This window comes from Phalacrocorax carbo, chromosome Z (genome assembly GCF_963921805.1).
Source record: "Phalacrocorax carbo chromosome Z, bPhaCar2.1, whole genome shotgun sequence".
Lineage (NCBI taxonomy): Eukaryota > Metazoa > Chordata > Aves > Suliformes > Phalacrocoracidae > Phalacrocorax > Phalacrocorax carbo.
The window spans coordinates 80,390,417-80,462,505 of record NC_087548.1 but is presented as its reverse complement, the minus strand read 5'-3'; the positions used below and the strand labels follow the sequence as shown (position 1 = coordinate 80,462,505).

The 72,089-nt window shown below is 39.2% G+C and overlaps 1 protein-coding gene and 2 non-coding genes across 3 annotated transcripts; all 3 read right to left on the bottom strand.

Annotated features, from left to right (window-relative positions):
- Window positions 1-37,738: 37,738 nt before the first annotated feature.
- LOC104043567 (cytochrome c oxidase subunit 7C, mitochondrial) lies at window positions 37,739-39,662 on the bottom strand. Its single transcript, XM_009503218.2, has 3 exons — window positions 39,497-39,662; window positions 38,626-38,771; window positions 37,739-37,833 (listed from the first exon to the last, which is right to left on the bottom strand). Exons 1-2 carry the CDS (start codon window positions 39,569-39,571, stop codon window positions 38,655-38,657), a joined length of 192 nt encoding a protein of 63 aa, XP_009501513.1. The 5' UTR covers window positions 39,572-39,662; the 3' UTR covers window positions 37,739-37,833; window positions 38,626-38,654.
- On the bottom strand, window positions 38,193-38,254 carry LOC135310699 (small nucleolar RNA Z39). The gene has a single exon (XR_010370788.1). It is a non-coding gene; the product is annotated as a small nucleolar RNA Z39 (small nucleolar RNA).
- Window positions 39,192-39,254, bottom strand: LOC135310700 (small nucleolar RNA Z39). Its single transcript, XR_010370789.1, has one exon. It is a non-coding gene; the product is annotated as a small nucleolar RNA Z39 (small nucleolar RNA).
- Window positions 39,663-72,089: the final 32,427 nt, after the last annotated feature.

Below are 72,089 nucleotides of genomic sequence, written 5' to 3'. Positions count from 1 at the left end.
AGATGTATTAACTCAACCACTGGTGGCTGTGTGAACATGGAGAGAAGCAGTTGAAGAGCTAGCCCACAAATATGATTTCTTTCATGTATATGTTCCTAGATGACATTTGCTCATCATTTGAGACACAATCAACAATGACATAATTATTTTGAAAATAATATAATAAATGTTTAGGAAATACAATGCATACTGTATCTTAATATGACTACACGGTTTAGTTAAACATAAACAAATATTGTTGAAGTGTTCAGGTAGGAGCTTGTGAATCTTACTTTTGGAGCCTTTTGAATAGAGAGATTTAGAGATTCTTACCCAGTCTAATAATCTGACTGATTAGTGCTAATCCTATAATTTGAAGATGCTTCAGTTAGTTTAAAAGCTAACGTATGGTGAAATTCATTTTGATATCATCTGATTTCTCCCTTCAGTTTTACAAGAAGTGGAAGTTCTGTGTTTCTTGGTGATTTTCTATTTTCTGGTTCTTCTGAAGACTCCAGATTTTAAACAGAGGCACACAAAAAGTAAAACACATTTCCTACATGTGCATCTCCTGAACATGGTTTCAAAAAAATGTGCACATCATTTTGGAAATTACTGCAAATTTCATATGAACGCAGATTATATAATTTGAACAGTGTGAAGAGATTTTTCAGTCTCCAGCAACAATTTTTTGGTACCTAGTTAAACAAAATGATGGTATGTTAAGGTAAGCGTAAGCAGCAATAAAGGCACATAGCTAAAAATACTCATTCCTGAAGTATCTCCTAGCTATTTTTGAAGACTCCAATTGCTGTATTGTGTGTACTGTTTAATGCATAGTGCTACAAAGAAAAAAGTCTAATTTAGACCTAGCTGTGAAGTGCCTGAACATTTTTTTTCCTTGCATTGTCTGTGCTAATATTCTTGCAGTGCTCATCTTAACTGGCCTCTAACTGGTTTCTGTAAACTCTGAGTTCTTGTTGGAATAAAGCAGCAGTCTGCCTATTAACCTCTTCTCCTTTTGGCTATGCTTTCAACATATCTTATCCTTGGGATTTTGACATTGTTCTGTGCCTGTCCAGATCAACCAGCTCTCTGATGTGTAATGTGTCCATTTCTTAGCAACTATCTAAACACACTCTTAATTGTATTAGCATCATTGTAAAGGGCTCCAGACATTCCCAGACATGGAACTTTTATGGTCTAATTTTGAAACACTCTGTATCAGTGAGTTGGATTTTCCTATTGCAAGTGACAAGAGAAGCAGCAAAATTGCGGGCACCAGTTTAAGGTCCTGCAACTAAAATAAATATCTTCTCACTGAGACATATTTAAGTCTTAGGGGTAAATTTTTATTCCCCCAGAAGAATTCAGACAGACAGTAGTAGTGAAGAAAAGTACAAACCTGCTACTAATAATGTTCTAGACATTCTACTGCTTTTGTGAGTGAAACTATTAGTGGAAATCTGACAAATTTTAAAATGTCATTTTGGTAGCTAGTGTGGTGCAATGCAATAGCAGAAGTTCATTAGAATTGAATACATTGGTCATGAAAGTCTCATTTTTTTCCTGAAAAGAACAAAGTCATGATCAAGAAGCAATTTTAAAGTTTCATTTTGAAGTATTAAAGACTATTCAGGTACGACACACACACCCCCATCCCCATCCCCCATCCCCCATCCCCCAGTACTAACATCCTCATTTGTTTTAATGCTATATCTTTATCTTTAGCAAATGAGCTGCTGCCTTCCAGGAAAGGGCAGGCTGTGGCTTTACTTGCAGAAGTAGGGAGGATGAGAGAAGAAATAAAATGAAGTCATAGATTTTTATGTGCTTTATCTTAATGAATGACTAAACAGTGATTTGATGGTTTTTGTGAACAAAAATCCAAAGCCTATTTTTCAAAATTTTGGAGGAGTTTAAGTGCATTGAAAATCAGACAACTTTATTTAGGGGCTTAAATAAAGATGCACTGCCTTTGGCAATTCAACACAAAGGTGCTGATAGTGGGTCAGAATACCAAGCCAGCTGTAAACACTTTCTTATCCTCACCTTGCTTATGATGTGTGACAGTGTCCAATGATTGTAATGACTGCTACAAACCCTTCCTTTCTGAAAATCGATTGCTGAATATGAAAGCAATTACCAGAAATAGATGTTGTCAATTAGCACAAAAGGACCGAGGTGTTTGGACTAGAAGCTGCTAGATGATGCAATTCTATGACACTTGCTGTTCCTCACTCTGCACCAGCAAATATCCCCTAGCCATATAATAAAGACGTATGTGATATGGGAGCTGTTGTTATCTCAAACAGGATGATGAAAAAGGGGTCCCTACCCTGACGTTAGTATCCACTGCTCCTCTTATTGTTGCGTTAAAAGGTACCATATGTTCCATTGTCATTATTTCAAATGTGCTTACAATTGAACAGAGCACATAAGGACATGCTTATAATGTGTTTCAACAGAAATTGTTATTAGAGCAGGCTCAAGAACCTGTAGCATAACCCAAACCCTTAATATCAAATTAAACAGCACACCTCGCGCAGATGTGCTAACATATATTGTAACGTACTATATGATTTCATCAGAAATATGAGTAATCTTAAGTGTGAGGAAACGGTTGTTTATTACTAGGTCCCGCAGAATTGTGTCTTTACTCTTGCCATAAGCATCCCATGGTTTCCAAGTACAACTGGTCTGTGAGTGATTACTCAACAAAGCATTAAAGAAATTAGAGGGAGGCCATTAGTGTATGTTTAAAAGCACAATCTAGAGTGAAATCTACTGCAATTTAATTGTCTTACTGTTCTTATGTCTAATTTGCTGCCTAGTGGTACAATCTGTTTCTTGAACTAATGACTTTTAACGTAAAATGTAGGTTAATCCTGAGAGGTAAGTAGCACTCATTTGTTAGGCAAATGCAGTTCACAGTCTAAGCAGATATTTGGGATGGAGTTGTGCTGTTGTGCAGCACTTTCTTTAAACACAGAATGCTAATTTCTTTTGTTTGCTTTTTCTGAGTTAAATATTTTGACTTCATTAATTTTATCCTTGATGGCCAGTAGTTTCCAGCAAGAACTGTACTGATACTGTGATAAATATCACTGTGACACTGCAGCATGTGTATCACAGTTTCATTTCAGGAAAATTGCTGCCTTTCCACCAACTATTCAAACAGGAGATACCTTATTGTGATAACTTTTCCATCAAACTCCAGTTGGGAACTACAAACATGGTAAAATGGTCTGCACTCTGGTGTTGCTCTACCACGGTTTAAACCTACACCTCTATAGAGCTCTCCAGAAAAAAAGAACTATTGTATTAGGTTTATAAAGGACAGGGAAGTATGGCTGATACTGTCTAATTAGCAAGCCAAATGTTGAAGTTGGAGTTAATGATAAATTTATATATATTTTTTTTAATATATATTTATCCCCTTTTATATATATAAGGATACATATATTTATGTTTTTATACATATATTTATGTTACCTTAACAACCACTGGAGTTGAGTTGGATGATTTGAAACTTCTGAAAGGGATGAACTCTTCAACAAAATTTACCCAAACCTGAACTCTCCCTGCAGCTACAATTTCATAGTTCCTGATTTTTTAATGAGATTTTGGTAATCTGAAAAATTATTTTTGGTAGGCAGATCTCAATTTCTGCTGTGTTGCAGTTCACAATTGACATAAGAAATCCAACTGTTCAAGAACATGAGTAACAAAATTTCTTCAGATACGTCAAAGTACCAAAAAGCTTTACAACAGGGTTGGGTTTTTGTGTGTTTGGTGTTGGTGGTTGGTTTTTTTTTTGTTTTTGTTTTGTTTGGGTTTTTTTAAGAGCGTTGTTAACATGAACACTGTACTCTGTTCACTTTCTGATCTGCTTTAGCTGCAGTTTCAGACTGAGGTATGGTGGAAACAGTTGGATGTGACTCCACTGAAATGAATACTACCCAAATTAAACTCATCAGTCCAGCACCTCAGAGGTATTTTTCGCAGACTGCCAGCCCACTGGAAGAAGGTTACATTGCTGAAAAGGTAGCCTTCACCTCTCCCTGTGTCAATGCTTTGCTTATTTTAAACACTCCTGGAGTAGTCTTAGAAACACTTGTAGACAACACAAAAACATTCCTGAAAGTGTTTAAACAGCTGTGGATTGAGTTTTATGCACAAGACTTTTTCAGACAGCTGTGCCAGCTAAATGTCTGGTGGACGCATCACTTGCAAGATGCTGGATCCACTTGTTTCTCAATGCAGTATTGCATCAACATTTTAACCATCAGCTCCAACATCTTAGCACATAAGCTGAGTTCACCTGATTTCTGCATATCAGGCCAAGAGCTGCACTGGTTCACAGGGATTAATAAAGGGATTAGAAATCTGCCTCACCCTCTGGGGACAGGACATATGCCTGGCTGCTGCTCCTCTAGATCCCAGGAGTCCAAGTGATGTGTATTGTATTTTGATGTATTGACTGAAGGGAAAGGAAGCTGTGCCAAAATGTACTAATGACATTAACCGTGGTGACACCTAAACAGACAGTCTGAAGTATTGTAAAGATTTCTTTTATATTTTCAGCTGTCTCTGTGGGAATATATCTCCATTTTGTTCATCCTCCAGTTACTAGACAGTCTGCTGGTAGACTCTTAAAAAATTAGGTAAGTAATGAGGAGGCAGACATAATATCCTTGAAAATGTATTTTTCAATATATGAGTGCTACAAGGAGTTGCCCTTTGCTACCTTCTTAATATCTAAAACTTTCTTCCCTATTCTGCATTATTTTTTTGTATGTTCAAGAGAAAGAGAGCTGAATTTAGCTTTGGTAAATTCAGTTCGTGATTTGTGGACCCTAATTTGAGAAAAATCTTGTAAGTAAATTTAGCTTTCTAAATAAACATGTGTATTTACCAAAACCAACTAACCAACCAAACCTCCAAAACCTTAAAAATGGCCATTATTAAATGACAGTGTATCTGCTCTTGTTTCTTCCTAGGAAAAGTTTTAATTTTTTATTTCTTTATTATCTACCTAAGAACTAGAGCTTCTGTCTAGCTTAGCCAACTTAAATGGCAACTGCTGAAGGAGTAAATTGATGTCTTTCAGGAATTGAAGACAAAATCTTGTCTGTAACCACAGAAAAACAATAGGAAGAAAGTAGTACATTAATATGGAAACTTCTAGGCGTAGTTGGGATACTCTGCCATTGTGTGATAAAAAGCCACTTCTCCAGTTAGAACTGGAGCAGAGGCAGAGATACTGTTTCCCTCTGAAATCTGTAACTTGGCAGCAGAAGCTGCTGCTCAGCCACCAAAACAATATAGGGTTTAAAAAAGTGAAAGTTTTTCCAGCAAGCGTCCTCTCGCTGGTTATAGTTGGGTCCATACCTTCATAGCTTGGGAGGACTAAGTGGACCTCTTCCCATACCCATTTTACTCTAAGGAGAAAGTAAGGAGTCAGGTGCCACTGGAAGAGTAGCACGGGGGTCCAGCCTGCAGCATACGTGCCAGGAAGACCTGTAGACCTACGTGTTGTCACTGACACTGCAAGGTCTTTTGTCTTAAACACTTTCTGTGTGGAGGCCATGATACCCCAAGGCAAACTAAAGGGAATGCTGTGTTTGTTCCTAGGGAGACACCTGAACGTAGAGAGAACCTGCACCTTCTCCTTCTCTTATTTTTCCTCTCTGGATCACCTGGAAGTCTTATCGCTGGTCTGCATGAGTCAAGGGGAAAGGAGGAAACACACATTGGAGCAGACTGGAGGACTGCAGTCCCTACAGTTCACCTGCTTCCTGAGTCCCAAAAGAAAAATATCTCATTCATAGGCAGACATGAAGCTCTCAGGATGGATGGCAAATGCCTGGGCTTTTGTTGAGGTGCTGGTTTTATGTTAGATAGCTTTTCTCTGCAATAAGTCAGTGTGACAGACTATGCCATGTAGGACCAGGACAACTGCTAGATAAGGCTACTCAATTAGTTTTGACTGAAGTCTAATAAATAACTTGATTGAAAACAGCATCCTGTATGTATGCTGCCTTTATGTGGATGGAGGCAGGACACTATTTTCAGAGAAACTTGATTTCACCCTCCTCCAGCCTTATTCCACCCTCATGCCTCAGACATGTTGATGTGACCACAGGAAAAAGTACTTCTAGTCTACACCTATGCTAAAGCTGCTCAAGTGACAGAGTCCCTCTTAACTCTTGGTAAAAATTTCATTATTTCCATCACATCTCTTTTTTTCTGACACCCCTGCATATTTTTTTTCTGGTTACTGAATAAGTTCAGTATCTAAGTCAGCTTTAAAATTAAGAGGAAAGGAAAAAAACAAAAAGGGTTTTGGTATAAAGCTTAGTAGAGCTTACAACACCTGCCTGTTGCCAGAACTATCACTGGTGTTGTAGACATATCTACAGGACCCTGCAAAAGACATAGAGCTATTCACACTCACTCATTATTGTTCTCATGATGCTTTAAAAATAAAAAAATATCTCTCAATCTCTTCATCAGGACTCCAAAGTTTTTAATGCAGGTTGTTGGAAGACTGGATTGATTTGAAGCTGTAAGTTCTGTGAACCTTAATTTTTGAGTGTACTCCATGCAGAACACCTGAAATTAAATTTTAAGTAGTATTTACGAAGAGGGAGTAAATTCAAGTCTCAGCACTGACATAATTAAAGCAGATGAATAGGGGTTTTTTATAGGTCCATTTGAAATCTGTAAATGAACTTGTCCGCTCTTAGAGTCTTGCCTTGGTTAAATATATGGCTCTTATTAAAGACAAATTCTAATACATATACTTTTATTACCCATATGTCCACAGGAAAAGATTGATAGATGAAACCATATACTATCTCCATAAAATCCTGCCTGAATAAGGAAGAACCATTAAATGGATCATTTTTACTAAATCTTCAAATATGAAGCATTTGTGAAGATCATCTAAGTAAGAACTTATTAAAGGTATTAATATAACTGTTATATTATTACAATAAACTGAAAGAACTCCAGAATTTATGCAGTTTGTCTGTATCCAGCCAAATGGGCAAAGTTGCTAACAAAAGAGTTGTGGTGGGAGAAAGGTTTGTCATCAAATGATGCCACTGAAACACATTTTTAGTCGATAGAAGGCATGTGACACAAATTTTTGCATTTTAGCTTTCTTTTTATCCTCCTCTGATCAATGCTGTAATACTCAGATCATGTCCTGCACAACAAGAGTTTTGTGTTCTGCTCTGTTTCATTCTTACCCTTGATTCACTCACAGCTCAAAGTGCAATGTGGTATGAAATACAGTTACTTGTCCACCACCACTTAGTGGTGACATGTTCTTTTTTCAGAAGAGATGCAGAAATAGGGTGACGCAGATGCAGGAGATAACGGATTGTCAGTTCTGTGGATGACTTTCCACCTAGGAAGCTCTGTTCTTCCATCACTGTCTCCATGCATCTCCTGCTATGCTAGGCAGGTTTGGAGATAGAGGTGTCCCCTCCAGCTGGGAACTCGAGCTTGGACCTTCCTACTGAGACCAAAGTTCTCTGTGCCCACTGTCCCTCCTATGATGAAGACAAACTCAGTGCTGTTCCAGTGAAGTAAACTTTCCAGTAACATTTGTACACCCCTAACTCTTCCCAACAAACTGGACCCAGTACTATATGATTTTTTATTAAATCCTCTTCAATAGATCTAAGCAAGACTGAACAGGCATAGAAGCAACATACTTGTCTTTGAGGTCTTGGTCTCTTTGCCGTAAAAGGCCACATGCTCCAGCTGAGCATTCCTGGGCTACAGCAGGATAACACCATTCCTCTAAAGGTCAGAAGTCTTAAAGGGTTCCTTGGGCTAATTGGGAAAAATATGTATGAAATCCATCAGCTTTCTCAGTTTACTTTCTGTTAGCTGTCATTAATTACAGGCAGCAAGGAACTCATCTGGGAGTGATGGTAATTCAGGCTCGCAAGGTATTTCCAGCAATTAGATTTGTATGAACTGAGAGGGTTCAGTGGATCTACTACTTCTCAGGCATTAACTGCACAAAATATATTTATCCCTCAGGAAAAAAAAAAAGGCCTGATGTCAAACATGCTACAAGCTTAACATTTCTTTTGTTATTTTTTCCTTCTTGTTCCTTTTCTTGAGGACATTTTAGATTGATTAAAACTAAAGGTTAAGAGCAAATTTTCTCCTATGTCTCTAAAAATATCAAAAGCAAATATCACAGATAAATTAGATTTCTGGTAACTTTGCATCCTGCAAGTTCTCAGCTTTTGGCTAACTTCATATACCTGGTCCAAAAAAACTTTAAAATTGTGGTCCCCTATTACTGGAGGCTTGCCAATGTGATGCCCATCTACAAGAAGGGCTGGAAGGAGGCTCTGGGGAACTACAGGCAGGTAGAGCCTGATCTCGGTACTGCAGAACGTTATGGAGCAGCTCATCTTGAGTGAGCTCACCAGGCATGTGCAGGACAACCAGGGGATCAGGCCCAGCCAGCATGGCTTCATGAAAGGCAGGTCCTGCCTGACCAACCTGGTCTCCTTCTATGACCAGGGACCCGCCTGGTGGGTGAGGGAAAGGCTGTGGGTGTGTCTGCCTGGACTTTGGCAAAGCCTCTGATACTGTCTCCCACAGCATCCTCCTAGAGAAGCTGGTGGCTCATGGCTTGGATGGGTGTACTCTTTGCTGGGTAAAAAACTGGCTGGATGGCCGAGCCCAGAGAGTTGTGGTGAGCGGAGCTAAATCCAGTTGGCGGCTGGTCACGAGCAGGGTTCCCCAGGGATCAGTGTTAGGGTTAGCCTTGTTTAATATCTTTATCCATGATCTGGATGAGGGCATCGAGTGCACCCTCAGTAAGTTTGCAGATGACACCAAATTGGGTGGGAGTGTTGATGTGCTTGAGGGTAGGAAGGTTCTGCAGGGGGACCTGGACAGGCTGGATCGATGAGTTGTATGAGGTTTAACGTGTTGTGGTTTAGCCTCAGCTGGCAACTAAACACCACACAGTGGCTCACTCACTCCCCCACTGGCAGGATGGGGGAGAGAATCAAAAAGGTAAAAGTGAGAAAGCTTGTGCGTTGAGATAAGAACAGTTTAATAATTAAAATAAAACAATAACAACGATAATAATGTAATGAAAAGGAAAATAACGAGAGAGAGAGAGAGAGGAAACCTGGGACGGGGGGAAAAGGGGAATCAACAACCAAAAAAAACAACATGTGATGCAACCGCACACCACCCACCGACCCAATGCCGCTAGTCCCTGAGCCACAACTGCTCTGCCCCACGCCACCTCCTCCTGTTAACATAATGGTCATGACGTCATATGATATGGAATATCCCATTAGCTAACTTGGGTCAGCTGTCTTGGCTGTGGCACCTCCCCTCCCAGCTTCTTGCCCATTTGGCAGAGCATGGGAAGCTGGAAAGGTCCCTGACTACTACAGGCACTACTTAGTGACACTGAGCCACTATTTATCAACAACTAAAGCATCAAGGTGCCAGCCATAGTGAAGAAACATAACTCTATCCCAGCCAAAACCAGCACACAAGGCCAAGGGCCGGGTCCTGCCCTTGGGTCACACCAACCCCAGGCAACGCCCCAGGCCTGGGGCAGAGGGGCTGGGAAGTGCCCGGCGGAGAAGGCCCTGGGGGTGCTGGCTGACAGCCGGCTGGGCATGAGCCAGCAGTGCCAGGGTGGCCAAGGAGGCCACCAGCCCCCGGGCTTGTGTCAGCACTGGTGTGGCCAGCAGGAGCCGGGCAGGGATGGGGCCCCTGTGCTCGGCCCTGGGGAGGCCCCACCTCGAATGCTGGGCTCAGGTTTGGGCCCCTCGGGACAAGAAGGACCTTGAGGGGCTGGAGCGTGTCCAGAGAAGGGCAGCGGGGCTGGGGCAGGGTCTGGAGCACAAGTGTGCTGGGGGGCGGCTGGGGGGGCTGGGGGGGTTTAGCCTGGAGAAGAGGAGGCTGAGGGGAGCCCTTCTCGCTCTCTGCAGCTACCTGAGAGGGGCTGGAGTGAGGGGGGGGCTGGTCTCTTCTCCCAGGTAACAAGCAATAGGACAAAAGGAAGTGGCCTTAAGCTGCATCAGGGGAGGTTTAGATTGGATATTAGGAAAATTTTCTTTATTGAAAGAGTGGTGAGGCACTGGAACAGGCTGCCCAGAGAAGTGGTGGAGTCACCATCCCCGGGGGTGTTCAAAAAATGTGTAGATGTGACACTTCAGGGCATGGTTTAGAAGGCATGGTGGTGTTGGGTTGACGGTTGTACCTGATGGTCTTTTCCAACCATAATGATTCTATGATTCTATGAAAAGAGACTTGTATAAATAATGGAGCTCCCAGCAGCCCATCTCCAGCACCTTTGGCATAGCAGTACTATGGAGAGTCCCTGAACTTCAAAGCACTGCTGTTGTGCTTGCCCTCCCTGCAGCATGCTTGGCCTGCTTTTGCTGTCCTGACCACCACAAGCTTATGTGTAAGTCTTGCTGGTACCATCTTCCTCCTGGAGCACTTGTTAATCTCAGGCAGAATCCTTTATGCCCAGAGAGAGAAACTGCAGCTTTGCGTTGGTACTGTAGAATGTAAATAAGAGGGATGGAGAAAGCTTTCTTCTTAATGAGTTGCATGTCCTGATTAGTGCTGGTTGTGGAATGAGAAATTAAAGATCTTTTTCTCCTCTCTAGCTGTTAGAACTTTCTTCTCTTTCCCTCCATTCTATCTCCCCACTACACCTTTCCCCTACTCCCATAGCCCAGTGCCCATTGTTTTCTAGCCCACGGGTTTGTGGCACTTGCACTGATTTCAGTCTCAGTGGCTGTTTTGCCCTTGCTAGATAGTTTGGCCTCTGTTGACTGATTTTCATTTCGTCTTTCTTCTTTGATCGGCTTGACTGGGTGTGGACTTGCAACGGTGATGTCTTACAACCAGAATCTTATGTTCCACGTAAGAGTGTGCTGCTGTTGAAATCCACATTTTTTAGGCTACAGACCAGCTGCGATGCTGTATGACAGCTTCACTTATATGTCTTTATCTCTTCCCAGCTGGCCTCTATGCTGTCTTCCTTGGAGGAAGCCAGGCCAAGGCTTCTCCTGCAAATATGGGTTATGGTGAACAGATGGGAACTGTATTGCACTTGTTCGCCAACCAATATGTCAACAGAAGGTGGTTTCCTCTATGAACCCACCTTTGACAAAACAAACACACAGTGAGTTATATAGTTTAGGCCTGAATGCATCACATCTTGTTGGGGGTGACTATTATTGTATGTCTTTTACATGCAGTAAAAACATGCATTTCTACATCCACTAAAAACATACAGTTTTTTATTTTTCGTTGCCTTGCTTAATACACCAAATATATTCGGACTGAATTGGGAGGGTAAGAATGCAAAAGTGAATGTGGTAGCACGGTTGTGTTGGGAAAATACAACTCAGTTACCTCAACTGATAGAGACATACCTAAAAAATCTCAGATAAAATGAATGCAATTTATCCATAAAAAATTCTTAAAAAGACAGTATTTTTGAAATATGTACATAATATGAAAAAGTATTTTTCCAGTTCCATTATGATTCTTTTATCTACTTGTAGGCACCAGCGTAATCTGAGAAAGGAAGGATAAAGAAGGAACAATCTGAATAGCAATGATTCATTCAGCACTCATCTTGTCGCTCTTCCTCATGCCCTTTACCTGGCATTACATGCTACAGCATAGATACTGCAACACCTATGCTAATTCAATTTTCAGGACATTATGGAGAAAGTGGCATTTTTTCTCCACAAATGTATATTCATGGTTGATAATTCAAGGTGAAAATGTCTTGTCTTGAATTACAGAACTCAACACCCTGAAATGTCAATGACTTTGGAATATTTTACTACAGCAACTCTTCCCCAGTGTCGATTGCTGATAGACACTTCTGGTCATCTAGAGGTGGGTGAGTAACTCACAGCCATTTCGTCACATTACAATTTTTGTCTCTCACTTTGTGAACTGTTTGCAAGTGAATGAATTATCAAACCAAACAGAAAAAATTTCATCCAATCCTGCCAGTTAAAGTAATTGCAGCTTTGCTGGACAGGAGGGGAAAAGGAGGGACTTTTGTAGCTACAGCAATTTATAGTGACTTGGACTGCTAATATTCAGAGAGAGAGTCAGGGAAAAGACTCTATCTCCAATTCCTTGAGACTGAATACTGAACTAGTACATTATATATGGTATATTAATATATCAGGCCAGAGCTGTGAGGGAGGTCAGACTTACATTTCTGTTACTGCCCATTATTTTAGCAATTACCTACCTCCAGTGAGATCAGACCCTTCCATAATAGTAAAACAGTATCTGCAGTCATGTCTTGCAAGGATATGAACAAGATTACATTGCTCTAAAACATGATAATACCTTCTTATGCTGCAGTGAGAAGAAATGCTAGTAGCTGAGTTGTGGTTGCAAAAGATACAGTAATATTGCTTGTCAGTCTTTTAGAGATGTTAAACTTCATCCCTATTAGAAGTCCCATAGCTTCATAGTAGTTCTGGGTGGTAATATGCCAAATCTCCAGGAGCACCTACCAAGGAACCATGCATGTTTTATTTTACTGGTTCTGACAGAAAAGTAAAAAGTTACTAACATTTGTGGTCTGTAGCTGCATTTCAAGGTGACACACTGCTGTTCCTGATGGGGCCACAGGAGCCATAACAGGACCAGCACAGCGACTTAAAACAAAAAGGGTACCCAATGGCCAGTTGAGGCAACCAGGGCTTTCCTGATACTCTCAGTCTGGTGCATACCTGGAAGAAGAGCTCCGTTTTCCACATTGCTATTGCCACCCATGTCAAGTTTTGACAGGCAGTTGGTAACTCCCTTCCCCCATGTTGCCCCTCAGTCCTTATCAATTCCACTTTGTGGAAGAAGAAAATTGTCCTCTTAAAGGATGAGTAATTCTCTGGATCTTATGTGTGTTCAAAGCACATTCACCCTATCTCTGCCTGTTCTTCTTTGAGCTCCCCTCTTGTAAAGGACCCTAAAAAGACCCTGGTATATCCAGCACTACAAGCACACCACAGATGTGGCGTGTCACTGAAACGCTTGCAGGCACATCTGAAAATATTTTTCCTGACTCATTTCAGGTACTAGTGTTATATCTGCAGCATATTCTGTGCAAAGCTGCCGTAAGTCTCCTACAAAGCCCTGGACCAACAATTCCTTTGTTTCTGAGCTCAGTGCTTTGTCCGTAATGATGTTCTGTGTTGGTTTTGGGTTGCAGGGCTCAGCCACTCTCTTCTCTTCTTCTCAAATTTTGCACACACTGCGATGTAGATGAACTCACTGTGCTGAGCACGACTGGCCTCAGCTTATCCTCCTTGTCAGCAGGTTATCTCCTGCCTCTGCTCTCAGTGCAGCCTGCAGCTTGCCCAGATCTGCCCTCCAGCTCCAGCTTTGGGCTATGCTACTGCAGACAGCCGGCACAGAGGACCTTTCCTTGGTCTGATGCATGCTGTGTTCCCTGCCTCTGCTGAGTCAGAAAAGTCTTGTTTGCTTTTCTGCTTTGGAGGGCTATGTCCAGGTGGGGATTCCTTCCACAGCAGATCCATCACCACTCCTTGTCTACATTCTTGTAGAAAGGTCACAGACTTAACAGAATTCTTATCTGTGCATGAAACTGCTCTGGGTGTGCCTGCTCAAGCAGGGGGGTTGGGCAAGATAATTTCCAGAGGTCCCTTCCAATCCCCACCAATCTGTGAAAAACTCTTGTGAAATTCTGTGAAACAAACACAGAAATACCAAAGTGCTGTGATGCGTCTGAAGCTGGGAGTTGGATGAAATGTCCCCAAGATGCAAGAAGAGGTTAAATGCTTAGCTCCTCCTCCTCTGACATATACAGAAGGAATCTGGGAAAGATGACCTCCAGGCACTTCCAAACTTACTGTTGTAGCAGGATACCTGCAGTTGAAAGTCAACCTGTAGACATAATGTCTTAACTACAGGTGGTTCTTAAATTTATAGATGTCCCAGCCAGATTTTAACCAGGTATTGGAAGCAGTCAAGCTATTGCAGCGTGCAGTTCAATGTCATCTGATTTATTTTTCTTTTGAGATGAAGTCCATATCCTAGGTCTGTGCAGCAATCCACTTGCAATCTCTTTTCACATATGTATAAAGGCAGCTCTTCAGTACGGACACTTGTGTTGATCTTTGCTGTAGCAGAATGACACAATAGAAAAGAAAAGAGGTCTTATCAAGGAAAGTTTTTAATGGAATAATAAAAAATGGGACTGGAAACAAAGATGACCTCACAAGGTCACCTAGTCAATGTTCTGGCCCCAATTTTAGCTAAACCGTTCCTGACAGATGTTTGTCTGGCTCTTATTTTTCTCATCACAGCATGTCTTTATTGTCTGGCTGAACTTATTCTATTATGAATCAGGCACTATCAAGTCTCCATAAAAGATTAAAAATTCTCTTCGAATAAGAGACTGTACATTGTAAGACAAATTATGTACAGCAGACAAGGGAGAATTTCAGTAGAGAAAATATCTGACCTAGAAACTGCTGTCATGACTAAAAGGTGTTCTTTAAAATGGATTTAGGATTTAACAGATAAAATAAAAATTACAGCATACACTGAGATTTTAAAAAATCCTTATTAAAAAAAATGAAAAGTAAAAAATAATCAATTATACCCTAAATGGTGTTAATAATGTGTTAAATCATGTGCTATACAAATCTCACAGGAATAAATAGTTGATACTTATTAAATTAAATCCTTGGTTGAAAGACACCATCCCAATGTGTGTTATTACTACTAGAAAGAATCATATAAAGCACTTTTCCAAATTATATTGTTATAACTGCTTTAATGAGCAGATTTTTTTCTTTCCATGTGTCTAGCTTTTGCCTTCCTTACAGATGCTGTCTCTCCCACAAGTCCAGAAATCCTTTCCTTGGTGCTGACTGCAGCCTGGGAAACGTTTAGACCTCCAGCATACACTGCAAAGCAACACGAGAGCTACGCAGGTTTGCTGGAATGATGTATTTTTGGCACAATGTCCCTCGCCTGTGATGCATTAAGGGTCAGTCAATGAGTGCATTGTACTTAGAACCTTGCAGAAATTGAAGGCATGCTGCAGAGGGCACTATTTACTAAGAAAATTTAAATAAGCACATGATTGGTTTAGGGAGTGAACAATGCTTACAAAAACACATAGCGTGCTTTGATCAATCTATTTTCTTACTCATTTAAATCAGGTATGAAGTATGGATTCAATTCAACTGTTTTTCCCCCAAGTTCATAGATCTAGGAATGTCTGCACTCTGAGTTTTCTCAGGATAAAGTATACGCCATTATTACTTTTTCAGGAAAAAACAATATTTACTAAGATGATATTATCTGACACAATGTTATATCTGAGACAGGCAGTTTTTATACTTTGAATTTATTCTGTTCTGCAATAAATTGCTGGAAAATGAAGGAAATGCAAGATATAATCTCACAGAGACTAACATTATACTGTAGTTTTCCACAAAAAAACCTCAACACTAATAAAATGACTGCATAAGATAAGATGGTCAAGTTCACAGTTTTAATGTTCTCAGAGAAGAGGAGCATATCACTCTTTGTCTGTACACAAGGTATTTTGTATGTTAATTTAAACGCAGCCATCCTGCTGGTAATAATCTACATATTGTAAACTCCCTGATAGATGTTACACAATAAAGAAATTCAAAATTTTCATGGGAATTAGAAGGGAGGTGGGAAGATATCAGGTGAGAGAATGAAAATTTGTTGTAAGATGCTGAACTCTCAATATCAGTATATCACAGTATTCTAGTCAGAGCCTGGCTGCATATTTTATCACAGTAGGTAGCTTTAAAAATTATTTATGAGACTTGCAGAACACTTAGTGTACCAAAGAAAGGACAAATCACTGCTGCTCAGTATATACTTATGCTAAATTCTCACCGGTCTGTAGCGAGTTTAAGATAAAGCTTCTCCTCTTTTCTTTCTGAGGAAAGCAATACAAATGTGATAGCAACAAGTGTGAGACGTTTAGTAGTTCAGCACCCATGCACTTGCACAGGGCTGGGAAATAGCTTTCTCTTCCAGCTATGCAGCTATGCAACGGCAATGCATTTTGTCAGCAGCAGCTGCTTCCAGCAGCCTTTTGGTGGGCTATTACTTGACTGAATTAAAAACAGGGAAACATCCAATCAGTCCATTTTATGAGTGTTAGTTTGAAAGGAACTTTTATCTCAAAATCAAGTTACATCAGTCAGATCTTTAGCTGTTGCTAATAAACTCTGAGACTTAGATCTTAGCCTGGAGACTGAAGCAGACTCTCTGTCTTGGGATGTTTCCAGTATATTAATCAGGAAAGTCTGCATGTTGATCGAGTCACAAGACATAACCTCCTCCGATTTCCATGTTTGCTGCAAGTCCTCTAAAGCAACCAAAACCAAACATGGAGTAGGATATCCCAGCCTCACAGGAGCCTGTGTCAGTTGCTTCAGTCACTAGCAGTGTGATCGGATCAGCCACCCACATCTGGCGGGTCCTCTGCTTGGGCTGGAGATGGAGGACTCATTTCCTCAAGCAATGCAGTGAGAAGTGCCAGCTATGTAACTCATACAATTTGTTGCATTGTGTTAACAGGAGTAATTCAGCAGCCGAGGGAAATAAGCCAGCACAAAATCATATCAATATGTTATGGGAGCACAATGTAAGTTCCCCGTGCCTCACAAAAATTTACTACTTCTTGTTCATCCCTACTCCATCAGACATAGGGATCTACTACACACATTCACTGATTTCTTCTTTGCTTTGTGTTATATGAAGATAATAAAGTGTAACATACTTCTCTTCACATGAAGATTTCTGGTGATTTTAGTGGCATTAAAAAAAGAGGTCAAACTGGCTCGTTATTGTAAGGAAAATAAGGTGATTTACCTCTGATGAGCAAAGGGTTCACTTTTTGAATGTTGCAGAAAGCAACAAAAACTTTTGATGTGCTGACTTGTTAGAGTCAAACATGTCTACATTTAAGAGCGTTTTCAGCAGATGCTTATAGGATCATTTTGACACTAACAATGGTATAAATATGGAGATGTTACAACAGTAAGCTAGCTGATTTTAAGCAGTGGAATAAAAGACCCTAAATATGTCTGTGCATATGAAAAATAATTTTTCCATAGATACTTTTGAGGAATGGCTGCTTTGCAAATTCCTCCAGGATTAAAACTCTCATGTAGTTTATTTGTCTTGTTCTGCCAGAATGAAGGACATTGTGAGAAACGACAGACAGAAAAATGCTTGCAAGATTTCCCTTTGTAACAATGCAACTCTAGTTTTAGTAAGAAAGTGCTAATGCCTCCTTTTTATTTCTGCTTTAAACGCTGACTTTTTGTAACAATAGACTGACTTTCTGAGCACAATATCTACAGTACCTTTTTGCATCCCCCTCCTGTGCTATATGCAGCTGAAATAATTTGGTCAGGGATTTAGAACTGAAATTGTGAATATATTATTTCTTCATGAGGAACTGAACCCATATTTAAACTGTAGAACTAAACCATTGTCACAGTATAGGTAAAGAATTTGAAAGAGGCCTTCAGAAGTCATCTAGCCATTGCTGCTAAAGCAGGATCTAAGAATTTGGTCCACAGCCGTTAACAATGAAGACAGCAGGTCTGCCAGTTCCTGACCAGTGGCCAATAAATGTCAGCCGCATTCAGCCTCACATTAGGTTAGCTGGGGAAATCTTTGCAGAGACTGATGGTTTTATTTTTTGAATGTGAGTTTGCTTTTAATCACTTCTGTTTTATTTTTGCAATCTTTGTAAATAAGGGGTTATGATGACTCTAATTTTTATAAACTTCCATTGAAGCAGCAAGATCAGTGGTATATTCGGAGTCAGTGATAACATCATATTTCCTTTCCTTTTACTAAAGGGAGAGAAGAATAGACTTGCACAGCTCTAGCTTAGCAGCAAAAACCCCAGAGGTCCCTGGCTTTGTAAAGGCAGATATCCAGGCCATTTTACTGTCTCATTCCACAAGGGTGGTTGGACAAGCTCCCAGCATTTAGTGCAGGCTACTAATTGCCTGGAGGAGAAAATCTGTGGATAAATTCTATATACAATGGCAATAGATCAAGTCTGACAGTGATATCTTTGACACATTCTGACATCTAAATTACATACTTCATGCTCAGTCTTCTACCAGCACTTCTCCCTTCACGTTTAAAAAGCGCATTTGCTAATAGCTGTCCTAGTACTGACACACTCCAGTAGCCGCTGTGGTTCGTGAGACAGATCTCCTTGTTCTCTAATCTAACATTATGATGAAAAACAGTGAACGCTCATGGGTACTGCAAAGCATGTTGTTCTCATTGTGTTGTGTGCTTTCCATGCAATGTGTGCTGCTACAAGCTTTAAGCAGGGTCCTTGCTAAGAACAGGCCATTTCTTTATGTAAGATGGGAACCCAAGACTGATGAAATTTATGTAATCCAAGAAAAGACAAAGAGCAAAACTCAGTGGTTCAGTGAACTGCACATGGCATGGCAGTGTCTTTAAAAAGGTGCAGAAGGAAATGTTATCACTTAATACAGCTCTGCAGGGAGCCCAGGATAAGATTAGATTCTCCAAAGTACAATACAAGCCTTTAAACCAGATACTAAGATTGTTTCCTATTATTTTATTACAGTAAACCTAACTATGGTTGCAGGCTCAAGAGAAATGAGACAAAATCTAGCCATAAATAATTTCTTATAACCATTTGTCTTAGCTCCCTTAGGTCTTCTACTGCAGTCAGGTTTGCTATAGCAAAATAGCAAAACATAATCTTTTGTTGCCTATGTAAGAGCAGCATCAGCACATTCACTGGTTCCTGATTTGATTTCTCTCCTGGAGTTAAGACAATTCATTTTGCTAATTTTGGTGAGTAATGAAGCATGATCTTACAGAGGAATCAGTGTGATTTTTGGTGAATTCTAATGAGAGGTATTTCTACCAAACATTTTTTAGCATCTTGAATCCATAAATAGATTTTCTTTACGGAATCTCTCAAGTTGTACATGCACCTTCAGCATATCTGCTTCTGCACTGTAAGAAAACATTCTAGAAAACTTATTTTATTTTAGCTTTGTCTTATCCACACTGCTCTTTGAGCAGTGAACTATGCTGCTTTATCTGTTCAGCATGGGAAATTTGGTCAGACTGGCAAACCCAGCTCTTGGCACACTGCGGTGGTTCCTTCCTACCCAAGTCTGGACCAGATATATGCAGGCTGCAGTTTGCAAAATAGAGTTGCAACCTGTAGGAACTTTGAAGTGATTCCAATTATTCCATTTCCAGTCTTGCCTCGGATTGCTCCCAACCTTATATCCCTGTTCCTCAGCATATTTTAATGGCACTTAAGGCTAAAAATAAGACAGGGAATGATGTCATATAACACTAATGTTTTTTCTAAATAATCAGTGATAATGTGATAAGAGGTTATGAAAGAGAAATGTTTATGGATTATGTGACTATATTGATGTACTAACCACATATCCCATTAGGTAAGTGCTTTACTTCACATGCATAAAACTGCCAGAAGATATAGCATCAGATGTTATCATTGCAGTAGCAGAAACAAAAATTGCCTCAATAGCCTTGCCTCCTGAGAAAACAATTTTAACTGGAAATTAGTTAATCCTTTACCTGTATACTAAAATGCATGTTGGCATGCTTCTGAGACTTGCATATTTTTGACCTAAAAAAGGATTGAAGAACACCACTGGAAACCTAGAATTTGAATTTCCGCTCACAATGATAGTAGAGGAGTTCTTGCACGTTGTAGAAGGATCCTTCCTGGTTCTGTTATCACTGTGTCTGCAAGCAAAGATGCCTAGTTCCATGTGTGTAGATAAAGTGTGCTAAATCTGGAGGAGACAGCTCTCCATCTCTAGGATGGTGATGACAGATCTGGAATTCCACTGTCATACACTCAGAAGAAGAATCAGTGTAAAATGAGGGAGGAATATGCCCCATGAAGACTGCACAGAGACATGGCAGCAAAGGTCTGCACAGCTTGTTTTGTGAGAGATGGGGCTGTATACCAGTGCAGTGCCAGGCATGATACCTTCATCCACTGTACTGATGTACCAACATGAAGGCTGTATATTAATGAACCATTAATGGTACTTGTATTTATGCCATTGCAAATCATGACATCCCAAATCTGTACTGCTTGTGCAACAATACGGGCGTAGATACAGAGGTTCTCACCTACAAGGAGAGTAAAGATGATCTTCTCATTATACATTAGGACATCCAAGGGTGTCTCATGAGCTACAGCTAAAATGACGTGTACTCCTGCGATCCCCATTTAAGTCACATGGGGGGCCTGACAACTATACAACAGTGCTGTTCTCGAAGGTTTGAATGGTTGGCTAAATTCCTCTGAAAAGCCTTGCAAGGACCCCTTCACCACTTCTTCAGATGCCCCATCTCCTTCATGTGGTTGGCCTACTGCATTTCTAAGACTCAGGTGACTATATAGGCTTGATTTTAGGACTTCATCGTCAGGTAGGCACTTGGTGGGGCTTTTTGTTTTGTTGGTTAGGATTTTTTCAAGCAAGAGCAAAAGGTTTCGCACTTGTGTTTTGAACTCTGGAGGTGACTGTAGACTAGCACCTAAGATATGCATGCATGGAGGCGTAAACCTAACGAACAGTTAATTCGCTGCTAGGTACGTAAGTCTCAACCGTTGGTAGCTGAGACAAAGAAACAGACAAAAAAATGGAAACAGCTGAAGAGTTCTTTGTCTGTGGAGCTATGCACTTACATTTAGAAACAGAAAAAATAGGTGTAATGTGTTGTTAGGTTTTTTTGCTCTTCTCACTCATGAATCTCTTTCCAGCTAAGCCTAAATGCGACAGTGTTGTTTCAAATGAGAATGTCTGAAAACTCTGAGTGACAAAACACAGGGACTTGTACTGGAAACAGGTGTGAGATCTTAGCTGCAGTGCTTTGTGATCAGCATCAGCTCTTCCGCTGGCAATATAAGGAATATCCCTGCCTAGTATTTTGAGATGCCAGTTCCTTTAATTTTTGGCCACCCATGGAGTGGAGCGAGATGTTATTCCCACAGAATGCGTGTAAGTGAATATCAAAAAAACTAAAAGTCATAGAAATGGGACCCAAATTCCTGTTAGTTTTTTGTAAGTTTGAGCATGGTAAACTTGCCCACGTTATTCAGAGTGTTTGTAGAAAACCAATTCCCTAGCGCTTTTTTTTTTTTTTTTTTTTTTTACCGCCAGGTCTGTCTCAGGTGCCTGTTACACATGTATAATTTTGTTTGTAGACAGCATGTGCTGTTAAGGAAAAACATTAACCTGTTTTAGACAATGAAAAGGAACAAGTCTTCATTTACACAGAAATACCATAGGAAGTTAGGAACTGGTCAAGCTTGTAGTTGTGACCTCCCTTATTTTGACGTCCGGGCACCATTTCCTTATGTGGGTTTTGAAGTCCTGTTTTAGTACATTGCCACTATGACAACCTGTGCATTGTAGCTTTAAATTACCTTGTGGGCTGAAGTGTACTGGATGGAAATAGAAAATCAACGAAAGAAATGTTTTTTTGCCAGGTGCTTGCAAACTAATATGTTTCCCTGCAGGCTAGAAATAAAAAGCATCTTATTAAATCACATCATAAATGACCCATGTAGCACAGTTTATTTTACATTACTTAGGTAAGGAGGCACTGAGCCAAATAAATCAAAGCGAACAAGGCAATAATTGTTCCTCCTTTTATACCACCAAAAATATGGGAGTAATGAAGGAAACGTGATTAAAGTGAGAATACTTTATTAGTAATAGGCTTTTCTTTCATTGTTTTTTAGAGAATTAATGTTCACTGTGGATATGGAAGCCCCTTCCCCTGTATTTTCAAGCTGACATTTCATATATTTGAAAAGGATAATACTGTACTTGTAAAATAAGATCAAGCACAAAATGTTGGGTGTTTTTTTAGAGTACAGATTTCATAAGCTGGATTTATTTTTAAATTCTTTTCATGACTCCTTGCTGTGAGAAATCATATGTTCAGGAAGAGGTCAAAACATCTCTTCAGTGCTTGTATTAAAAATTCTATGATTTTCTGGAGACTAAAGACCACCATAGATTCTTTCTTTCAAGTGCCAGCTAGTTTTATTGAAATAAATGGAATTACTTAATGGAGGTTATGTGGTGAATCTGTTTCTTAACTGAACTGTGTACAATACTCATTAGTCTTCAGTAGGATTAAGATTTCACAGAGTAGCAAATTAGATTTAATCATTACAGTTTAAGTAAATTAAATAGAAATATGGCCCAGAGTAAAATATGGCCTTAATTATGATTAAAAATATAAAACAAAGAGAAATACATCTTCATGATCAAGATTAATCATGCACTTGCCAGATCTGAAACATGATTTAATTTTTAAAGGTGCATCTTAAAGGACCAGTTTTTTAAGACAATATTCCAACCTGCTTGCATAGGAATGTCCTTACTGGCTCAGACCAAGGGCCTTGTTAATGCAGTGTCCTGCCTCTGAGGTCAGCCAGCAGCAGAGACACAAGAACATAAGAAATAGGAAATTGTAAAACTATATAGAGGTACTAAATATAGAACTATATATGGATCCTTTCTCAGGATAGGACACCTCTTGTCCTGTTTTTGGCTGGGATAGAGTTAATTTTCTTTCTAGTAGATGGCATAGTGCTGTGTTCTGGATTTGGTACGAGAATAATGTTGATAAGACACTGACGTTTTAGTTGTTGCTCAGCAGGGCTTACACTAGTCAAGGACTTTTTTAGCTCCCCATGCTCTGCTGGGTGCACAAGGAGCTGGGAGGGGAGGGGGCACAGCCAGGACAGCTGGCCCAAACTGGCAACGGGATATTTCATATCATCTGACGTCATGATCAGTGTATTAACTGGGAAGAGCTGGCTGGGGGGAAGCAGCGACTGTGGCTTGGGGACTGGTGGCATCGGTCAGCCAGTGGTGAGCGTTTGCATCACTTGTTTGTTTCCTTCCCTCCTCCCCCTGGGTTTTGCCTCTCTGTCTGTTTGATGTTTTCCTTTTTATTACATCATTATTATTATTATTATTACTACTACTACTACTATTTTATTTTAATTATTAAACTGTTCTTATCTCAAACCATGAGTTTTCTTTCTTTTGCCCTTCCAATTCTCTCCCCCATCTCACCGCGGTGGGGGGAGTGAGCGCGTGGCTGTGTGGTTCTTAGTTGCTGACTGGGACTTAACCATGACACCTTTCTATGGCTTTCTCTTTTATGGTCAAGAGTTCCCATTGTATTTGGGCCATCGTGTTTGTTTCATATCACTGGACTTGTCCTCTCTGAAGTTGTCTAATCTTTTTCTTACTTTCCACAGGTTTTATTCCTTCAGAGCAATGTGTTCTGCAATGGAGTTATGCAATTTGCAAAAAAATTGTTTCCTTCTGTTTGTTTAGGGTACTTGTAATCCATTGCGGGAATAAGAAATGCTGACTGTTTGCTTCATGCTTAACAGGCGGTTGTCGGCAGTAGAGGAACTGAGTGCTTCAGTTAGGTATTGAATTCAGATTTTGGACTTTCCAGTCATCCAGATGTTGGAGAGGGGCAGAAAGCCGTACCACATAAACACTGGACAGCTTGATGGTCTTAATTACACCACAGTGACATCCGAACCATAACTGGGAGCTAAAAGGACTATAAGCACAGCTTCAAATAACACTTTTCCCCCTGAATTACTGTATTTACCATGAGACATCAGTTGATGCCTACATTCTCCTCATGTGTCACCTATAACTGATATTTATAGCTCTTCCAATTCTCTAATTTTCTAGTAAAAGCTATTTGCCTTGCTGCTAACTGGAATCTTGCATTCACTGAGTTCTGCATTTTCTCCTACTTCTTACCTGTACTTTAACCACTAGCCTTGACTCAAGTCATCAGTTCTGCCTCAGCCCACCCACAACCTTTCCCATCAGCTACATTATTCCCCATGCATGTGGATCATCATCCACGGTCCATGGATGATGTTCTGCAAACATAATTGTATTGCAATTATATGGATTTTGAAGAAATACTGCAGATTAAACATGGTTTTGTGCTGAACGTACTCTTTACTTTCCCTATTGAAATTATTTCAGATTCCATTTGGCCAATTATCCAGATTCTAGAAAAGAGAGGTGTAACCTCTATGCATTTTTTTTTTCCTGATCTGTAATTGAACACATTGGTCCCTCGTGCTGCCATCTATCTCTGCAACTGTGTTGTGCAAAATACTGTAGAATGGGTCTGTATGAAGGATGCTAAACATGGCAAATGCATGTATATGAGCTAATTGTGTGATGGGCAATCCTAGACACTGTGGGCCACAACTTCACAGTGATGCCATGCTCTGCCTCGGAAGCGACTTCTGCTTGCACATCCATATCTACCATGTATTTGCAGTAGAAAAGGTCAGGCCAGCAATTCAGTGCAAAGCCTCGTTATTCAATTAGTGAGTATCAGCTGAAATTCAACCTCATTTCCCCAAGGGAGTCCTTCAGGAATGAACTGGATACACAGACCTGCTTGTCCTCTCGCAAGGGAGCAGTGATCGACCTTGGCACAAAGGGCTGTAATCAGTATTTCCCATTACTGGCAGGTGTGAAACAAACTGACACTTCATGAAATGTTTTGTAATCCTTTTGGGATGAAAAAAAATCATTCTGTATGTAGTTTAATCCTCACTGGGCCTTGTGGCTGTCTCATGTGCTAGAAATGAATGGAAAGGAAGAACAGCCCATATCCTTTTGTGTCCTTTGTAAAAGGTCTTCCATAATTTAGACATCTAAAGCACCGCAAATTCACCTTTACTCAAAGCACACACCTTCTTAGAATATTGTTTTCTCATCCCAAATCACCCCCATAGATTATAAATGAATTTCTGGAGCCAGCTCCCAGAATTGGCTCAGGAGTCAAATTCTTGGGAGAAGAATAGAGGAAAGAGCACTGGGCCAGCTCCCACCAGCTGTCCAGAGACGTGATCAACCCGTTTGAGCATCTGTGCTAACTCTAACCTGCCAACCAGTCTGTGAAATGCGTTGATTAGTTTGATCTCCTCTATAATAGTATCTTTCAGGATTAGTTCTCTTGTTTTAAGGAGGAACAGAAGCAACTCATCAGTACTAAGAATATTAACACTTTGTCAGGGTTTTTATGGGCAAATGAAGAATTCTTCTGTTAGGTTACATTAGTCATCAAGCAAAAAATTGACTGAATGACCAAGGGGTTGTACCCACGCTTTAGCACCATCTGGTGAAGCAGGCATGATCCTCTCCTCCATACTGTGTCTGTATTCACCCCTAAATGTCTTTCTCTCATTGAAATTAGCAATTATTTTGGGTACAGGCCAATAGGAGAATAACAAAGGATACTGAGAACAGTTTAAAAAGATCAGTTTTCAGCTAAATAGGTCTGTGCAAAATGAGACATTCCTGGGCTGTCATAACAGCCTTTTGGTGTAGGTCAGTGGGGATAACAAGCAGCATTTGCCATGAGTCATTTCTGACAGGATTCGGGACTGGATCAAGGAGCCTGGTGCAGGAAGCCAAAATATAATCAAAAGGGTGTTTAGTCCTTGTGCTCTTGGCAGATGAGCAACACCTGCAGTCACTGATGGTGTCAATCTGCAATTGAATTGTGTATGGATTTTGTTTATTGCTGAAGAAGTTTTTGTTTATTGCCACGGAAGGTGGCAGAAGAGTAAACACTGCCTTTGTATGTTGTTTGTTGTCTTAAACTGGTGGCTTTCAAGGCAACTGTTCTACCTTGCTCTGCTCATTTTGGTGGGATGGGACTGGGGGTTGTGAGCATTACTTTGGTAAAAATGATTTGATGCTAAAGTTGGTCATAATTGAAAGGGTTAGAGTATATCCAAAAGTAACATTAAACAGATTGTGCTAAATATGATGTGTTATCTTAATCAAATATGTCATTTGAAGGGTAACCAAATATGGTCATAGCTTTATTGTCACTATATGGTCATTTACTAGAATCCAGTAAACTATGCACCGCTTATTAAAATCTGAGTGACCTTTTCAAGGCTGAGTAGAGTGCTAAGTATATTAAATGAGTCACGTTTCCTTATCTGGCATGACAGATGTTTGATTTTGTTGACATTTGCAGGAATGCACAGACAATTATGACTTCAATTGTTTATTCATCAGAGAATGTGAAGTTACCTGATGGTGCATGTATACTGGGGGTTTTGTACAATAAATCATGTTATTGTTGTTGGTTTCACCTAGGTATATCAGCATTTAAAAAGACATAAGCAACGATTGTTTTCTTCATGGAAAGGTCATTTCTTTCTCACAGGTGATGTTTTAGACACTAGCAGTATCTCAGGGAAGCCTGAGACATTTAACAAATCATTTCTAGACATTTCAGAGAAATTAAGCATTCGCACACAACTACATGAAAAGGCATCTAATTTAGGTACTCTTGAATTTTATGTGCCTCACCAAATGAAGTATTCTGCTCTTTTGGATGCTCTTTGAATGGATGGGTAGTATCTGCTGGATGGTTTACTGGGAATTCTTTCCCTTTTCCTTGGCAGCAGTCCAGAATATCTAGCAAATATTTGAGCATGTATTTCAATTTTCTTCCACTTATAATACTTATTACAGCAACACAGCAATGTAAAAACACTGCCTGTTGAGAAAATGAGGTATGGGAATGATTGAAGTTCTTCGGACTTTTATATGAGACCTTTTGAACTGAGCAAAGAAATGAAGTAAGAATTAGACAATATTTATTCAGGTATTGCGGTGCTATATAAGTAATCATTCTGTGCAAAGAATGAAGTTTTAGGAAAGTTAGGTTTTATGGCTAAGCATTACAGAATAGGGGAAGATGTAATGGGAAAGTTTCATGACCTTTTTTTCTTCATTCTGCGCATATTCATTCCCAAGTAACAAATACTATTTGTCAGTATAAGAATGAGTAACTCTAAGCATTCAGGTTATTCAGGTAATTCTTATTACCTGTACACCACCATACACGTACATGAAAAAGGAAGAAAATTAATAACTAGGAAAAGATGCATCAAATACAGCTAAATAAAATGGTGGCATAAAAGGCTGACATAATTTTTCACATTTTATTTTTACTGCTTCTACAAAAGTTTTACAATCCATTGGAAATTCAAAGGAATTTCTTAATTAGCTAGACTTTGAATACATTCAGTTGCTATTTTATAGCTTCTCTGGCAAAACAAAACCTACAGCACTTTTTGTTAGGACTTCTCTACTTTTTTAAAAAAATACCCCTGTATTTCAGGAATTGCAAATACCTTCTCCAAGGTCTGAAAATACTCAATTAGGAAAATCTGACCTTTCCAAAGCCACTTAACTACTTCTGTTCTAAATGGCTGCTGCTTTATGTGACATTAGCAATGTCATCCTTGCCAGCTTAAAACCGTATTTGCATTATGGGATGACAATACCATATACCTTTGGCTCTTTTTTGGATTTTGAATGCTTTCTAAATTTACTATAATTTTAAGATAAAAAGAAGCTAAATGTGACAGAAGAAACTAGAGAATATTATGATGGAGAGGGAGGGAGCAGTGAATTTCTGATATCCTGCAAGAGTAACAGAGGCACTATCAGGCCATATGGTGCACTGCCTCCTAAAATACTTCTGCATTTTAGAAGGCGACTGGAAAATTTTTAAGCATCAGCAGTTGAATGGGATTGTCAAATAGGTAGGTAATCATCAGCACCAAATAGCATGAGTGTTGAAGTTTCATAGGATATTTACTGCTAGAAATGGAGAAACTGTAGTTTTCCAGAATGGCCAGTGAGATGATACAAATTTTTAAGGAGGAAAATGTTTGGGGTGAAGGGTAAGCAACAACACAGCTTTTTAAATATGCAGGCTGAAAATGTTCTAAATTATTTTAATGGCTTCTAATTTTTGGGAGTATGACTTCCCAAACTCTGCATTGATCTGGTGTTCACAAAGTGGGTTAGCAGGCTTTTTCTGAAAAATTGGCCTATCTAAATCATTTGAGATTGGGTATCCAGAACCTAGTACCCTGGCTCACAAATGTAGAAAATACAAGCCAGAATAAGGAGATCTATTGCTGCTGTTTTAAAATCCTCCTGTAATTATAGGTGGCTTAATTCAGTAACAGTTAATACGCCTAAAATGTAGATAGGAATCCTGATTTCTGTTTCTTTAGGAAAATAAAAAATATCCTATTTATTGGCATACAGCTACCAAAACCCATTTGCCTGTTTATCCAGTGTTTGGTGTGTGCTTCAGTTCTATAACCAGGAGCCTGCTTTCTGCCCCCCCAGGCAGTGGCAGGGTGTAGTTTGCAGCCGCGCCGTTCAGTTTGGTACCCCCGCCACACCCCAAGACCAGATCCATTCCCACTGCCCGCGGACCTGCTGGCTGTGCCAGTACAAGCTCACTGATGAGTAGTGAGAGGTAACACCTGGGAAAATTTAGGTCCCAATTTTCCTCTTTTTTTTCACCTGGCAGGTGGACAAACACCCTTCAGTGGGCAGTTTTTCTTAAATGTGATTTATTGCAGATGTGAGACATTTTAACCTTGACTTAGTGTCTGTCATCCCACAGTGCCCTACACTATTTCATCTTTAGTGAGATGGTTTGAAGTCTTGTTTTTTTTTTCTCTTTTGTCAATAGACTTACCTTGAATTGTCTTCTATTTCTGTTTGGTCACTAATTTTTCAAAGGTCATTGATTTCTAAGGGAGACCAAAGGTTTCATTTAGTAATCTTACCTGCAAATTGCTAGAGGGGTTTAAGAGATGAACGTTTTCAGTCCCTGATGACATATTGTATTTTCTTTCTTCTATAATTTCAGAAAAACTTTTTAGAGTACGTATCTGACAGTAATGCCATTTTCAAAAGCAGAACCTGTGGTTGTTTTCTCTCTTGCATGACCTGATTTAGCAGGTAGTCACATGGTTTCTGGAGGGGTATCTAAATTTAGCTGGAGAAAGAAGCAGTATGTGGTCACCTCCCGCCCAGGGGAGCTTTTGTGCAGAACATGAGAGTCCCAAGTTCAGTTTCAAGTGATCTCTGGTGGCTTCCTGAGAGTGCTTTAATCTACACAGGGTCAGGTACACTGATGAGAAGGTGCTCTCAGTACCACCCAGCGGAACCATTCCATTTTTCAGGAATTATTTAAGTATCTGTTGCATAGGAGCGATGGTTGGGGCATTTTACTAAGAGAGAAGAGACCTGAGTTTGTGTTCTAATAAATAAAAAAATATTAATTATATACCTCTGTAAACACTCACTGGAGCAAGTGCTGAAAGTCAAGTCTTCCCTCACATAAAATTAATTACAAATTTATGGGCTTTCTATAACGAAATGAAAACTGAGCTACTAAAGATATGGTCCCTACCTGGGGTATGGCTCCCCTCCTTGAGACCACAAGGGATGCACCTAATGCCCCAGAGAAATGGGGCCCTATTCTTGTGCTTGGTCCAGTACTGATGCTGATCCTTTGCTTGGCTTTCTGGGGTTTGCACATCCCATTCTTAGAGTTGCCTACACAGCCAACCTCAGGAAAAATAACTTGGATGAACTTCTTTAAAAATGAACTATCTATTAGTTAAGTCTTTGCTTAGAATTAGAGTAACTGGCAAATTGTTTTATATAAGTTGATTTCAGAGGTAAATTTAAATTGAACTAATATAGTGCTACTTCAACTTGAAAGCAGTGCCAAACCAAGAAGTAAAAAAGTTTAAGTCAGTCACACCTTCAGCTAGTTAATTGTCCTGTAGATAAGCTGTCAGGTGCCCATACTTTGCTTTTGCATTATGTAAAGGGCAGGGGTGCTTAGGCTGTGTGTAAGAAGGTAATGGTGCAGTACCTAAATCCTTTTGCAGAATTCCTCCCCCTTTGTGCTGCCACTTCAGAGCATGAAAAGGAAACCCACCTTATTTAGGGGTTGCCAGCCTTCCTCCTGCCCTCTCAGAAAAACACCCAGCCCCCCACCCCATATCCTGCTTCCTAAAGCTAAAGCACTAAAATACTCCCAACTGGGCTATAAAGAGGCACTTTCAGCTCCTGACAGTGGGTTGAGATAATAGTGAGTTAACAACTTAACTGCAGCTGTTTGGCTGGAAACAATTTTCTGCAATATTGGATTCAGAAGACAGCAGCACGTCTGGAAAAACAAACAGGAAAGAAAAGTGGCAGTGGTGAGGGGAGGGCTGGGGAGCTGATGCCATAGCCTGCATGGGTTTGGAGCACAGTGATGTGCACGTTTCCAGAAAAGTTTCCAATTAGCTGTCCCTAAACATGAAGCCGCAGTGCTTCAGGCTGTCAGAAAAAAACTCCGTAAGACAAGGTCTTAAAGAGATGGATCTTCTTTAGAGAGGCACATCTTCCTTAGCTTTCACTTTCAATTACCTAGGTGGCTCATGAGCGAATGCAAAAAGAATTGCTCATTCATATTAATGACCTGTATATATATGTTTACTTTTTTTTTTTTCCCACAACAGCCCATCCTGCCACTGTTTCAGGCAACAGGTAATAGCTTTGGTTAACTGCAAAGCCCCATTTAGTCAAATATCTGTGCTGACGTGTGCAGCAGGCTAGTGGCTACCAGGTTTTCCCTTCCTCAAGGATGAGATCTTTCTTATTGTCTTTACAAGACTACATTTAGTCTAGAATTATGGAGCAATTTTTTTCTGCCACACTTAGACTAAAGAACCCTCAAGCAATTCTGAATGCTAATGGTGCAATCAAAATTTTAGAAAAAAGAAACAAAAACTCAGACCACACTCTTTCAGCTCTCTCCTTCCACCGCCATAATTTAAACACCCACCATTTTTTCACCAGCAAGGTACCTTTCCACATTTTGTGCTGGCTCTGGCTTAGTTAGGTTCTCAGCAATGCTATTTAGTCACTGACATTTTTCAAAGAGCTGCATGCTGTACATAGCTAATGGAAAAGGTGGCACAACTACAGGAAAGAACTTAATATTATTCATGGAATACTGAAAGAGAAAATGGAACAGTGGATCACATTAATTCCAGCAAATACTATTATTTTAAACTCATTTAAATGCAAGTCAAACTTATTGAGCATATCTTCCTAGAGAGCAACTAACATTTATCTTCTTGCTAGAATCAGAGCAAACAAAAGCTAGTTAAGGAGTCAGTCAGAGGCTGGCGTTCACATTTTGCAGGAACAGGCCATTAGCACAAATGCCTCTGATAAAACCTACAGGTATGGCAGAGGAGGGGCAATTCTACCTTTATGTTTCATTTAATTGGAACAATAATTAATTGCATGCATTCCCATCTGTACAGAGGGCCTTATGGTCGCTGTCTTTTCATTTGGATCAGCTATAAAACAGTCAATGCTATTCCAAAGTCTGTTTTCAGTACCATATACCCTAAACTTACAGCATTTTTCCCATTTTTTCTCCATCTTTTTGTGGTAGTTGAAGATGTAATTACAATACCTGAACAATAAATTAACATGTTCCTCTGATACCCATTCCAACTTCCAGTTAAACAATCCAGAGGCTTAATCTTTTTTGCCCCACTCTACATATTCTCAGGCATGAAAAGGATTATTACACACCCCTGTTATGGCTTTTTCACATGCCCCACTGAGGTGAGAACAGGCAGGATTATTTTTATAGCACAGAACAGCCAGATTGTACCCCATTTCTGCTACCACTTAGTGGGTGTATCATTGGACCTTTCTATAACTTTATTTTCTTGTTCATGAAATTGAGAACAATCAATTTATTTTATATGGAGGCAGCAAAGTTTGTGATCTTTTCCTTCCTTCCTTTCCTTCCTTCTTTCATTCTTTCTTTCTCTCCTTCCTTCTTTCTTTCCCTTAGTAATTATATTGAAATTTTAAATAATACTCACTGATGTCGCTACACTGAGATTCTGGAAATCAGCCAAGGTAATGAAATGCAACATATACATGTTCTTTAAAGAACAAAAATAATTTTCATGTGTTAGCGCGTGCAATGCTGTCCAAGCTCTCAACCACTGCTTACATTCAACAAGAATGGCTGCTAATTTGGTTGTCATGACAACCACATCTCTACTTTCACGTTTTCTTCCTCAAGCCCAAATTGTTTATAAACCTCTAAATTGTTTCATGTTCCTACATTAACCTCAAACAGAAATGAAAATCTCAGGCCAGCAAAAAACACAAAAAGGAAGAGAGTCGCTGGCAACTTACATTAGAAGATTCAGAATTTTTACTCTACTATTTAATTAGTAGTAAAAAGGTTTTTGTGTAATTTTCATAAGTAACTCATACTCTGATTATTGTATAGGGCAACACGTCAAATGGTCATCAATAACTTAATTTAAAGCAAGAAAAAACTTAGCCCAGATTGCTCTTGTGTTATTATGCAATCTATTATGTGTAAGGGTTGCCCATGACGGTTCAGGAATGCAGTTAATCAAATCCAGTATCCTGTCTTCAATGCGGAGTAACAGCAGATGCTTCATGGCACAACTGAACAAAACCTGGAATTTCTGTCTTTAGAAAAAAAAAATCTAAGGCCCATTACTTCCTGAAAACTGGATCTGAAAAGGGTACATTGTAAAATTAATTGCTGAACAGAAATCCCCAAAACCTTTGATTAGATAAATAATATATATTTTCATCAAATAAAAAATTTTACCCCATTTAATGTAACTGAACACAAGTCCTTCACACACACCCCCACATTCAATAATAAATTTCATTCCTATATGATAGTATATTGCTCAGTGATGGAGTTCAAAGTTGACAGTCCATTTTCCCCCCTTTACAACCAAGCAAACAAACAAAACCTTTTCAGCCCCCCCCCCCCCCCCCCGACCCACTGCTGAGTCACAGCTTGGACGTGTGAACAGTGGATTTTTGCCTTTGGGACTGGTAATATTTTTCAGATGTGAATGATTTTGAGATGACAGCCTTCTCCTCTTTTCCTTTTCTAAAACAAAGAGTTCTAATAGTTTACTCCCTCTTCACGCTGAAACATTTCCATATCTGAAACTAAGTTTTTTTTCATGCCCTTCAGTGATCTGGGTAGAACAAGAAAATTCCATGTGGTGTTCAAGGAATGGCATACCACTTGTATGGGCACGATGGCAGTGATATCTGCAGTTACACTTTCCATCCCATTCTGTAGAAGAGGTTAACATCCTGCTTGCCTTTTGATCGCCTCTGTACACTGAGCAGATGTTTTTGTTCAGCAGCCTGCAATGGCATCTTCTGCTAGAGCGATCATAATTCATTCACGATACATCACCTCCAGGAGAGTATAAATTGCCCCACTATCACCTTGCAGTGTCAACATTGAATTTTATCTATCAGGTTGATTAAGAATTAGCTACCTCTGTACAACTCTGAGACATAGAGGCATAGAGGAAACGTGAAACGTTGCTTTGCCATCCTATTTGTGTCAAACAATCGCCATTTGTTATTTCTAAAAATTTCTAACCTCTGATAAAGTCCCTTTTCCTCTCACCATCAAAATATTTCATTTGATAGCTTCCGAGCACCTTGTAAAAGATTTTGTGAATGTTCAGCTGTTTATGTTATGAAATGGGACAAACTAATGTTCCAGGGCAAGACAGAAAGATCCCCAAACTGGAGACATTCCAAATATTAAAATGTAAGGACATCTAAATCACGTCTGCTTAGATTTAATTGAGAAACTGCTTGAAGACTACTTATATCTAACATAATTAAAATGCTGAAGTCTGAACCTCTCTGGAAACAAAGTGAAACTATTTTGAGCTTGAGCCAGATCAGAATTTGTGAAGGGGAAAATTAAAATGAGAAAACAGGATAAAAAATCTGGGACCATAAAATATTTTCCTTCAAACTGGCATCTAGCAAGCAAAAAGATTATCATTCACACAGATGTGTTATTTCCCAGATGTCCTTTAATCACCATCTTGTTTCCTCTGTACAATTTTAATGATAGAGAAACACCTCTTACATATTGCTTTTTGCCTGTAACTAACATGTTTTATTTTTCTACCTCTTGTTTTTTCAATTGATTTATCTCCTATCAAGTCAAGGTGCCCGAAAGGGAACCAAAAGGCTATTTTAAAAATAAATATTGCATTCTCAGACAATTATGTAGCTGAGCATGATATAACACACGTTTTGAAAAACTTAATTCTACACAGTTTTTTTAATGACTCTGATTTGTTCCTACTTATTACCACTAAATATCAGTTCATTCTTACATATGTATAGCGACACCTCCACCTCTGGAATCACTCAGGGCTGGGTATTCCCATGTTAATATCTGGTGGGAATGTTCTTAGAGAAGTTCTGCCTGGATGAGATTCCAGTTCCTTTGAGGTCAACAAACATTTGGTATTTAATAGGGTCACAAAATAGGCTAACCTATCCCCTAACCTGTGCTGGGGGATAATGGGGTAGGCCTTGTCAGGCTGCAGCGCTGGGCTAGCCCCATTTATATGAACTAAACAGAAGACTCAGTGGCTCAGCACCTCTTGTAGTCGTGCATTAGTTTTTCAAATTGGACATTTTTTGTAGTTATTTTATCCACAGCATTGCTCCCCAAGACCAGCATAAGGCTTCCCATCACAGATCATTTGGTCTGTCCTATCATTTCGCTGCGATGGGTAGGTTTTCCACCCTGTGGAGCTAGGCATGGAAGAAAAGAGTTGAGCATAGCATGAACAGTGGTTAGTAACAGGTGTATTTCAAAAATCTACCCAAGTTTCTCTGGCTTACCTACTTAGCAGTCAGTAAGCAAATAGGAGGACTTAAATAGGAAACCATAGACTGGGTAAAACAGAAGATTAAGACCAACATAATTTTGGGAGTAGCAGTAAAATAAATAAGGTTGAAGAGGGAAGGCGCTCTGTGTCCTGACATATGCTTCTGAAATCAAGCTTGGCTATAAGCAGCGATCTTCTCATAACAGCAGAGAAACAAATAGAATCTGGAGTTGTGCTTCTGTAAAACTAAACCGTCAAACATCCAATATTAATGAGAGGAGCCCCATATCTCTCAGTGACAGCCACTATTTTCCACCCAAGCAAACAAATGAAGAATTTTAGACTTTGCTTTATTGAGCAGTGATGAGATTATAAAAAGTCTGGTAGTAAAAAAATGCCTTTGGGTAAAATGCAGACTGCCCCAGTTTGCATTAATAGAAAGAGATCAAATCAGATCTGTTAAGATGCTTCTATTATGGAAGAAAAAGTTTTGAAAACCTAAGGGAACCAATTACATACGTCAGACAGAGAACTTACAGACTTGATAATTGATGGAGCTTGAAAATTACTGAAAACTGCCCAAGCAAGTCACGCAGAGGAATAGTACAAATCTAAAGAGACTAATTACAGCTTTGGCAGCACGTAAGAATAACACAGAGTTTGCAATGAATGGAGAACATGGCTACTCATTTTGAAACTTAGTGTGCAGTTGTTATATTAAAAATAGAAGCTAACAACTGGAAGGCTGCAAAGATCAAAATCAGTGTGTGTACTTAACCTATTCTCAAGAAACCTTGACAGAATTAGCTGAGCAGATTAGATTAAAAAAGCTACAAAATTGTACGAAACCTTTTTAAAGGAAAGATTAATAATGGGGCACCATGAACAGGCATTTATCAGATGATAGGTTATGACTAATGCGATACGTTTGGTCAGGTAACTTACCCAAAGCAGGACTGATGTGGTTTATATGACTCTTAACTGGCACCCAAAGAGTGGGAGCATACAGTAAGCAACAGCTGGAAGACAACCATCAGCACAGTGGACATTCAGATCATCCCCCAGCATACGCCTTACAGCTGCAGTAACAGAAATTAAGTAAAACAGCAGGAGATGAAAGGTTATGGGTATTGTGATTCACATCAGTAATTTTTATAAGTTGGTGGCAGGGTTGGAAACGGGGTCATAATCTGAAAACTTCTTATAACTAGTAGCCGCCAGGACTGCTGCGCTCCTAAATGACTATGATCCATCAATGTAACGACACTGCGAAAAAAGATGATTACAGTTTTAGAATACATCATGAGAGGAGAGTCTCTGACATTTAATCTAAAAATAACTGTTTTAAGTTTAACCACCCATGCTCAAAAATGTATTTAAATAGAAAAGTACAGAGAAGGCAATGATACCCGGAAAGAAGACCTTACAGGCTAAAGGAGCTGGTTTGCCTAGCCCACAAGATAAACCTTCACAGATGATGTTTACTCTTTTCAAATACATCAAGGACTTGGGAGTAAGGGGAAAAATTTAAAAAAAAAAAAAAAAAACCACCCAGAAAAAACAAACCCCAAAACAAGTTGTTTAAGAACACCCACAGTGAGCTAGGTACAATACACAGTGGAAGTTATATTTGTAATCAGTAAGACAAATGTGATTCTGTGACAGCCTTCCATTAAGCTTTGCCTTGCACAACAGACGTTTGAGTTGCTTATCTGCAACAGGGAGTGAATGACACTTTATCACCTAAGAGCTCCTGTTTTGATTTTTGCATTAAAAAGGCAGATTTTTTTTTTATAGTAGCTGAGTTATTCCAGGAAATCCCAACCCCTAGACCACAAAATTGTCACCTCCTCTGGATTCCCTAGCTCCCTCACCATGCCGTTCCCATATCACCCAGAGCACACAGTTCATTTGCTCTATGAGACACAGGGAGACAGGGATTTATATCGTCATAAATCTCTGTTGAGAGGCATTACTCTGCAGACAGAAAATACACGCATTAACAGCAAGAAACAAATTATACCATACATCTCAGTCATAGCCACAAAGCATTCTTACCATCTGACCCCATTATAGTTTGGGATCTTTCCTCTGAATCTTGCTTCATTATCACTTTTCTGCAGCCTCTGCTGGTCCTTTGATCAAAATCAGCACGCTTCATTAAGCTTTCTTTTAGCTCTACTGAAAAAGTTGTAGCAAGACAGTACTAGACTCTTTTGTTCCCAGCTCAGGTTCTTCAAACATGAGCCATCAACACTTTAAAGGCACCTCTAAAAAAAGACGTGGCAACCAAAAGCTATTCTGTTACCAACAGAATTTATTGCTCCTATATACACTTGTGCTGATGGTGTTTGATGACAAACTCGCATTCATATAGATTTGAACTACACCAACAGAACCTGAATTTCTATGATGCAGTCATTCAAGTTCATGGACTGACAGATATTGCAAGCCACATTAAATGCACTGTGCTACAGCAGAAGGGCTTGTTTTAGGGCGAAAAAGGTAACCCAGAAAACCTCACTGAAGGAAAGCAACTCAGAATACTTGCCACTTAACAGCATTACTGGCAAGGGTGAAATAACCATTCCTGGGTTATGCCAGTGCCCTTCATACCACATCTTTAGCCAATGAGGTGGCCACAACAAAGTGGATGTGAAAACAACTTTCCACGCCTGCTGTCAACAGGGCCATGAATTTAAACATCTCACTGTCATATTCAAGTTGGTAGAAGTGGGAGAAGACCACATATCTTAGTAAAGCCATTTTAACATCTAACCAACTAAAAATGTTGAGCCCAACTTCAGCTTGGAAATGTGATTTTTCTAGCCCTCTGCTTTCATAGGTAAAGACAATTACTGTTTAATTTAATGTCAATACGCTTAAATTTGAAGAGGTTCTCAGTATACACCAGTTGTCAAAAGCTCTTCAGCAGTTTCACAAAATACACAGCCCAAGACCTTCAGGTTTAAGGTTTTATTTAGACACATCCAGCATGTTACACAAGTGCAGCTATCCTTTTTCCATTGAAAGATGCTGTGTAGAAGACTTCAACTCTGCAAGAAAAAAAGAATTAACAAATTTAAGAACTCTGCTACCTTTGAATCTAGAAAACCTGTATAATATTATTGTTTCCCAGATTATAGAACTGGCAACATCTGGTAGAATCAGATTATTGATAAACTGAAGTGGCCTTTCAGCTGCTTGCCTGCACAGTCTGAACTATGTCTGAGGCTTGCTGTGTCTGTTATGACAGCCACCAAGCATCAGTTAAAAATGTTCCTGCTGTTAATGACCTTATTTTAAGTGGATTTTATCCTGTAAATGGTTAGGAACATTGTATATATGGTGTAATGGTTTTGACATGGCTGAACTGAAGTTCATGAAATATCGTTTCCCACTGAGTTTTAACTGGCATATCAGAAAGCGTTTACAGTATCACAGTTTCTCATACTGTTTTGTTCACATCACACATGCCAGTTATTCCTACAGATTACATGAAGTGTAGCTTTATGTTTCCTCAGAGAAGGCAGGCATGGTTTTGGTTATAGTTACTATTAAAATCGGATCAGTAATACTCTTCCACCAGTTAGCCCAGTTGAAGACTATCAAGAAGCTGCAGTCAGAGAGGTGTGGCCTTTGGGGAGTCAAAGTTCACAAGTCAATGAGAGTGCAGCAGCCCTGTGAAGGAAGCTTAAACCTATTCATTACTTGAATTTAGGTGCAGCTGCAGACCACAACTCTAAGTACGTGGACTGCAAAAGGCTGAAAATTTTAATAATGGTTTTACATGAGGTTATTTTGACCAGAGATTCCACTGTGCTATGAAATCTAACACACACAGTTACCCAGTCAGTGCAATTACAGTCTGTCCTCTTCATTTCTTAAGAAGCTGGTGTCTGACTATAACGAAAGGGGCAACAAATCCACTTCCAAAGAACCCACACATCAGTGCGAGTAATCGCCATTTGTTCTCCACAGAAAATGGGAGGTTCTGGAAAAGAAAAACCAATTTCAGTTTTGCAATCAATACAATAATTACTTCCTCATCAACTTGAAAATGGCGAGAAGCTCAGAGCACTAACTGGCAAACCAACAAAATAAATATTCAGTCTCAAAAAATATCCTTTCCTCTCAAGGAAAGAGACAGAGCAATTGGAACAGTAGCTTAAATGTGACCTCTGGAGGGCATTTTGTCCACTCTTCCCTTCTGCCCCGCAATTCAAAGCAGTGCCAGCTTGCTGAAGGCCTTGTCCAGTCTCGTATAAACGGCCCTGAAGATACAGGCCCCGCAGCCTTTCTATGCAACGTGTGTTAATATTTAATTACCTAAACTGTGAACGTTTTCCTCATGTTCACTAGGTACATAAAATTGGTTTTTAGATGTAGGACTGAGAATACGTTAAGCACAAGGTACATCAGAAAGCGTTTACAGTATCATCGTTGCCCCTCATACTGCAGTGCTCATCACCTGTACCACCGACGCAGGCTGCAGGAAAGGACACCAAAGGCATTTGCACCACTAAAGCCATTTGCATTCGCTTTGCTGTGGCCGTTGCAGGGGTACGGCGAGACCCCGAAGCCCACCCAGAGATCTGGCAAGGAGCAAAACCCCTCACGGGGGCTGGCGGAGCGAGGAGCCCCTTTCCCGCAGGCTCCTTCCCTTCCCGCGACCTTCAGGCCGCGCCGCGGCGGGCCGGGACCTCCTCCCCACGTTACCTTCCCAGGGCCGTCCTCATAGTGGCTCCTGCGGAGGGCGGAGGTGGTGAACCTGCGGACAGCGGCAGTCAGCATGGTACCGAGCAGGTAGCCCAGCGACCCTCTCCCCTGCACGACCTTCCCGCAGCTCCGCCGGCGCCTTCCGGGAGGGGCGGGGCCGGAAGCGGAGGGAGGCGGGAGAGAGCCGTTCCGCTCCAGGGGGATGATGGGAGTTGTAGTGCGGCGCCTGGCGGCGAGGTCACGCGGTCCCGATCCTCGGCATGCGGTTGGGCGAGCCCGTCGCCCGAGAGGCGGGAGCGTGCCGCCGGTCTCCGCCCCCGCCCGCCATTTTGTGGGCTGCCCGGCGTGCCGGTGGCGGCGGGGAGCTTCACCTGAGCCACTAGCGATCCGATGAGAGGAAATGGCCTCACGCTGCGCCAGGGAGGTTTAGATTGGATGTTAGGAAAAATGTCTTCACTGAAACAGCGATCAGGCACTGGAACAGGCTGCCCAGAGAGGTGATTCAGGCACCATCCCTGGGGGTGTTCAAAAACGTGTAAACGTGGCACTTCAGGGCATAGTTTAGGAGGACTGGGGGTGTTGGGTTGATGGTTCGACTTAGGCCTCTTAGAGCTCTTTTCCAACCTTGATTCTATAGTTCCCTCAGGTGTGGGTGGGTAAATGGTAATGCACTGTGTAGAGGTGGTAGGAGCATTCTGGTATCAGAAAAGGAAGCCAAAGCAATTACAGCAATCAGGGTGAAAAGCAAACCACCCCTGTGTTAGCTCAGGCTACTCTTGTGAGTAGTACAGGCTATCTTGTACGGCAGAGGTCCTGAATCTGGGCTTGTTTGTAGGGTGGCAAAGCAGTGGAGGCGTGAATCAAAATCTGTGCTTAACCTCTGTGGTCCTACAGAAATAGAGGCCGCTGGATGTTGATTTAGCCAATAGTTGGCTAAATACAGCTAATGGCCATAGTTTTGAAAACTGAATCCAGGCGAGACAAATAGTGAAGATTTATGTGGTACTACCAGTTTTAATGAGTATATTCTGGTGTACGTTTCTTACAAAGTTATACTTCAAAGACACTTTGACAATATAGAGGAGGAAAAAAAACCTACACCACCCTTCATGTTTGGAAAAGGAATAATGAGAAATCCCACTAAGTTACTTCCAAACTTACGGTATCTCTGTTTTATTACATACTGTACATACTGTATTTTAAATTAAAGCTCTGCATTTTATTTCTGTTTCAGTAAAAGACCCATCTGTGTTTTGCAGGGCAACAATTTTTAAGTAGTAACTGTGAGGGAGGTATTTTTTTTTTATGCTTACCAACATAACACATGAATCAAGGCAGGTTGAAAGAACTGTGAATTTGAGCAATGAGGCATAATTACATTAGTTTTTATTTGGAAGATCTCTTTTGGAAAACAGAGTAATTAAGAACAGTAAGGAGTTATTAATACAGATTGTTTTAAGAAGAAAACTATTGAAGCAGAAGACAGAAAAGCAACATGAAACAACAGTGTTGTCTGAATATTTAAACTTTATCAGATGAAAATATTCACATAAAGTGGAATTAAGTGCAATGAGGAATTTAACTTTAATGAAGGATATATTTTATAAATTGCAAAATATTATAGTAAAAATGAGTTTCTCCTAGGTGCACTTATAAACACTTCAGAAACAGTTATGGGAGTTTCTGGTAAAGTAGATTTGGACTGGAGTGCTTTCCTATACCTGAGTTTTAATGTGAGCAGATTAAACTGCCAGGAAAATGCAGCAATAACTGTCTATAATTCTGAGTTCAGCGCTTCCTGAAGCTGGAGGGCAATCTGAGTTAGTGCAGGTGCAGTTTTCTGGGACATTCTCTGATTCTCATGGAATAATGTAACTCTTGAATTGTTCTAGACTGAGAGGATAATTTAGCTCCATAATTCTAATTGAATTACTTTTAAAAAGAGGAATTGACCCAAAATGTATTTTTTGTAGTGTTTGTTAACTATACAGGGACTGTACAAGCCAGTTGGAATTTTGAGTCAGAAAATCCTCACTCACATGTGTAATGATGTCTTCGTCAGAACTTCAAGATGTTTGTAATGCTGGCCTTCTCGTTATGGAAGCCAAAGCGACATCCCCACGCCAGGGTTATATTTATTCATATATTTTTGCTTGTTCTAGCATTGTTATAATCCCTGCTAAAATGTCCTGTACAGATTACAGTTTCAGAACCTGTAGCTCTCCTTGGAAACTGTTGGAATAAATAGGTATCTTATTTGCCATGCAAGGAGATTTTAAGTGGGAGGTTGGCCTAATGGTTTGTAATTCAGCTATTCATCATAGCTTTTCCTGAGAGGTTTTATGTGAATGTCATTTGGCCCTGGTTCTTTCTTGTTTTGTCCATAGACACACCATAGCCTGTTTATACAGATTCTGTTCTGCCACCCTCACAAAAAACCACTGTAACATGCAATGTAACTAGGTTTCTTCCACAGTGAGTATCAGCACAAAGGATCCTTTTAAGCATGTCTGCAAATGGCCTTGTCATTTCTTGGTGCTTCTTTATTCCTTGACCATTATTAGGTAACACAGAACTCTAGGACACCTTTTGACCCTGTTTGTAGATTTAGCTGTGATTCCTTTAGCTAGTTGTTTTCAGTTATTTTTTAAGTTTTACGTGTCAGAGTTTTTCTTTCTTAATTTGCTAGTTCTTAAGCCTGTTGGAGGATACTTTCCTGTTTCTGTTAACTTCCCTTGCTATTTAGGCAGCCGGGGCTTTCTTCCCCACCCTTTGTCAAGCTTTACTAATTGGAATTAATAGCACAACGGTGCTCTGCTTCCTGTATGGTTGTCTGCTTTATCATCTTTTTAACAAGTGTTCTCACTTTAATGTAGCTCTTCTCTTCCTGTAGTGGATTTTTATGGTGTTTCTTGCTATTGAGGAGATGCTGAATATAGTTATAAAGATCCATGTTACACGGTGGCACTTCAGTGATGAGACTTTACTTCAGTGGTGAGATTTTATACCAGATGAAGATCTTTCACGTTCATTTTCTTCTTATGGTCTCCTAGCCAGCTGATTCACAATCAGCGATACGGTTAAAAAATTTCTTCTCTGCTTAACCTCACCAAGTAAATTTTGCTCAGTCTGCTCAGAGATAATTTTAGTCACTCAGTGGAACTGCAGTTCTTCTCCAACTGCTATTGTAAACTTTTTTTGGCATATCACAGCTCTCTCCTGGTGGAGAGAGAGTGGTGTGACAGTACTATGTTGCTGCTCCTGGGCTTAGACCTGGCACCCATACAGATTTTGTGTTATGCAACAAGGCTATTAATGACAAAGACAGATCCTAAGGAGCATGTAGTAGAGAATATTACCCCACTAGTGTCAGAGTTTACTCACTGTCTTTCCTATGTATACAGAATCCTGGTACTACTGTGTTTTGTTGATTGACTTAATTCTCATAAGTTTCCAACAGGCTGATCTGTCATTGTTTCCTTTTTAGGGCTCTGTTGCATATTTCCACACAAATTAATGTTAGAAGGGACAAAAGCAGTAGATTCAGTATCTTCCAGATAATCCAGACATCTTCTAGATTGACTCCTACAGTGATATAGTTACAGATTTTAATTAGCAATGCGACTTTACTCCTTGAACTGATGGTTTGCAGATATTTTCTAAGTAGACAGAAATAGAAATCTGTAGGAAGATATAATAATGGTAGATCTTCAGGAGAAGGAATTAACCTGTTTTAGAGCCAGTGAAGAAATTTATACGAGCACTCAGATCTGTTCTCTTTCAACGTATAAACGAGGAAGTGAACTATATCAGTACAAGCGTTTGAGAAAACCATGCAGGAAGAGTTTAGAGAAACAGACTCAATTGCCATCGGTTGGAATTTTGGCAAAGAAACGAAAGATAATATCTTCCAAATTATTAGAGATATGATGTACAGTAATTATAATGAGGATAATCGAATAGCAGGGCAGGTTATTATAGGAGATGGTAAGTGCTCCACTGGGTGCCTTTGTAAAAAGACTGTCTAACTAGCACACAAATTGTGGGGATTACAAAAGGAATTACTGGGTGAAATTTCCTGGCCTGTGTTATGCAGAGGGTCAGAAAAGACAATTATAATGGTACCTTCTGGCTTTTAAATCTATGAATCTTTGAATCTAGGCTTTTAATTCACATACAGCTTTTTATATCTACAATTCTTTCTTCCTTTAAAATATGTGTTACTATAATTGCTTAGATTTGCCAGGTTATCTTCTTCATCTTCAATAATATATTACATTTTGCTGCTAGTGAATATGAATTGGTGATGAATTCTTTCAGGTACTGCTTTCTTACTGCTACTCGCTGTTCCCCACAAAGAACATTCCTCTTCTTGAACTGTAAGGCAAAAATATAAATAAGAAAAAAACCAGTTAACTGAAGAAGATAATGCTTAATATCTATCTTTTGTGATCTTGATGAAAGAAAGAAGCTTAGTGGGCATTTTAGCAAAATGCACAGGGCCATGCAGGGCTATCTGTTTCCAAGCTGATTGTGGCAATCACGGGGATATAATGATAGAACCAAGATACAAATCATACTGACTTTTTCCATCCTGTTTTCTGAGTGAAGGAAACCACCATTTCTAAATACTGAAATTATATGTGGTTAAGTTTAGATGTATGTACTTCATGAAAACTTTTTAATAGCATAAACTTTGTAATTTTTAGTGCAGACAGAGGTCTTGGGATACAAAACAACTGTCATATAAGACATGAAAATATTTTTCTGCAGAAATTATCCTGAGTATGTGTTGGCAAGGTAAATTATTTTGTGGAGCAGTTAAAATTAGGAGTTAACCTGCTTCCTATCAGAAGGTCAGTTATTAACCACAAGACTAAGCAGTTGTTAAATGATAAATAACAATGAGGAAAGGCTGAATAGAAGTCTGCAAGAGGCATTGTATAATGATATTAGTTACTTATTTTTATCAAAACTATGGATTAACAGAAATATCTCTAATGGATGTAGGGTAATATGTCAGTGTCTTAGCCTAATTTCACAATTGTAGAAGTATGCCTTTCATAAGAATAATTTAGCTTGCCTTATATATGACGGGTCTTTTTTTTTTTTAGCAAAGTGAGTATTCTGTAATGTAAAAAAATGTTACAAATATAAAATAGAGAACAGTAATGAAAATAACATGGGGATCATCAACTGAAAAAAAGGAGTTTTCGTATGTGAAGCATCTGTATTTAACACAACGAAAGGCTGAAAACCTAGAAATGAAAGAATACAGAGAATCTTAGTTTAAAAGTGTTCTTACTTTAAGAAGATACTTTCTTTGCTTCCAAAGAGCCGACATAAGTTGCTGGAAGATAAAATAGACTAGTAAGAGGAATTGTCCTGTGGAAACAGTTAGAGCGCTTTTGTAGACATGGATAGTATAAGGATGCTTGTGCGAGAAGGTTTTCAGAAGTAGTAGTATCTTTTATTATTTTTATGGATATAGTTGTTAAAACCAGCCAAGCTTCCAAATGTGCAAGCCTTCCTTAAGGTGTGAAATTGATGGAGTTATTTTCAAAGGTAAGTACGGATTGAAAATAATTTTTGTGAGGACACATTTTTCCCCCCAGGTTTTTTTTTGAGTGGTTCAGTTTGCAGATCCAATTCACTGTGTAGTTGCAGAGAAACTTATGCTGGCCCACAGAAAGGTGTGGAGCAGTTGTAGCAATCAAAAGGCAAAAATGGAGGCATAGAATTAGTGCTTTTCTTGGCAGCAATGTCAGTTTGTGTTGGCAAAAAGAGCTTGTCCAACTACAGCTTTAGCACTGAACACATATATATTATTTGGGATTAGGGCGTGAGAAAATTATTACATCAGAGAAATCAAATTCTTTCCCAAGTCTCAGATTTCTAATGGCTAATGCATTTATGAATTTTAGTTCCCAGGATCATCCTTGGTGACGTTCAAAATAAGATGTTACTGTGGTAGATATTACAATATTGTGCAATTTTATTAGCAGATTTCAATTTATCATGATATATTATAAGCAAGAGGATAAAATCATGGGAGAGTTCTTTTTGTACTGTAATATCTTTGTGTCCAAAAGTCTTCCTGACACTCCACTGTGGGCTTTTTGTCTTTTTGTCAACACTGGTCCACAAATGCAACTTACCTTTTCTTGAAAACTATTTAATTAACATTATTAAAGTTCTACAGTTAACGTGTTGACATATTAACAATTAACATATGCAGTTAGACTACTTACTGTTCTCAACCTGAAATGAAATACTATGTTTTTTGTGTCTGAAAGCTGAAAGAGGGCCTGTGCATCCACATTTGGCCTGTTAGCTCCAATTGTGTCATTTGGTTTACTGTTAGGATTGTAGGGAGAAGTAACACAGTACCTATGTAATTCACAGTCTTAAATCATCATGACTACAAAAGTGCCATAGGAACTTCTTTGTGGTGTACCTGCTTTCTAGACTGGGTAGTTACTTGTTTGAACTGCAGTGTCTTTGTGAAAAACACAAGTAATAGGAAAAGTTGGGCACATGTTTCTAGATTGACTGTTACTCATGAAAACAGGTTGAGCAGAGCTGTAGCTGGATGTGTATATTGACAAAAGTACAATTTTAGAAATACACCCAGGTAAATTTATTTTCACCTTATGAGGAATATTTTAGAAATTGCTCCTTCATATAAGTGGTTCCTTATGGATGTGAATTCTCCTTTGTATCTACCAAAACATGTTTCACAAGCTGAAATGAGTGTATGACAATAATATTTTACCCTGACAGAATTATTTTTTCATTAATCTCAGAGCACTTTGCAGCATGAATTAATTCTCACAAAAGTCCATATAAAATAGGTAATGGGAGGTTTATTATATGGAATCTATTTTAGAGGCTTCATGAGAATACAGCACTTGCGTAGTGAGTAAAAGCTCCTTTGCATTATTTATTTTGTCCTGACGTCTTTCTCTAAAATGGAGTATGTAAAGCTCCTTATTTATTATCATAGACACCAAGACACATTTGGTTTATAATTACAGTGAGCAGTGTTATAATTACTTGAATTTTGAACTATCTTATTGTAACAGTCATTGTTTGGTTGCTAAAACTTGTGTTTGAAGGAGCTTTTTTGTGTATAGGAATATCTAGGAGCTCTGGAATCGCCGTATTTACTCTAGACTTACCTGCAGGGGCAATACTTAATTTACATAGGTAGTAAAAGCCAAAAATTCCCTTAATCTTTCTGCCCTATTTGTGCTTATTTTTATATAGTTTAACTTGGGATTTTTTTTATAAAATTCCCTTTTTATTTTTTATTAGAGGGTTTTGGATTCTTCTGATTGCTTTCTCCAGCATCAAGGGAAGTATAGTGTTTAAAATATACAAGGGAGCAAAAAAGGCCCCTCAAAATACAGTTGTTCTAATATACCTGTATTGTATACGATTTGCTTGTTTGTTTTCTGCCAGTCTCCTCCTTTATGATTTAGTTATGCACAAGCATGTTTAATATCTTTGTATTTCTGAAGTATTTTAATAAATAGTTTACATAAATAGAGCCATTATGATCAACTTTCTCACTGTAGAATTAACTCGTTTGTTTAAATATATTGTGCAAATGGGAGGTAAGTCCTCTTACAGTTTCATTTTTTTCACATTTTTAAATTTTTCCATTGATATTTAGTTTCTAGCTGTGTAAGTTCAGAGCAATACACATTGGCTGTCACCCTGACTGAGGAAAGTACTGAATAAAAGACTTACATGTATCTTGTTTAAAAAAATAATTTTGAGAATTTGTCTTTTGTCCCTTAATCTTGGAGATTAATGCTGTGGTGTGGAACTCAATAAGATCAATGTTGTCAACAGGTAATTAGTTGCTTCCAAAACCATGATAGGTATAGTGAACATTTCCTAAGGAGGTATATTCTTTACAGTAGGCTAAAACTTGTGATATATTGGGCTAACTGAAAAGCCTGTTAAGAGTCCATAAATGCTGTTGAGTTTTGAAGGAGCTGTGTAGCCTATCTAGGAAGTGTTTTTCTATGGATAGCTAAAAGACGAAATTACATTCAAACTGCCAAATGAAGAGGATGATGTGGGGTTGAGCGCACCCTCAGCAAGTTTGCAGATGACACCAAGCTGAGTGATGTAGTTGTCATGCCTGAGTGATGGGATGCCGTCCAGAGGGCAAGCTCAAGAAGTGGGCCCCTGTGAACCTCATGAGGTTCAAAAAGGCCAAGTGCAAGGTCCTGCACCTGGTTGGGGCAACCGCCGGTATCAATACAGGCTGGGGGATGAAGGGATTGAGAGCACCCCTGTGGAGAAGGACTTGGGGTACTGGGGGATGAAGAGCTGGACATGAGCCAACAATGTGGACTCACAGGCCAGAAAGCGAACCGTATCCTGGGCTGCATGAAAAACAGAATGGGCAGCAGGGTGAGGGAGGGGATTCTGCCCCTCTGCTCTGCTCTGCTTTGCTCTGGTGAGACCCCCCCAGCAGTGCTGCATCCAGCTCTGGGGTCCTCAGCACAGGAGGGACATGGAGCTGTTGGAGCAGGTCCAGAGGAGGCCACAAAAATTATCCAAGGACTGGAGCACCTCGGTTATGAGGACAGGCTGAAGGAGTTGGAGTTGTTCAGCGTGGAGAAGAGAAGGCTGTGGGGAGACCTTATTGCAGCCTTTCAGTACTTAAAGGGGGCTTGTAAGAAAGATGAGGACAGACTCTTTAGCAAAGCCTGTTGTGACAGGACAAGGGGTAATGGTTTTAAACTAAAAGAGGGTAGATTCAGACCACCTATAAGGAAGAAATTTTTTACAAGGAGGGTGGTGAGACCCTGGCCCAGGTTGCCCAGAGAGAGGGTAGGATGCGCCATCCCTGGAAATGTTCACGGTCAGGCTGGACGGGGCTCTGAGCAACCTGATCTAGTGGAGACATCCATGCTCGCTGCAGGGAGGTTGGACTAGATGACCTCTAAAGGTCCCTTCCAAGCCAAACCATTCTGTGATTCGATGAATCTATGATTCTATGTACAATGAATTGGAAAGGGCTTGTTTGTGTACCCAAGCAGTCCTGCTGTATACATGGTAAAGTGGTATTGCATACATAGCATGAATACAACTGTTATTGACAGAAAGAGGTGCCTTACATCAATGCAGGCATTCATGTAGAGTATATTGAATTATGTCAACAGTTTGTTTCACTTCCCTGCTTGTATACTTGTCTGCAGGTTACAGCTTCTTCCAGTATATGTATTTTAATTTAAAACCACCCCACACTTTTATGCAAATTAGTGATACCCATTTAGATATAATGTCTAAGATAAGCACTGGCAATTCTGAATAAGAGATAATAAAGAAAAAGTAGATTAAACTCCAAACATTTGGAGATTTGGTGATCCCTCTGAGCCTGACAATGGGGGTGGGACTTGCCAAGGCATAAGGGACTACAAAAGCAGTAGCCAAAGCAAGTGGAGTAATTTGCAGCATTACGGAGAGGGCATGGCCTGCTGAGAAGAAATGACCCAGTCCTCTAGATGTCACCCACCCTCCAGCCAATGCCAGTATGCTCATACACTGAGTGGTTCTGCATCAGGACCGCTCAAGAATAGAGGAAGCAGGTGGTCTGAGTTGGAAACACTGTTAGGCAGGTAGCTGAGAGGGCTGGGACTGCCTGGAAACTTGGCTCCTATGAAGGTAGCAGACTTAATGGGATGACTAGGTTGCTTAGGTGTGGAGGGGAACTTAGCACTCGTGTAACCATGTTGGTGCTGATCACGCAGGGAAGAAGAGTGCCTGGGAGACTAAATTCAGGCTACTAGGCAGGAATCTGACCCACCAGGATCTTCATGATAGTGTGGTTTGAAATAATACTCGTGCTGTGTCTGGGTCCTGGGAGGCAGAAAGGGCTCTGCTGTTGTAATGCGTAGATGAGGTAACAGTGCAGAGAGGAGGCATTAAGGCTGTTTGCTGTCATGCAGTGACTGCAATGTAGACGTAACGTAGAGGTGGGATTTCTGGGGAGTGACATGCCAACTGAAGTGCCATTTGCTTAAACCTCAGTTCACCTCTAAATGTAGGCTGATACTAGTGTATAAGGGCTCAGAGAATAAGGGAAAAGAGAGCTGCAGTTAATTTGAATGGAAAGTCTGAAAAACCTCGGTTGCTCACTGCTGCATTGTCACTGGCTATTGAACAGTCAGTATTTCTGTGAGAAGACTCCATTTCAAAAGAAACACAGCAGTTAAAGTGAAATGAAAGTGGAAGGAGGAAGATTTTTTCTGCTTTTTATGGAAAAAATTGACTATAAAAGGTCAGATTGCATTTCTTTATAACATATTGGACCAATGCAATTACACCTCTCTCTACTATTGTTTTAAGTACTTTCACAGTACACTTTCTGGACTGACATTTTCACAAACTTGTAGTTAGTCATAAGCGGTATCTCTCTGTATTATTAACTTTTTCTCTAATAGTAGTAGACTGTTCAGCTGTTAAGCAAGTATTGCTCTCATTTTTCTTGTTTATATGTTGTCAGACTATAAATTCACTTGTGCCAGTCTATGCACAACAGCTTTTAACTGTATCTTTCACAAAAAGCATGACTGCCAGTGGAATTACTTCTGACTTACCTTGAGTAAAGAACAGTAGCTGGCATTTCTAAAACCCATTCTGAGATACCTTAAGCAGACATGCCAGTGTTGACAGGAGGTGAAATTATGTAATTTTAATTTTGACACCGCTGAGGATGTAAAAGTAATTTAATATCTTAGTTCTTAGAGCTCAAAGCTCGAGCTTCTGTCAGAGCCTATTTCTACTAACAGATGTTCTCTTGATCTGCAACATTTTTTTGAGGAATGTGGTTAGTCCATCTACTGGCAGTCTAAGGAGAAGTAGTGAACTGGCCTGCTCTGCCTGTGGGAAAGTGACACTCTTCTGACAACTTGTTGAAATATGCTTTGATTCTGTGGTAGCAATGAGACTGGTTGAGCTGTGTGCTTATGGTTACTTTCTGTACTGAGGGGCTTTAAGAGGACAAGGCTCTGTTACTTGGTGAAGGCCTTATACTTAAACATTTACATATATAGCAATATACCAACATTCATATTTGTTCACATATATATATATGTAGCTTAAAAAGAAGCAGTCTTTACAGCTGTACTGCACCGAGTCTCCTTTATGTTTTCCAGGGGTAGTATTTCTCCCTCGTGTAAATATATCACCTCAAACTATGCACATTTCTTACCGTATTTTGATTACTTAATGACATCCCAGTTCAGTCAAGCTGTTTTGTTTATTAGTGAGCCTTTCAGTCCCTCCACTGACCTGTCCACTGATCTCTCCTCTAAACTTAGTTTTTCAAGAATGTTTTTATAATATTCTGGCTAAATTGAATGTGTCATCTACCAATGATCATTATAATGAAATACTAACTGTTCAAAATGTTCAATGTGAAATATGCTGGTGGCCTTTAATTTATATTCCTTGTACATCAACATTATCACATTTGTTTATGAGGTCAACAAAGAGCTAACATCTGCCAAAGCACAGATATTTGTTGTTTAAGAACTGGCTGTGTTTGTTCAGCAGTCAGGTATGCTGAAGGGACAATGAGTTCAGTCTTGGACTTGTTTATTTGCTATGTAATTCAGGCAGTACTAACTCATTAATTTTAAATATGGGCTTAAAATGAAGTGACAGTGAAGATGATTCACATCATCTTCATTACAAGCACTAACGAGATCATTGTGCTAGAAAGTCTGCAGTCACTTATCAGTCAAATGAATAAGCTGGGTAGGAGGCAGTTTTCAGTGATACAGTTTTCCTAGTGAGATAAGCAGAAGATGCTGCACTAAATTTATTTAGTAGAATGGCATTCTCAAAATGTTTTGAACTATTGCCTAACCATAGGTTCCTAAATTTCCACAACAAAATTTGTGCAAAGCTGCAAACTGCAAATGCAGGGAATCTATTTCTGTGATGTATCCAAACATTTTCCTGGAAGGTAAGCTAGATTTGATACTATGCAAATTCCTACTCTGGAACATACTGTGCATGTTCTCCTCCTCCCCCTAAAAAAGATGTCTTTTTACTAGAAGGCAATGTTTGCTTTGTTCACTCTTAATGCACAATGGGGGAACTGCATGCTGTATTAGGTTCATGTGGCAAGGTTTTGGTAGTGGAAGGCTGGAGGACAAGGCCCAGAAATAGCCAGCTTGTGTTATGAAAATGTAGATTTGCCCTCCTTACCTCAGAATACTTGAACTTGACTCTCTGTACATTCTGTTTGGCTCCTCTTAAGTCACCTGACAAGGGTCCAGGAATGTTCTCCAGAAGAGAAAGAACTGTTTGCACTCCTGAGACTGGGTTTAGTAACAGAATGGTAAATCTGGGAGAGCTTGTGACAGAACGCAAGTCCAGCAGGAAAAGACAAGGAGGACACAAAATGTGTTTTGGTTTCCTTTGACAAATCTGGCCTGCCTGCAGGTAGGAGCAGCATTATGGTTCTGGCCACCAAGTCTCTCTCCCTAACCTTCCCCATGGTGGAAGCCAGTGAGTTCTCCCAGTCAAGCTTGTCAACCAGCACACAGACGAAGTATGAATTTGCAGGTAGAAACTGAAGCCTGAGCTTTCATGACCATATAGAAATACTAATGTCAGAGTATCAGGCACTAAAGGTGCATCCAAGACCGTGCACGAAGTTTGTGTAGAACCTGCAACTCCAAAATCCTTATTCAGAGCCTTACTTGAACATTTTTTTAAATCTTTTTTTTTATCAGCTTAATATTTGTTCCTGAGATTAAAAAAATTCCTCTTAAATGTCTGAAGAAATACACTCTGGTATTCATCTTGGGTGGACTTACTGTCATTTTTAATCCTCTGTGGCTCCAAACTTTATGAAATGTTTGATGTATTTATCAAATACCATGAACAATTTCCATTGCTCAAAAGGTACATTTTTTTTCTGTCTCATCTTTGTCGTATTCTGTATCTTGAAGAGATGCATGTAAAGTTTCTCTGAAGACTTTCATAGCTTCAGCAGCTTGTCACCAGGGCTCAGCTATCTCCTTTAAAATAGTTAACTTTGTTAATGGCGATTCAATACATTTCATATAAGGAAGTCACTACAAACTAGGCATTGGGATAACAGTGGATTTTTTTTCTACTGCACATACTCAATTACTTCATGGAACTTCATTTCACAGTTGGAAACTTGAGTTGTGACCAGAGTTGTATGATACTGCCAATTTTTGGTTTGACTATTTAAGTGTAAAAATGGCTAACTTTGCAAGAATACAGCATATTTAATCCAGCTCAAGGGTGTCATGTTACTGTAGAGAAAGTGAGTCTTGTCTATGAAAATAGCCAGACTGAAAAACTGGAAATTTGAAACAGAAAAAAACTCATTTTCCTATAGTTACTCAGGTTGAATCAAAGATTATTTATGCACCATCTTTATCAGAATGTAAGATTATTTTGCATTCTTATGTATTCTTATTTAAAAATACACAGAACTGAGTAGATTGATTGTCTTTTATACTTACCTGTTTCCTACTACTCTGGTAGCACATAACATCTAGTTAAATCTAGCTAAACTGGTTGCCTTATGGTTCCTCAGAATGGGGAGCAGGGTCTGAACAGCTGAGGTGTGAATTTTTGCAGTGGATGTATTGCTAGATTTTGCTTTGGTAGGGCGAGCACATGGCTGAGTAGCTATTGCTGAATCTTGCCTGAACACTGCTGTTAAGCTTTTCAGATAAATATGATACATAGGTGGAAACGTGCTTGAAGCTGCAATTCTGTGGGTGAGAATTCAACACCAGATATGTCTGCTTGTAGGGATATCGGGCAGGAATATAAAGTTTCTATAAGAAGCCCAGTTTTCCCACAGTTTTTTTTACGTACATGCATAATGTCATACATCAACTTAATTTCTCATACTAAACATTTTTGTCACCAAATAGCACTTTCTCCTAGATCATGTCTGAAGTGTGAGAATTGCACATGTAGAATAAGAATGTAGAAACTTAGTGTCTCTTGACACTGAGGGTATGTGCCACAACTTCATCCCAGTTCTTGCCTCTGCTCAGTGTTTCTGGGATTTCTTTCCTGTGGAAAATACTTGCAAGTCATATGACCAGAGTCAAAAGATGTGCTGGCATCTATTCTTTTTCCCCAGATCTGAAGTCTCTTTCTAGTCCTTTCTAGTCCTGGGGACAGACACCCTGGGACCATTTCACCTTCTGGTGTTTCCAGGAGTGCCTTAAATGGCAGTACCCTGTTTCATCTCTTGAGTACTTGATCCATGGACAGTGATTTTGGAGAGAAAGCAGGAAGGAAGCAGAGGGCTACGGCTGGAGGCAAATACATGAGGGAAGGATATTTGGAAAAAGATAGATGAGAAAGGCACTAGTGAAAGAAATTATAGAGCATTGGATAGTGGATATCCAATGAGATCAACAGCATCGGCTTGTGTTCTCTGCTACCATTCAAGCTTGGCTTCAGCAAGGCTCTTTGGTGAACAAATACATTGTACTGCATGATACTCAAATATATGCTGAAGTGCTTCCCAAACTGAGATTTACCTTACAAGTGAGGCCATGTTTGCATCTGATGCATCTGACTTGGTGTCTAAATAAAAGGAAGATAGTAATACCTTGTTCTGTCATCATATTCTCCAAAGGGCATTTGAATATTATAAGGAAATATCAATTAAATCTCCTGGAATTAGAAGTGACAATATAATAAACACTTTTAGTATAATCAACACTTTCAGTTTTTATTTCCTGTGCTTTGTGTGGTGTTTATTCTTTTGCCTCCTACCAAGACTAGTATATTTGTTGAGAGCATAAGTGTTTTTTCACATCTGTCACTCTCTTCTCTTAGTAAAGCATTTAAACAGTAAGCTGATGTCCTGGATATTGTGCAGAGGTGTACTCGTGTTCATAGAATCACAGAATCACAGAATGGTTTGGGCTGGAAGGGACCTTTAGAAGCCATCTAGTCCAAGCCCCCTGCAGTGAGCAGGGACATCTTCAACTACATCAGATTGCTCAGAGCCCCATCCAACCTGACCCTGAATGTTTCCAGGGATGGGGCATTCACCACCTCTCTGGGCAACCTGGGCCAGGGTTTCACCACACTTGTTGTAAAACATTTTTTTCTTACGGTGACACGTGGTGATGATAATGTATACTTATGATACTTTGTAGTTCTTAACTTTTTTTTTTTTTTGACAGAATATTTTTGTGCAAGTCTTTGTCCTCTTGAAATCTTGGTCTGCTAACTGTTCTTAACAATTCTAGTGTTCCCTGCAATTCTACCTTCCTAATTTTTTGTGGCTTTAGCTTATGGACTTTCTCATAGCATTTTCTGACAATTCAACATTTTCTTTTCAGAAGTTTGAGCCAGGATTACACAGCTGTTCTCTCTGAACTAGGCCTGGGCTCCAATCAGATGATCACCAAAGAAGATTACATATCCCTGTACTTTAAAGGAACTTTGTAGGCTCCTGCTCAGGCCCATAGCAGCTTCAAGCCTTAGGGGACTTCCCCTGAGAGGCATCTTCATTCCACATAAAGCACAAAATGGGGCAGTTTTCACTTTATGCTTGAATTTATGGCAAGCAAAGAAAGATGAGCCCGTAAGGCAAAGTCCAGATCTGAATTTAATCTGTGATTTCAATGTGAAGGGGTCAACAGCAGCTGCTGTCTGTATGAATTTATACTCTTTGATCAATAAAACAAATTAGCTTATTGTTTTTCTTAGTCTTGTGTCTGTAGCTATATGATCTTTGGAGTGAGTCTTGCCAAGTCTCAGGCTGAGTGGTGGAGAGATTATTCAGGACTTGGCCACAAGACTGCTGCAGAAAACACAGGTGCAGAGAGTGTTCTGCTGATGTGTAGTGCTTTCTGTCACTTTCCTATGTCTTATTCCTTCCCCTCAGTAAAATCTTTCCTCAGCAATGTATTCTAATCATTCTTTCTCAGAGAAACTGTAAATAAATACATTTAAAAAAAATCCCATGACAGTTTTTCTAAGCAGTATGTCATGTTTTCTGGCTAGATTTCTCTTTGCATTCAGACATTTTATAACCTTCTTAATTTAACTGAGGAGACTTAAATGATAGCATATCAAAAGATAATGAATTATTCTTGTTTCTAATCCCTGGATCTCATTCTAGAGGAGCAGGAAAAGTCAATTGTTTGTCTGTGTGCGTGTAAACAAACAGAGAACCTATACATGCTATCTGGTATGGTGCAAAGGCTTCATTATCATTCTTTTGATGATCATGTTACTCTGATAGCAAAGCTATGTCCTGGTCATTTCCCATATTCTGCTTACCATCAGGACTTCCAAAGACCATGAGTGATAATGGCTGACATGAGACATGAAACTGTAGTTAGTGTGAGTTCTGCTGTGTAGGATTCAGGTTGTCACTACAGTGGCACACAAAATGAATGAAGCAATAGGTAACAAATAAATAGCTTTTTTTCTTAACACAGAATATTTTGGTTTTATAGCCTTGTCTCAGAACTTTGGGAACAGTAAAATGTGATGAGTACTGGGAATTGTGGAGTCTTTATGCAATGCTATACAGAGAGTTAGAGCTTATAGGGCTAATCTAAAACTTAAAAATACCACAAACTTTTAAAATAACAGTTCTGCATTGATTTCAGTAGGAACAGAATTGTTCTGAAATTTGACTTGTCCTTCTGTCCAGGACTCTATAGGTACTCCTTGGTAGTTAGGTGACAATCTCCGAGACTCTAAGTTTTAGCCCTGGAACTGATCATCTTTTATTTAGAGACTAATATATCGGAGTAAGCCCAACCAGATGAAGAGTAACCTATAAACTTTCTTCCAAACTTTCAGAAAAGCAGGGAGGAACCTTTACAGCTAGTCACTGCTTGGTGTACTGCTTGGCTGCAACCACAGTTTTAAGTTCGTTGTTAACTCTTTCTGTGAGTTTGCTCCAAGCCCTTGGTTGTTGCATAGGTCTGCAATCTGTGTCCCTGTTATAGAGTGCATTCTTCTCTTACCCTGTAGCAAAATGAATGGTTTGGTTTCCTGCTTCCCTGATACGGGTGTTGAGCCTGTCTCACTTTGCCTCATTCTCAGTTCTGTGCTGGTAGGGTGGTTGTCCACATCTGTCTGGAATGGTTAGGGGTGTGGGAATGTTGTGAATAAATCCAACAGATAACTGAGGCAGTATGAGGAGTCAGGAAGAACACCTTATCTTTGTGTGTGAGGGAATGATAAATGAAGTGTGCTGGTGGGTGTGTATATAACTCGGTGTATATACTGTATGATTGGATATGCCTGTAAAAAACATAACAAGGCAGGGAATCCACTTGGATATTTCCTGCCAGAATCTTTCTTCATAAGAAAGTACTACTTTCCTGAAAGTGGAGCTAGAGAAATTTCCTGGGAAAATGTTTGAAATATCTCACTAATGCTTTAGAAATTGAAGTCTTCTTATTGTTTGAAATGAAATTATGCATCAATATTTTAGATAGTATATACCAGAGAATCTCAAAATCAGGGCTTTGTGCCCTCTTTTTATCTTTTTAGGGAAGAAACAAAAATTGAATGTTACATGACAGGAAGTTGTTTAGCTTGGCTTAGTTTCATTTTAATTCAAGATGACTTATTTTTAAGGTCTGTGAAAATGTCTTTGCTTTACAGCCATATCAACCAGAAGAAAAAAGACTTCCACCAGGACCTCTAATGCCTACAGAGATGGATTAGAAAGATCCTTGAGGTTATAACCTCAGAGCTGTTCTGAGAGTAGCAGCTTATGGCAGACCATTTTGACAGCTGTACTTCCATGTGAAGTATCTCTAAGTATGTTGCAATATTAAGACTCCTAGGGTTTGGTTTGTTTGGATTTTGTTTTTTTAAATCAAACACCAAAACTTTAAGGATGGTGCAGATAGTTTAAAGAGAAACATCTTATGCAGTGGGTAAGAGACTCAAGTGTAAGCCTGGATGGGTAAAAGTAAATAACTGTGAAATTGCAGTTTTGGGGCTAAACTACATATACATTATTTTTTCTGTTTAAAAACAGGGACAGAATGTTTTCTACTTCTCCAGAAAAATAAGAACTCCTAGGTAGCAGGAAGAGTTCTAAAAGTGAGACAGCACATTTTCCTCTTGTCCCTGTGGATGCTAGATAAAAGAGGAATCCAATGTCTAGAAAAGATGTAAATTAAAAGTTTTTTAAGGTTACTCTGGGCCTCAATTCAATAAAAGAATTGTTTTAAGAAAGATGAAGGTAGAGAACCCTCATAAAGAATAGGAGGAAAAATAGTGTAAAACATTGATTTGTGAAAATTCATAGAATACTTGATAGGAAACTTAGAGAGATTCTAGAGCTTGAAAGATGAGAAGTCTGTCTGTTGCCTTGTATCTTTGTCAGTTTTATCCAAGGAAAGGAGATACAAAAACTGAGCTGCACTCGCTGTGGGTAGGTACAAATGACTAATGAATGAGAGAGGTAGTGCATGTTTATTTGAAAGTTCCCATGCCAATGTCTTAAGATGAAGGAGAAATTCAGAATGAGTTTTCAAAGCCTTCCAATAGTTCTATTTTTGTCTTGATATATGACTTAGATGTAGGATAATCAGAAACAAATACAGAGCATATGCTGTTTGTTAAAAAATCATACGTTTTTCCTTTCTCCCACAAAAAAATGGGCAATGTGGTGATTGTTTTCCCTCTGCAAAGTGCTTGTATCTTCTTACCACTGAATTGATATGAGGAGTTAATTTCATCTGTCTCTGGGGAGATTAATTTGAAACTTCAATCATACTAAAAATGAACAGTTGTTAATTGAGTTATCTTTAGTCAGCACTGGTTTCTGTGGCTTTTGCTCCTAAACCAGCTGCAAATAGGAACAGTGTAAGAGATTAATATACATTATGTTAATTATTTGATTAGCACCAAGCCAAATTCTTTTAGCTCCTTCTCTTTCATAGGCTATGTATTTATTTGGAAAACAAACAGAAGAGTTCAGGTCTGTATGTTCAGCTCCTTTCTCAAGTCACTTTCTCATTGAGGAGGAAAAATCTAATGTTTGATGTTGGTCTTTATATATCTTTTAATATATGAAGGAACTGGTATATGATCTCTTCCATAGAGAAGCCTGGCAGAATCCCCTGTGTTGGGCTGAGTTACATAGGGGAGAGGTTTGTAATAGATAGCAAGTGTGAAGGGATGGCTGATGTTCAGATCTGCTTCGGTTTGCATATTCCCAGTGTTCACTCAGCCTGAGAAGCTGTTGCATTGCCATGGTGCTGAGCCAGAGCTGATGCTGCAGTACAGGCAGAAAGCCTTGACACTTGTGACCATCACCTGGAGCAGAGAATACAAATGAGTTTTAAGAGAGGCAAAGGGGGAGGTGGGGAATGAGTGAGGTGAATGTTGAAAATTTAAATAATAGGTGTCAGCTAACTCAGTTGGACTGGAACAAGTTAGGAGATGCTGACACAGAAGGGATGCTAGAGAGTAGGTGATCATAATGAGAAAATGGGGGAGGTAATTTCTCCAGCTGCTACAGCAGCAGCCAGAAAAAAAACATACCGAAGGACCTCTGAAGGTCAGTAATCCATCAAGAGCTAACTAGCTTATAAATGGTGCTAACACTTCTGTTGTATGTGCAAATGTTGAAAATGTCAATTACTACAATGAGCAGTGCAATTTACTTGTGCAAACTGATAAAACACTATCGGGAATATTCAGTTAATATAATGATTTCATTCAGCGATCTAATGAAAAGAAATTTTTGGCTCAAGATTAGGAGCTGGATTAGGTGCTTTCTTATACAGCAGCAAAACAATAATACTAAGTGCTTTAAAAAAGGCTTTCTTAGGTGAAATGTAATTTGAATTGTAGTAGTTGTAGGTTTGCTTTAAATATTTTAGTACCTAATAAATATTCCAACAACAATGTAGATGAATTTTAACAGAGTGTCTTGCTGGTACTGCTCATGCTAATTTACAAGATTTACAGCAATTACCATTCCTGAAAGCTAAAAAATAGTGAGTTATTTCATGAACACATAAAACAAGGCCTTTGAAAAGATTTAGCAGGACTCTTAAAATGAAATATTTAGCTGAGATATAATTTGAGCTGGATACAAAATTAAAGTGCACTGTCATTCCTGACATTCATAAAAATAAATTATTGTGTATTGTTTCCTCCTCTTTTTTTTTTTGAATACAGATGAGTATGAAAGAAACTAGATACTTCCATTCTCTTGTTCAGGGTATTGGGAGGCTGCTGTGTGCAGGTCCAAATAACCAATTAACCCTGGAACCAAAGAAGCCTGTCTCATAAGTTTATGTATGGTAAAATAAAAAGATTAGCCTTTTAAGTAGCTGGAACTTTTTGTAAAAAGCATATTCACAAATCTGCTTCAATTTTTAATGGTATTTCTGTATGTTTTTTAGGACATCTAATCTGCAACCATTTCAGCAGGTATCCTATCTGTAGGGATTTTTCCTTCTAAAGGGGAAGCAGAGAGATAGCACATGAGAAGGAGTTCACAGTATTTGAGTTCAGAGGTGAAAACTGGATTGTAGTGAAGTCAGTAAGAAAAAAATCTATTGCTTAGTGAGGCAGGATTTCTTTATCAGTGACAGTTGGCTAGAAGTTCCCTTTGAGGGTTTAAACGAAAGAATTTGTGTGTGCTCTTCCCTCTGTCTGATGTTTATTCACCTGGTAAGTTTTCAGGTATATACATATATATATGTACATCACACGGCACTTGGTAAATATTACTTTGTTTTTCATCTCATCTAGGGATCCAGTACTGACCACTGTAAAACTTGAATTCATAATAATTTTTTGTAATCAGCAGAAAGAAAAGCACTTTATGTATTGTAATTTTGTATCAAGTCTCTGATAAATGTTCTGTAGTAGAATAAAAATTGTTCTCTCAAAATTATGTGCTTTTACAAAACGCCATATATAAATAGCATAATTACTTATATAAACTGAGGTTCAGTGGGGAAAAATCTTTCTTGATAGCGGTTTATAAGCTGACAGTTTATAATTAAATGAACTGGTATCTTTCGAAGGTACGGAAGAGCTGTGTAAAGTACTCTCAGTATAGATCTATAGAAGTTAAATTCTCTACCAATGTCATAGTCTTTGTTGAAATTAGGTAGTTCTTAAAAGTAGCTACCAGCACATCATGTGGTTTCCCTACACACATCCAGAATGTTATTTGGTCATTTTAAGCTGAGATAGAGAATTAAAAGTATAAAAAGTAGTAAACTAGTTCACCTTGATTCCAAGGGAGGAAACAAGTGAAAGACGGCAGCGTGGATTAAGCCAGCCAGGCATACATGGTGAAGCATGTAATACGTAGCTGTAATTATGCAAGTGTAAGCATTAAAGTGATAAAATTTCTCTTAGCTTCTGGCTGTGGCCATGGGAATAATTTAGTTGTATACGTCAGCCATTCTTTTCTTCAGGTGTTCAAAAAACATGCTCTTTGTTGCAAAGCAACCATTCGACAGCATGTTAGAAGATAGACTGGATGTTTTTGTCACAAATAATGTCTTTTTAATAGGACTATACTGATAAATGTGTACAAATTCTCTTAATACACATCCAAGTAAAGATTCTGAACTTGATGGTGTTCTTCAGAACTATGCTTCCACAGCTAGGTGATAGTACATGTCCACTGAAATGTAATTGATAACAACATGATAACATGATAACAACATGATAATTGGATACTTCTCCAATTTTACTTGAAAATTAAGGTTACTTTTTCTAAGAAAGAATGGAAGCCTGCAGACTACTTCCATTTCTATTCTTCAGCTGCTCTGCTTGGAAACAATCTTGCATGAAAGCTGTTTTGAGTGTTGCCTTACGAGCATGTACCACCACAATCACAAGGAACTCCTAAATTTATGCTGCATCTGCCACACGGGCATTTTGAAGTGTGTTTTGTACAATTCAGTTAGACAGTTCCATTTCTTCTCATTTTGATACCTATATATACCACTGCTCTGTGTACACTTTTTCTCGTGGTTGTTTGCAAATGATACAGGGTAAGCGTCTCAAAAACACATTTACATTGTGGGGTGAAAGAGAGAATCTTACTATTAACTTTCCAAGTGGTAGAGAGACAAATGAGTGGTGGGCTGGCTGTATGGCGTGTCCATGACTGCCTCTGGTCTAAATATGAGTGTCTTCAGCTCATGCTTGACTGACCTATGCAGCTGCAAAATTTCCTAGTCATACAAACAGCTTAGTCCAATTGCACCAGCTGCCTGTTATTCACTTGCTTCAGTTTTGAAACTGGCATGGGTAGGCTTGAGATCAGTTCATTTCTGCCACAGCATGCTGGAAGAGCAGACAATTTCAGGGTAGGAAGCAGCATTTTTGCTCTTCTATGGTGATGGGAAGAACGTGCTGCTTACCAGACTGTTTACCTGGAATCCCAGATGTACAGGAGAGTGGAAACGGGATGTGTAGTAGCTTCATTTGCAAAAACTTTCAGAAAAGATTCATGAAGTGTAACTTACTGCCATGCTGTCATGGAGTTTTGTGCAGACAATATACAATCACCTGCATTTAAGGTTGTATTCAGCCTAAATCTGTAAATCTGAGTAAACCTGCATCTTTAATGTGGTTGTCAAAATAAGGAAGACCAACCTGAGAGTCTGCCTAGGTGTGGAAGGTGATTCTTTCTCAAAACTCAGTGCAAGGAAGCTCAGTATGTGTGGATGCTCTTATATATAAAGCAAGATGTGTCTCAGTCAGCATGAGATGCATTTTGCCATCTGGATGGGCATCAGTTGTTATTTTCTTTAATCACTCTGAACATGCAGGCAAAGCAGCACTGTAAATAAAGTTGAGTTGAATTTTCTATTTTAGTAGAGAATTAATCACATTAGGTATGAGTTATACAGAACAATTTAATCCAAATCCTTTCTTCTTTGGCTACTGAATAGTTTTTAGACATTTTGAAGTAAATCTGATAAGTCATTCACAGGTTATAAGTATTTCTGAAAATGGGCATTTTAAAAATTTATCACTTTGTGCAGAATAATGAGGTGCAGGGTAAGGAAGTAAAAGCATGTTTTTTAAAGTAATCTTGAAATAATGTGAGAATTCCCCCATGCTAAAATGATACGTTTGTACATATCCTCAGTACAAGAGAGGTACGGACATGCTAGAGAGAGTCCAGCAAAGGTCCATGATGATGATGATGAAGGGCCTGGAGCACCTCTCCTATGAGGAATGATTCAGAGAGCTGGGATTGCTTAGTCTGGAGATGAGAAGGCTCAGGGGGAAACTCATGAATCTGCATAAATACTGGAAGGGAGAGTGCAAAGAGTATGGAGCTAGGCTCTTTTCAGTGGTGCATTACTATAGCCTTACTGTAAAATTATGAATGTGTGGTTCTTAGATACCTTAATGATTTTTTTTGTTACATGTCTACAGGTCTATCCCTGTCTAGTTTTATTTCAGATCATAATACCATGGGTTTTTGATTGTAATATTTTTGACCTTGAATTAACAGGTGCTGTCAGGGTTAGTTGTTTGTCTGGGGATTAATCAGGGTTTAAAAACAGATATGAGTTTCTGTAAGACTAGGAAACTGATCAGATTGACTAACTGAGGAATATACGGAAAGAGATGGGAAAAAAATATTCATGGTCCTGAATGTTGCCCAACCAGGCACAAAATAGTCAAACTTTTCTTGAAGAAATTATTTCTTCATCATTTTAACCTATTTTATGTTGTGGATTTCAGTTTTATATCAGGAGGGAGGGGGAGGAAAAGAACTGTCAGGGTGTGAATGGTAATACAAATAAAATATAACGGAGAGGAAATTAATGTTAAAGACAACAGAGAAGATATTATCACCAACTATCCTTGACTGCTCAAATATTTCCTTGTAGCTTGATTTTTTTAATGTTTGTTTTGGTTTACATTTCACAGTTCTCAACAAAATGAGCTGTGACTGAATTGATATTTCCAGGCTGTTTTCCTTAGCCAGAGGAAATTCAATTAACAGCAAGGACAGAGGAAAAAGATAACAAGTAATTATTACCCTTCCTTTTACCTTTTTGTTCATGTAGGTTTAGCTTTGGCAAAACCAGATTTCAACAAAAGATGTTGGACACTTAAGGAGCTTGTAAATAACATCTCCACCTGGTTTACTAATTTTGTGTTAAAAAAATTGTGCTTTGCAATTTTATAACCATAATGGGTCCTTTTGCTAATTTACTGGAATGATGCTCCATTTTTGCTGTACACATTTTTAAAGCTGTTATTTATGGTCTAAATATTTCCAAAATCAGGGCTATGTTTAAGGCTTTATTTTTATAGACCAACTTTGGTGTTTAACATAACATTGATAATATGTATTCCACGGGCTTTTTGCTTCTGGAAGTGAAGTTTGAATGGCTTAAAAAATAAACAAAATAATAGAAAATGAGATCAGGCACAGCATGAAAAAGGAGAAAGCTTTTCCTGAAGGAGGCTAGATGCGGAAAAATGAGAAAATAACAAAAGCCAGATTCCTTGGGCTAAAGGAAGACATCAGAACCTTTTGTACATAAGTGTAATTGCCCCATTCCACAAATAATCTGTTTTTAAAGATGTGACAAAAATTACTGGCATGAGAAAATATTCCCATGTTTCATCATATCCCTTTGGATGCTTGCTTTCTCGAGAGTGTGTGCTACTGACATTCGTAAGTATAAAATTGCTTAATGTCATAAACACGTTAAAATTATGCTTGTGCATAAACTGGACTAAAGTCATGGAAGATCTATGTGTTCATTAAGGATTTCACTGATTTATTTACAGAAGTAAAGACTGCAACCATATTCTTGTCAGTTGTTATGCTGGGAAGCAATATGACTACCATTTTGATTACAGTGGCTGTGGTGTGACTCTTAAATGACATAGATCAATGCACTGACAGTTGAGCAGTCTGCATTATGTTAGCTGAGACTCTTGGTCATAGTTTATGTTGTGTTTTAAACTCATGTACAATATTTCTTAATACAGCCGTTGCCGTTTTCTCAAGAAATGGCTACAAAGGAGAAATGTACAAAGTGGTTGCTGTGATGAATAAATGAGTCTGTATTGTACACACTATAGGACAAGGGAGGGAGAAGATAACACAGGTCAGGCAGGAGTAAAGGGGCCACCTGAAGTTTGCAGTTCTGGTCCCATGGAAATGGTGACTTCTTACAGCTACTAGTGCTTTTTGAAGCTTCCCATATGAGGGAAGCTGACCTGTTAAAATGCTGGGAGGAAACCGCTGTGTATGTATTTCTCCTCTTTCTCCCTTTCTCCCATACCCTGGTTTCTATAGGAGGAGAGCCTGAGTGTGTGTGCTGGAAGTGAGATCTGGTATGCTCTGGTATGCCAGGTCTTTGGTCTGAATTAGCCTCTTGGATGGCACCTGTTCCACAACTTCAGCAAAGTTTTTGTTTTGGTTTGGTTTGGGTTTTTTTTGGGGGGGGGATGAGGAAAGAAATTCTGCAAAATGTTCTCAGGCATTTGGGAGTTAATTGTTAACTCATCCAAGATACGTAGGGCAAAGTTCTGGGGATTCCTTAGTTCAGGCATCTCAACCTCCAAAAAAGTTTGCTAAGACCAAGGGAATTTTGCCAGATTAAGGGATGAAAATTAATTGCAAGTGACCGCCTTGTAAAGTAATTTTAGCAGCAAGTGCAGGAGAAAAACAGACCGGAAAAAAATACAAATCCTGGACCTTTTTTAAACTGATGAGAATTTTGCCAGTACTGGCAAGAACTTACCCAAACATTAAATTTCTGAGATAATAAAAGCCAGCTAATAAAAGAAACATGTGCCTCATAGATAAACCTGTGTTTGCAGAATAGTGCTATTTTCTTTTCAAGAGATACATTTTGATGGTAGGCATAATATAGGCATACATCCACTTCTTTTTCTTTCAAAGGCCATTACAGTTTAGAGTTTATGCCAGATAAGGTCTAGAAATATGTTGTGTATGACCTTTTTCTAGAACTAATTCCTTGGAATTCCAATATTAATTGCAGATTGTCTGAATACTATATTTTTTGTCTTTATCAGTAAGTTCCAGTAGGGACTTGTAATAGTATTGGCATACTGCTAATTGCCAAAGAAATTAAGAATAGTAAACTAACCTTAAAAATGTATTTCATATATTGCAGTGGGTAAAGCTTTGAGGTGAAATTCTTGTTATGATGTCAGTGGGACAGGCAGCCAGTGTGTCAGTAGGATTTTTCATCAGTTTAATTTGTGATCCTTTTAAAGGTCTGTTTTTGATTCATGCTTGTTTACCTAGATGCCTGAGGAAGTGATAGTGATACTAAATAGCTTAGGCAGCATCTTGGAAATGTGTTTTTCTAGTGTGGCTGGTGGTATCTGCTTGAGCAACATTAGTTAGGTAAGATTAGCTATATGCATGACATCTGCATTATATTTTGTTTCATTATATGAGCAAGTTGGCTTTTTTATTTTATTTAGCGTTATATTGAGTGAGACATGGCAAGGAATGATTATTTTGTTAGCTGTACTGGGAGAAAAGTGGGGAGGACGAAAAAACAATGGCTTTAGAAACCAGTCTAAATATTTTATCCCTCCCCGCCAAAGGAAGTAATACATGCACATTTAATGGATCCTGAATGTGTTTGCCGGGAAATAATTGAATGTTGTTTTACAGAGAGCACTTCCTAGGCATAAATGTAAGTCATGCACTAAGTCATAGAAACTTGTCACTGTTATGGCAGTGATTCTCAGAGAGGGGGAATATCACAAGTGGGACAGCTGCAATTATGTGGAGAGATTACCATCCCACCCTCAGTTTTAGTTTCTTTTCGAATAGGTGTTCTGTGTCTGCCTGAAACAATGACAGCTCATCCTTGTCCTAAATGTGATAATCTGGCTTCCCTCTTCACTCGTATGCACAGAGCACCTACATCTACACAGATTCGTTTCTCTGTAGGCATTTGTTTCCTTTCTGCTTCCTTTCTGCTGAAGATAGACATACCTAGGAGCAAAAGCTGGGATTGATTCTCTTCCATGCTGCCACGCTATTGAGGATGATCTTGGGGCAGTGTGGGATGAAGGAAGGTGAACATGACAAATTTGTGGTTTGCAGGGATGGCAGCTGTTTTAGTTCGAGTCTCAGTGTTAAAAGCAGACAGATTTTGCACCACAGGTAAGACCACAACTAAAACAACGTGGAGCTCCATGTATATTTGGTGTAAAGAGACAGAGTTTGGTTTGGAGTATTTAAACAAGGAACTAACTTCTTCATTCACTATGGAGATTTAGTTCCCTAAACCACCCAATCAATCATTAAACATAAGTCATCTGAATACTTTTCAGTTCTTTGCAGCACTGGTTGCCATAGCTTGACAAGTAGTGTCCCTAGATTTCCCAACTTGGGACCTCCCAAAGAACAAACGTAAGAGAAAAATCATAGGCAGGAAGTATTTAAAAAAACAAAATGAAGAAGCTTAAAATTGGCTGGCTTCATTCCTTTGCAGTCATATTGTTTTTTTTCTGCAACCTGTCCTTCATAATCTTTCGTTTCGTTACTGTTTTGGAAATAACAAGATCTCTGAGGAGAGATCGTCCAGTATGCCACCTAGTTGCAGGCCTCCAGTCATGACAAGTGTAGAAGATTTTAAAAACAGGTTGAATAAGTTTTGTATGAGAATGCGTGTCATTTTCCCTGCTCTTGGGCGAGGAGATGCCTTAGGTGACCTCTGAAACTCCTTCCGTGCTTCTGTGATTTATGGAGTAGTGACTCATTTCTTTGTCCCTCCTGATTGGATATAAAGCTCCTGATCCTTTTCAGTTTGCTGTGATTACTAAAGCAAATATGCCCTTACCTTACCTCTTGCAGGTCTGTGTTTCCTCAAGAGGAGTTGTAGAGCTGGCCATTGCGTGCTAGGCTTTTGCAAAGCACAGTATTTGTTTGAGAGAAAGGCAAATGGAAGAAAAATTTTGGGGTTTAGGCTTATTGATTCTAAAAAGCAATAAATATAATTTTACAGTGGTGCAAAGGGAAACTTCCAGATTTATTCATCTATCCTGTGATGTCCGTCAGTTACCTTGCGGTGTTTCCAGGCTCCCAAAGGCTATCATAATTCATTATGTTTAGGCAACAGATCTATTTCAAAAGACCACAACATGAGACATACTCATATTTAAAGGTCCATGCTTCCATGAGCTCTTATTTGTCCCTATGATGTAAATAGTTTTCAATTATAAAAGTTGTTTAGATGAGAATATAAGTAAACTTTGGGAATAGAATTGATGTATTTTTTGGAAGACACAACCCAGAGTTTAATTCCTTTTTTAAGAAAAGGACAACTATTGGTGTGGAACTATTTGTGCATTCATACTTAGAGCAGATAAAAGTTTTTCTGGTTTAAGCAAATGAACATACAAAAGTCTGATAGAATTTTATTTCTAAATGAGGAATTTTTGTCTTGTTTTTGTCTGTAATAAATCTCCTGCAACACACTGGACTTTTTTTTTTTTTTTTTAAAGAATATCATTAGTCACTATGGAGCCAAATTACCAGTTTGGAATAATTGCCAATTACGCTTTCTGTAAGGAAACTAGACCCAAATCATTAGGAAATACTACCTCCATAATTTTGAGAAGTGTTTCTAAATCCTAAACTCTGTATATAGCTCAATCAGTCCATTTTCAGAGGAAATGATCTTGTACCACTGGAAAAACAGATTTGCATCTAAAAGATTACATTACAGGAGTAGAATTGTAACAGTTGTCATGCAAAAAGAATGGGTCTCTACAGGTTGTATTGATGGCTGTCTTGATGGCTTTTGAGATTTGTAATTGACTGTTAACAGCAGACCATTGCAATGATCTTTCTGCCAAAACCAGCATCTGCTGGTGTGTGAGTTGCATGAAAACCAGCTCTGTGAAACTCTTTGTATACAAGACCTCTAGTTTCATTGCCTTTTTAATGTACAGTGGATTCAGTCCTTGCCTTGCACCCAGCTTTCAGTGAAGATAAGTTTAAACTTCAGTCCACACAAACTTTATTCCCATCTTTAACTGCAGCTTGCTAAGTTGGTTATATCTCTGATAATAGCAGCAATTTTGCCCCTTTCCACCCTGTGGCTGCCAAAACTTACCTGAGAATTTGTAAACACTAGGGCAGTTGGCCCAACTGCAGTTCCTTGTGTCAACGCTTCTCTGCCAGCTGTACCAAATTTAGGTAGTTTAAAATATCTTGGAATGCCTGTGCCAGCTGTAGGCATACCTTCAGCTACGTTGTAGGCATGCATATATTTCCTAATATTTTCTGGTTATGACTGTAAAATGGTGGAGAGTCAGACTGTTGGTACTTTTGTTAGGGAGCAAGGACATTTTATGTAAGCAGGGGTTGGGAGTGTACACTGGTAAATCTAAAACAGTTTCTTAAAAGCTGGTTATGTTAATTTTAGTTCTATTGTAGATGCTTACAGATTTGAAGGTCAGTTCTCACTACACCACCAGTCAGTGGCTGTGGCCCAGCTACATGTAGTCTGCTTCTGATGAGTTAATTCATTTGCTGTTCTTACTGATGATGCCAGAAATCCTAAATAGACCTTATAGTCTACTTATTTTGGCTGTAGAGTACCTTTAAAAGCAGCAATCTGTAATTCTGCTGCTTTGCATGTTGCTGTCTATGCTTTCGGCTTTTGGGTTTCTGGGTTGACGGATATGCTGAAATTCCAGAAGGTGGCCCCTACTCATGCTTTGAGTCAGTCAGCTCTTTCTGGTCTGCTTGTACATGATGAATTATTTGGAGCCATTTTATGAAGGCAATGGGACATGTCTGTAATTTGAGCTAAGTATTGTACTCTTAAACCTTCCAGTGTTGAGAGATTTGCATGTAAAGTAAGGAGAACTTGCATTTAACAGTAATCTTAACTAATTTGTATGCTGCCTAACATTTGTACCAGACTTGGCTGTTACTTACACTGTCCTTTTCAAAAGTGTCCCTTTTGGTGTCCTTCTGCTTGCCTTTCAAAGCAGAGCATGGTTCTGATCTATGTTGCAATATGGAATAACCCTGCCCATCAGTGGCAGCATCTCCTAATTTTAAGGCCCGTTATTGCAACTGGATGTAAGATAGGCTGTGAAGGTGAGGAGACTGAAGAAGCCTACCTGCACTTACAGACTTACACTAATAGATCTGTGTCAGTAACAACCTCTGGCAGAGGTGCAGGGCTTTGTAGCTAGACATGGAGAGCTAAGCTAGGTACTACAACAGATTGGCATGTTTTGCTGCTGCCTCAGAAACATTTCAGGACAGGAGCAATATGGAACTGAGCTCTAACACTGCTATTTTGCAGTAATGCAGGCCAAAAATGTGATTTATATTTACCTTTATATTGTGTTGGGAGCAGTGCCAGTCCACATTTTCAGAAAACCATAAGTATCTCTTAATACCACGCTGCCAAACTTCAGCCTCCCCTATTATTTTTGTTCTCAGTGAAGGAATGAATGGACCCTCTGAGGAGCCAAATTTTCGACCATTGACTTTCTTTCTCTCTCCTCCCAGACAGACCTGGGCTAGCTGGTCTATTCACAAAATGCTGTCTTTGGTCTATGTGTATGCCAGGAAGAATTTCCTGATGAAATTGTTAACAAGTCTTCACATTTCCTATAGCCTCCCTCCTGAACAAAAGTCTTGGTCTTCACTTTAATCTTCCTCTGTCTTCACATTTCTTATTTTTGAGGACACAGAGGTAAATATGTGTTTGCTTTTTTTTGGTTTTGTTTTTGCTTAAAGGAAGGGTTGTCATTTTTTTCTATACTGGCAAAGCTAGTTCTGATGCTGCCAGCAGGAAACAGAAAGGTGAATTGAAAGGTACCTCTTGAGTTTGAGTGATCACTGTGAGTTGATTTTCTAGTTGAAATTTCCCAATGATACTTTCTGTTAAAGATTTTCAGGTGTGCGACAAAAGCAGAATGCTGCAGGCAGCATTTGTTCAGAGCTGTCCTTAATGTGTGCTTCTTCTGTCCAGTTTGCAGAAAGCATACAGGGTCAAAAGTTGCATTGCGGGATTGTCATATCATTTAAAACAACATTAATGCTCCCTAGTCTATCACTAGTACTTCCCTCTTACCTCCTCTGTCCTTCCACTCTTGCTGTTAGTGCTGTGGATACCTGTATTTCGCTGTGTAGTGTGCAGTGGCGTCGGTCAATTGGTGGCTAATTAAAGAAGTGGCATTTCTAACGCTGCTTCTGGCTTTTCATAAACACATTCTCAGACATGCCTGATATGTGCACCCTACTCTCAAGGAATAACATAAACAAAGTCTTTGTTCTAATACTGATTTTGAAATGAAAATATAATCAAAAGAGAAAACACAGCTTAAATAAAAAGGATATTTACATAAAGTGTGTGTGTATACATAACCTTACCTCCAGTCAATGAGGAAAAGCTGTTGGGATTCCAGATCACAGGTATGTAGTTTTGTTGGTATGGGAATGTGTCACGTATTTGTGTGCATTTGTAATATAGGAAGAAATTTGCTATTCATTTCAGTGCTAGAAAAGCAGTTATCGATCACAGAGCAAGTGAGACTTTAGATGATAATAGAAATCTATAATACTGAATGATAAAGATAGGCCAAAAAGATATTTATGAGATAAAGGATGAGAATAGGCACTCAAAAAAGCACCTAATTCTTTTTTTCATGCTAATTTCAAACTCTTTCTAGATATGTCTGATAATCCTCTTGGACATACATTCGAATTGTTCACGCACCTAACTGCCTTGAAAATTTGGTCTGAAGCTAAAATCAAATAGGTTTGTTAAAAACACAAGAGTTTTGTAATTCTACTTAGCAATGACAAAATGTCTACTACTAAGGCAGTCTGCAAACAGTGAAAACTTTTAATGGGTTCTTGCCTTTCTAGGAACAAGTGAAGAAGACATCAGTGTGAGAGGGGTGGCAAACTCATAACAGGTGAGAGTGAGAAAAATCCAGTGGGAAGTAGCTGTGGATTCTTTCTGGGCCACAGGGCAGCTTCTGTGGCAGTCTACCGAAGCACAGAGCGTGGAGGGTGAACACCCTCCCTGCTAGCCCTGGCTTTACCCTTGGGTTGTCTGTCCTGCTCTCCACCAAGCTCTTCCTGTGCTGTTCAGGGCGAAAGGTCTGCAGCTATTGGTCAACCCCAGTAGTTGGAGAGGAGAGGTGGGAAGTAATGATGAAGCTTGACTGTGTCAACTCATATGGAAGAAGTGACAGAGAAGCAAATATGGAGGCAAATGCAGGATGCAGTCAGATACACTAGCTGTAATGCTGTGGAGAGGGATGCTGCCTCAGTCAAAAGAGTGTGAGAAAACCAGATTGCTGTAAAGTTAAATTTGCAGCCTCAAGAATGAGGGCAAATAATTTTTCTAGTACAAGGGCTGCAGATCCCTGTGGAGTGGAGTGGATTTCTACAGGGGAGTGACTACAGATGGTGACCTAGGCTTGTGTTGGCTCCCTAAGTGACATTTCCTTTTGCTGCTGTTGGAGACAGAAAAACAGGTGCTGGATTATCCATTGGTCTGACGCTGTCAGTCACTTC

Bases quoted from the DNA above. Each gene is read 5' to 3' on its own strand.
- LOC104043567 (XM_009503218.2), bottom strand. From the start codon at position 39,571: ATGCTGACTGCCGCTGTCCGCAGGTTCACCACCTCCGCCCTCCGCAGG. The intron at 38,772-39,496 runs GTAACGTGGGGA...TTTCTTTTCCAG, and splicing joins ATGAGGACGGCCCTGGGAAG to AACCTCCCATTTTCTGTGGA.